The sequence below is a fragment of the Arachis stenosperma genome, chromosome 4 (genome assembly GCF_014773155.1).
Source record: "Arachis stenosperma cultivar V10309 chromosome 4, arast.V10309.gnm1.PFL2, whole genome shotgun sequence".
NCBI classification, from domain to species: domain Eukaryota; kingdom Viridiplantae; phylum Streptophyta; class Magnoliopsida; order Fabales; family Fabaceae; genus Arachis; species Arachis stenosperma.
This window is the reverse complement of record NC_080380.1, coordinates 17,282,859-17,354,947: the sequence shown is the minus strand read 5'-3', so window position 1 is coordinate 17,354,947 and position 72,089 is coordinate 17,282,859. Positions and strand designations below refer to the sequence as shown.

Below are 72,089 nucleotides of genomic sequence, written 5' to 3'. Positions count from 1 at the left end.
CTGATTCTCTCTTATCTATACCAATATATAATGGGGATATGGGAGTTTGGTATCCAATTCCTTCTTCCCATTTTACTCTCTTTCTTTTTTTCAAAAAAAAAAAAGGGTTTACCCACTTCACTTTTAATTAAAAAAAAATGTTACTACGTATTTAATTTTTTATTTTTTAAAAAAAAAATTGTTTTTACCCATGACAAAGTTTAAAACTAATTTATTTTATTTCAAGTAATAACATAATTTATTGATATTCTATAACAAAATTAATTAAATTACAATACACGGTTTAAATATTTTTCTGATATCTATTGTTTATCTTAAAAAAATTACATATAAATGTGTATTCTTAATTAAATCTATACCAATTAATTAAATTACAATACACGGTTTATATATTTTTTTGATGTCTATTATTTATATTTAAAAAAAATTACATACAGAAGAGTACTCCTTAATCAAATCTATACCAATATATAATGGATTATACCAATGTATAATGGGATAGGAAAATTTGATATCTAATTTCTTCTCTCTATTTTACCCCTATTTTTTTATGTTTATTAAACACTGAATTCAATATAATAAACTGTTACTACGTCCTCCATTTAAAAACTGACCCACTTTCAATAAAAAACTGATCCACCTTCAGTCGTACTTAACTCCCAAGAGAATTAAATTACTTTTTCACTTTCAATTTTGGTCTCGCAAACATTTTTCTTTTCTGCATCTCGCTATCACGAAATCAACAATCACGTCAACATCAACTACTTGGACAGAATCTGTTAGGCGAAGAAGACAGAAAATGACAGAAGAACAAAGACAGCAACACCTAACTAGAAGACGTGTAACTTATTGGGAGATAATTCGACAAGAAAACAAGTTGCCATATCAACTAATACAACTACATAAGTGGAGGTACCACAAACACAGGAGTAGCCCAAACACAGGAGAGCAAGTTCTTCAATTCTTTATTCCAATAATTTATCCTTTTATTAATTTTATCCGTTTTCAATTTTTCTTATTTCTCTTTCTAATTCTGAATGTGCTTTTCTGTATGTAACAATTATTTGGATGAGTTTCTGTGATTTTCTGAACTAGATAGTGACTATGCTAAATGTTGATTTTGGACGCCATGTATGAAAGGAGAAAAAAAATAATTAGAGATGATAAATAATTTTTTATCGATTTTATCGTTTTATTTTGGGTATATTCTTTATGTGAGTACTTTATACCAATAGTTGATCTCATTATTCAATTTTTAGTACTTCTCCTCTCACCATTAGGTGCACTTTTCTGTATTATTACTGTTGTCATCATTCTCCTTCCTTTAATATCGTGATTGTATAGCCTCCATTTTTTCCTCGCTTCCATTCACTACAATTGCAAATTTTATACCGTTTTACTGCAGTTATTAATTTCACGCATAACTTTCACCTTCATTTTCCTTTCTCTTCAGTTTACTTATCAAACTGTATTAATTCTTATATATTTTTAATCTATCTTTTACATCCAAAGTTTTATTTCATCAATTTAATTTTAAAAAAATTATTATTTTTTTATCTGATATTTGTTTTTAAATTTTTTTTGGCATATATATACCTATCAATAATAAACCGAAGAACTCTCATAAATTATTTTGTTAATTTTTTTTAATTTTTTAAATGGTTTTGTACAGGATAAAATTATTTTTAAAATTTTTTAAAGTATTAATTATGTAAAATATTTTTTTAAATTTTAAGTGCATCAATATTTACCCTTTAGTTAAATCTCAATTTTTTTAAACTGCTTTGTATTTAATGATGTTATTTTTTTAATTTTTTAAATTATTGATTATATAGAGTATTGGAATTAAAATTTGAGTACATAAATATTTATTTTTAAATTAAATTAAATAAATTATACAGCAAGAAATTTAACTATTTTGTATTTTACAATATTATTTGTTTGGCATATAATCCTGATTATTTTATGAGTTTAATTTTGATGGTGATTAGATGCACGTGTAAAACTATTTTACACTAATAGCACATCAAAATTAAATTCTTATTTGATTAGCATAAAAAGACGAAAAAAATTGCAACTACCAATGATTTGTTAAAATATTGATATGTTTATTTCTTAAACTATTAACGATGTAGAGTTCTGACATTTAAGTACATGAAAATTTGTTTATAATTCAATTAAAATAAATAATTTATTTTTCAAAAAAATTAATTAATTAAATATTATTTGTTTGGCATATAGTATTGATTATTTGATTGGCATATAAAAGATGCAAAAAAAATATATATGTATCTATCAATAGTAAAGTGAAAAAATTCTCATAGATATTTTGCTAATTATTCTTTTAATTTTAATCAGTTTTATGTCGGTTAATATTATTTTTTTATTAAATATTAGATTGACATATAACATTAAAGATATGGTAGGATAATAACACCTATGAATTAGTTTTTTTAAATAACCTGATAACACAACAAATATCTAAATTTTTTGTTATATTTTTTAACAGTTTCAACCTTTACAATATTATACAAGCTAATTTAGATAGCCAATATAAAGTAAAATAAGTAACAACAAGAAGATATAGAATTTCACTTTTTGTTATATAGTACAAAAATAATATAATAATATAATAAATTATAATAAAAATAAAGTAAAATAAGTAACAGCAAAAAGATATAAAATTTTATTTTTTGTTTTGTAGTACAAAGATAATATAATAATCTAATAAATTATAATATTCTGGTACAAAAGAACATAAAATTTAATCAATAATACTATTTGTACACCAAAATCAGCCACCAATGTATTTGTGTATAATAAAATGTGTAGTTTAATTTATTTTCAATGTGTATTTGTATTCTAGCATGTATTTTATACTGGTGGCGGACTTTGGTGTACACATAGCATAACTCAAACTTAATATTATTCTTTTCGGTAGCTTTTTATCTTTTTATTTTAATTTTATTAAAAAATACTAATATAATTTACTTTTAACTTTTAAGATAAATGTAAGGATGTGACATTTTATGTATTAGATAATGTAAAAAATTTATTATAGAAGAAGTTAAGAATATAAGAGAGAGAGAGAATTTTTTAACCTATTAAATATGAGTTATATCAAGTGATGATTAAGAAATATATTAGAACTTTTAATTCAAAAAAAAAATTTTTACTCTCTTTATACAGTGTTTTACTTTAACTAACTATTTTTTATGAATAATATTTAAGTGACAAACAAAATAGTAAGAAGGTTAGTATTAGATTATGAAAATTAATATCATCCTTATAGTAGGATCGCATTATTTTAAAACATACAAAATAAAATAATAAAATATAGTTTAATTAATTTACACAATAAAACAAACGTACAACTTATATAATAGTAGTCAAATGTAAGAAGTAACAGTCTTTTATTCTAAGGGCCTATATTAAATTGCAACTTAATTTTATAATTATTAGTTAAAAACTTACAATAATGTACTATTTTATTATATTAGTTAAAATAATATATTTTAAAATTATTTTTTAAGGATTACTGACATCAAATTTTGATAATTTGAGCAAAAATTTCGAATGTTTTATGTGGGTACATTTTTTTAATAGAATAATAAGACAACTTAAAATTCACATCAAGAAAAAACTATTATTTTTATACATTTAAATATTCAAAAGACATAAAAACCAAACCTTTTAACAACACTTCAACGACTCATAAAATTAACATAATAAATGATTATAGATCAAAGTGATAAACAAGATTGAAAGTTGTGATAATAGTACTTGGTGATAATTAATTACGATTGGGTGAAGAGAAAGTGTGACGAGAAAAAAAACATGAGAAAGGAGAATAAGGCAATAATAGTGTGCGATAGAAATAATAGTAAGAGAAAATAATAGTGTGTGGTACAATAAGAAGATATAATAAAAGTATACATTAATAATTCAAAAAAATAATCTTAGAATTAAAGATAATTTAATAAATTGAATATAAAATTTAAAAAATAAAATATTTTTTATCTCTTAGAATTATGAATATAAATTAAAAAATAAAATATTTTTTATTTATTAGAATTATTAATAAAAATAAAAAAATACTTTAAATATAAATTTTTATATTTACTTCAAATTAAATACTGTTAAAAAAATAAATAAATAAACTTTATAATATTTATAAATAATTACTTTATAAATATTTATCTTAATTTTATTACACATAATAACAACATAATAAATTTTTTAATATCTTATTTAATTTAAATTTATAATTTTTGAACGTCTAAAAGTTAAATAACTTATAAAATTTTTATATTTATTTTTAAATATATTTTTTAATTTTTAAATTATTTTATCAAATCTATAATTAATTGAATTAATTGAATTTGTCCCTACTATATTAAGAAATCAATTTAATTGAATAATCTTAAAGTGTTTATATAGTTATTTTTGTAGTAAATAAATCTGATAGTTGTTCAAAACTCAACAAGTTATTAATAAGGATATGTATGATGAACTACGAAGATTTTTTTCAAGTACACACTTTTTATATTCTCCTATTTTGTTATTAATTATTCTTATAGTTTGATATTTAAAAATAAAAAAATAAACATTCTCATTTCTTCTTTTTTTTTTTCATTACTTATAAGAAAATGAAGACCTTTTTAGATTTATATTTTGGCCTACCACTTAAAAAATATGAACACAAATATAAATATCTGTGATATTTAAGTAAAAATTATCTTTTGTAAATAACTAATATGTATTTTGATTTATATATAATTTTTTTGAATCAGAATAATATTATTATCATTATTTTTTGAACTATATATATATATACCTCTTTATTGTGTGTTTTTATAATTTAATATTTTAAAAATTTTTTATAATAGTTTTAATTTTAATAAAATATTATATAAATAAAGTCATGTTAATATTAAAATAATAAAAAAATATTTATCTAATAAATTTAAAAAATAAATAATATATTAGCAAAAAATAATTTTTAATTTAAAAAAAACAATAGAAAAGCGGCTGAACAGGCACGATAGTGCCTGTTGAGCCGCTAGTATGAAATAATAGAACAAAGAAGGACTTCACATAATCATATCTTTTTTCATTTCATGGAACACACAAAATACATAAGGCATATATGCCTTTATATAGGCAAATTTTCATACTAAAAGTTCATGATTCTACTAACTTCTTAATACACATACTTATCCAACTTTGCTTCTTACTTTGACTATTCAAATAAGTAATTTCTAGCACATCTTAAAAATTCTTCATTAAGCTTAGTCATTAATCTTTAAGCTTCCAATGCACTTCATGATTCTTCTAGTATGGAGGTGATGAGTGCAACTTCCATTCAATTCCAATTCAATTTGATTTTGAACTTCTTCATTGTTGTAGAATGTTGTAGTTATACTACTCTCTTGAATGTTCTTCAAAAATCTTCAAGCTTCCAACATTAGCTTCTAGCAATATCTAGCTAATTGATGATTATTGTATTCAACTCAAACTTTGCTTCTTCAATTCTTTAACCATACTTCATGAAGATTTTAGTCCATGCAAGTTGATTTAAAATTTTAATCAACATTGCCTCCCTTAAATCAAACTTGCAGAATTAAGCATCTTCTTCAATTTGTAAAATAACTCTATTTTCAATGGTTTTGTAAATATATCAGCAACTTGTTCTTCAGTTGGACAATACTCGATCACTGGTTTTTGTTTGTATCCCTTAGCAACTAATCTTGTTTTGAAACGATCAACTTCACCACTGGGTTTGTACTTAGTCTTGTAAACCCACTTTACTCCAATCGGCTTCTTATCTGCTGGTAAATCTGTCAGCTCCCATGTGTCATTCTTCTCAATGGCATGAATCTCCTCATCCATTGCTTTCTTCCAATTGTTATCTCTAGAGGCTTCTTCAAAGTTTAACGGCTCACAATCTGAAAATAGAGAAAAATTTATGATTTCTTCATCAGACGGATCGTTGTCATTGCCAACCTCATAATCTGCTAATCTAGCTGGTAGTCTCTTCTCTCTTTGAGGTCTTCTAGATGATTCTGGTTGTTCGGTTGTGTCTGGTTGTCTTTCTTCATTATCATCACATGTATTTGAAATTACAATCTACTGCTTTTCTGTCTTTGTGTTCCAGTCCCACATGGCTTTCTCGTCAAACGTCACGTCTCTGCTGATGATCACTTTCTTTGTTTCTGGATTGTACAACTTGTATGCTTTTGAGTCTGTGCTATAGCCAATAAAGATACACTTCTCGCCTTTGTCATCTAACTTCTTCCTTAATTGATCTGGTACGTGGGCATAAGCGATACACCCAAAGACTCTGAAGTGATGGATGGAAGGCCGCTTTCCACTCCAAGCTTCCTCTGGTGTTTTATCACGAACACTCTTTGTTGGACATCTGTTTAAAATATGAACTGCTGTTGCAACTGCTTCTGCCCAAAACTCTTTAGGCATTTGTTTTGACTTGAGCATGCATCTGACCATATCCATGATGGTTCTATTCTTTCTTTCAGCAACTCCATTTTGTTGAGGAGTGTATCTAGTTGTTAGTTGGTGTTAAATTCCGTGTTGCTTAAAGTATTCTGAACACGCAAGATATTCTGTTCCTCTGTCTGTTCTGAGAATTTTGATTTTACTGCCACTTTGTTTTTCGACAAACGCCTTGAATGTCTTAAAGACATCACGTGCTTCTGATTTTTGCTTCAGAAAGTATACCCATGTATATCTACTAAAATCATCAATAAAAGTGATAAAGTACCTGCTACCACCATTACTTGGAACTTCTACAGAACAGAGATCTGAATGCACAATTTCAAGTAATCTTCTAGCTCTCCAAGACTTTCCTGTAGGGAATGGATCTCTGTGCTTCTTTCCCAGTTGACAAATCTCACAAATACAATTGGGAATATGAATCCGTGGTAGACCAGAAACAAGTCCTTTTCTTGACAGGTAGTTTAGGCCAGAAAAATGAAAGTGACCAAACCGCATATGCCACAACCAGTTATCATCAAGTATCACAGAACTCATGCAAGAGGGATTAACATGTTGAATTTTTAACGGAAACATTCTGTTTGAAGTCATCTTTGCTTTATCAATGAACCTTCCATTGTTGTCAAATACAGTGCAATATCTACGATAAGTTATCATCTTATATCCCTTCTCAGATAATTGCCCCATACTCAGTAAATTGTAATCAAGTTCAGGAGCATAGAAAACATCAGAAATATAACTCAGAGAACCATCTTTCAATCTAATTGGTATGTGCCCTTTTCCTTCAATAGGGATCTTTGTACTATTACCAAACTTCAATAATAGTTTAACTGAATCATCTATTGAAGAAAATAACTCCTTTCTACCAGACATATGATTACTGCAAGCATTATCCAAGTACCATATATTTTCATCTTCAGCACATGAATTACTTGTATAAAATAAAGTCTGAGTACCCGGATTGTCATCAGTATTTTGATGCTGATTTTCTGCAACGTGTGTTTGATTATTATTCACCATTTTGAATCTGCAATCTGCTGCTTTGTGTCCATACTTTCCACAATAAAAGCAGTTGAAATTGGTTCTTTCTTGATAAAAATTGCCTCGACCTCTTCCTCGGTTGACAGGCCTGAAATTCGTTCCACCTCTTCCTTGATTAGGTGGTGTAAAGTTATTGTAACTTTCTTGGTTGTAATTGCCACGACATCTACCTCTGAAACTTCCTCTGTCTCTACTTTGAAAATTAAAACCACGACCTCGTCCTTCTTGTGTACGACTTGATTCTGCAACGTTGTTGAAATTCACTCGACTTTTCAGGACTTCCTCGGTTGATTTTTCTGACTTCTCCAGTATTCTACTGATGTGGCTTTCCATGGTTCCTTGCAACTCTGCAATCGTCATAGTATCCATATCGTGGGACTCTAGTATCGTAGTCACCACATGGTCATACTTCATCAGCATGGTGCGAAGAATTTTCTCCACCACTTTGCTATCGGACATATCTTCTCCACTTTATCTACGCCTTTGTATGACAGCTTCAATGTGTTCCATGCTTCTTTTGCACTTTTGGCATTTGCTATTTTGCCAAACACCGTATAATCTACTCCTTGATGAATTTGAGATAGCGCCAATTGATCTCTCCTTTGTTGGGCAGCATCTGCTCCTTCTTGCAAACCTGGTTCAATGAAATTCCACAGGTTCTGGGCCTTCAAATGGGTGGACATCAAAGTCTCCCAATAACTATAATCAAGTTTCCCATCTAACTTGGGACCGGACCACACAATATTGAAAGTGTTTGCCATACTGACTCTATGAATAAACAACTATGTGAGAACTCTCTCACACCTCACAAACTCTCAAACACCAGGCGCTGGATTAACCAGCTCTGATACCAAATTGTAAGTATAATACCCACACTATATTGGCCCTAGGATCACTCACTCATATAAATGACGCTATCATATTTTTCATCTCTCAACTTCACCAACACTCATATGAAATAATAGAACAAAGAAGGACTTCACATAATCATATCTTTTTTCATTTCATGGAACACACAAAATACATAAGGCATATATGCCTTTATACAGGCAAAGTTTCATACTAAAAGTTCATGATTCTACTAACTTCTTAATACACATACTTATCCAACTTTGCTTCTTACTTTGACTATTCAAATAAGTAATTTCTAGCACATCTTAAAAATTCTTCATTAAGCTTAGTCATCAATCTTTAAGCTTCCAATGCACTTCATGATTCTTCTAGTATGGAGGTGATGAGTGCAACTTCCATTCAATTCCAATTCAATTTGATTTTGAACTTCTTCATTGTTGTAGAATGTTGTAGTTATACTACTCTCTTGAATGTTCTTCAAAAATCTTCAAGCTTCCAACATTAGCTTCTAGCAATATCTAGCCAATTGATGATTATTGTATTCAACTCAAACTTTGCTTCTTCAATTCTTTAACCATACTTCATGAAGATTTTAGTCCATGCAAATTGATTTAAAATTTTAATCAACATTAACTTATAAGTTGGAGTGATTATATACATAGAATTTAATTTTCATACTCAATATAAAAAAGCTTGCAAATATAATTGTTACATGAGCAAAATATTTTTTAAATTTAATACTTGAAACATTATTTAAATATGTGAATCTGTAGATAATCGTATACGATTTTTTATGTTTTTAGTAGGTTACACATCAACAAAATAAGTTAAATGCTTAAAGACATGTTATTTTATATTTTTAATTTATATTAGATACATATTTGTTAAATATACGAAAGTAAGATATCTCTTCAAGTTATATCAAAATAGAAACAATTTTGGTTGTTTTTATTTTTTTTTAATTGTATGTGAAATAATAGGTGAATTAGAATATGACGTGTAAAAGTAATTTTTTAATAATAGAAGAGTAAAAGATGTTTATATTAATTATTTGATATAAAATTTATAGTTATAGTTATAGTTATCTTTATATATAAGTATGATTGGAATACGTACTAAAATAATATATATAATTAATTAATTTTTTTTAAAAATAATTATTTGTACTTATGAGCTAACAAAATACTCATTAAGTAAAAAAATCTAACATTATATGCATAAATATTAAATTTTATGTGACAGAAATATTAAAATTTTTAAATTATTTCAACTTTTATCTTTAACCTCAACATCACTATTTTTTTTCTCTAAATTTAAAATTTTCACAACCCTCGCCACTACCACGATCTCCTTTGATTACTACCGTCTCTCTTCCCTCTCTCCATTGCCACCATTCACTACTACCACTACTAGCACTGCCATCATCACCCCTTACAACTGATCCCCTACGTCACTTTACCTTTCCCACCATGACTACAAACATCTCCCTCAACCACTGCCACAACAATAACATTATAATAGCAAAAGAAAGGCACAGAGAATATATTATATATCATTAATGAAAATTTTTAGATTAATGTGTGATATGATTTGAAACAGAGATATGAATGGAGAGAATCAAGCAAGTAATCAAAGGCTTGAATTTTTATTTCCAAATATAATCCATATTTGAAGGACGACGACTTTGTCGTAGGACTCACGAGAGACCAAGAGGCTTGGCCTCAAGCTTTTCCAGCCAGGGACGGAACTAGATGAAATATTAGAGGGGGACAAAAAATATTTACACAATAAAATAAGACTAAAATAAAATTTTAAGGGGCGCTAAATTGAAATTTACATATAATTTACATGTAAAAAATTAAAATTAGGGGGTTGTTGCCCCCCTTTCCTTGTACCTCGCTCCACACCTGTTTTCAGCGGTCATCGACGGTGGCTTTGGCCCAACGGTGCCACGTATAACTACAATTCTGCCATCATCAGAATATGGGAGTTTGGTATCCAATTCCTTCTTCCCATTTTACCCTCTTTCTTTTTTTCAAAAAAAAGGGGTTTACCCACTTCACTTTTAATTAAAAAAAAAACTGTTACTACGTATTTAATTTTTTATTTTTTAAAAAAAAAATTGTTTTTACCCATGACAAAGTTTAAAACTAATTTATTTTATTTCAAGTAATAATATAATTTATTGATATTCTATAACAAAATTAATTAAATTACAATACACGGTTTAAATATTTTTCTGATATCTATTGTTTATCTTAAAAAAATTACATATAAATGTGTATTCTTAATTAAATCTATACCAATTAATTAAATTACAATACACGGTTTATATATTTTTTTGATGTCTATTGTTTATATTTAAAAAAAATTACATACAGAAGAGTACTCCTTAATCAAATATAGTTTAATTAATTTACACAATAAAACAAACGTACAACTTATATAATAGTAGTCAAATGTAAGAAGTAACAGTCTTTTATTCTAAGGGCCTATATTAAATTGCAACTTAATTTTATAATTATTAGTTAAAAACTTACAATAATGTACTATTTTTATTATATTAGTTAAAATAATATATTTTAAAATTATTTTTTAAGGATTACTGACATCAAATTTTGATAATTTGAGCAAAAATTTCGAATGTTTTATGTGGGTACATTTTTTTAATAGAATAATAAGACAACTTAAAATTCACATCAAGAAAAAACTATTGTTTTTATACATTTAAATATTCAAAAGACATAAAAACCAAACCTTTTAACAACACTTCAACGACTCATAAAATTAACATAATAAATGATTATAGATCAAAGTGATAAACAATATTGAAAGTTGTGATAATAGTACTTGGTGATAATTAATTACGATTGGGTGAAGAGAAAGTGTGACGAGAAAAAAAACATGAGAAAGGAGAATAAGGCAATAATAGTGTGCGATAGAAATAATAGTAAGAGAAAATAATAGTGTGTGGTACAATAAGAAGATATAAAAAAAGTATACATTAATAATTCAAAAAAAAAATCTTAGAATTAAAGATAATTTAATAAATTGAATATAAAATTTAAAAAATAAAATATTTTTTATCTATTAGAATTATGAATATAAAATTAAAAAATAAAATATTTTTTATTTATTAGAATTATTAATAAAAATAAAAAAATACTTTAAATATAAATTTTTATATTTACTTCAAATTAAATACTGTTAAAAAATAAATAAATAAACTTTATAATATTTATAAATAATTACTTTATAAATATTTATCTTAATTTTATTACACATAATAACAACATAATAAATTTTTTAATATCTTATTTAATTTAAATTTATAATTTTTGAACGTCTAAAAGTTAAATAACTTATAAAATTTTTATATTTATTTTTAAATATATTTTTTAATTTTTAAATTATTTTATCAAATCTATAATTAATTGAATTAATTGAATTTGTCCCTACTATATTAAGGAATCAATTTAATTGAATAATCTTAAAGTGTTTATATAGTTATTTTTGTAGTAAATAAATCTGATAGTTGTTCAAAACTCAAAAAGTTATTAATAAGGATATGTATGATGAACTACGAAGATTTTTTTCAAGTACACACTTTTTATATTCTCCTATTTTGTTATTAATTATTCTTATAGTTTGATATTTAAAAATAAAAAAATAAACATTCTCATTTCTTCTTTTTTTTTTTCATTACTTATAAGAAAATGAAGACCTTTTCAGATTCATATTTTGGCCTACCACTTAAAAAATATGAACACAAATATAAATATCTGTGATATTTAAGTAAAAATTATCTTTTGTAAATAACTAATATGTATTTTGATTTATATATAATTTTTTTGAATCAGAATAATATTATTATCATTATTTTTTGAACTATATATATATATATATACCTCTTTATTGTGTGTTTTTATAATTTAATATTTTAAAAATTTTTTATAATAGTTTTAATTTTAATAAAATATTATATAAATAAAGTCATGTTAATATTAAAATAATAAAAAAATATTTATCTAATAAATTTAAAAAATAAATAATATATTAGCAAAAAATAATTTTTAATTTAAAAAAAAACAATAGAAAAGCGGCTGAACAGGTACGATAGTGCCTGTTGAGCTGCTAGTTCTTAATTAAATCTATACCAATTAATTAAATTACAATACACGGTTTATATATTTTTTTGATGTCTATTGTTTATATTTAAAAAAAATTACATACAGAAGAGTACTCCTTAATCAAATCTATACCAATATATAATGGATTATACCAATGTATAATGGGATAGGAAAATTTGATATCTAATTTCTTCTCTCTATTTTACCCCTATTTTTTTTATGTTCATTAAACACTGAATTCAATATAATAAACTGTTACTACTCCTCCATTTTTTATTTTTTATCAAAAAAAGAATTTATCCCACGATAGAGTATCAAACTAATTCACTTTCAACCCCACGACATATTTTAAAACTGATTTACTTCCAATAAAAAAACTGCTACCACTACGTACTCAATTTAAAAACTGACCCACTTTCAATAAAAAACTGATCCACCTTCAGTCGTACTTAACTCCCAAGAGAATTAAATTACTTTTCCACTTTCAATTTTGGTCTCGCAAACATTTTTCTTCTCTGCATCTCGCTATCACGAAATCAACAATCACGTCAACATCAACTACTTGGATAGAATCTGTTAGGCGAAGAAGACAGAAAATGACAGAAGAACAAAGACAGCAACACCTAACTAGAAGACGTGTAACTTATTGGGAGATAATTCGATAAGAAAACAAGTTGCCATATCAACTAATACAACTACATAAGTGGAGGTACCACAAACACAGGAGTAGCCCAAACACAGGAGAGCAAGTTCTTCAATTCTTTATTCCAATAATTTATCCTTTTATTAATTTTATCCGTTTTCAATTTTTCTTATTTCTCTTTCTAATTCTGAATGTGCTTTTCTGTATGTAACAATTATTTGGATGAGTTTCTGTGATTTTCTGAACTAGATAGTGACCAGTGGCGGAGCCAGGTATAAGAAGAGGGGGGCAACGGCCCCCCTAATTTTAATTTTTTACATGTAAATTATATGTAAATTTCAGTTTAGCCCCCTCTTAAAATTTTATTTTAGTTTTATTTTATTGTGTAAATATTTTTTGCCCCCCTCTAATATTTCATCTAGCTCCGCCCCTGATAGTGACTATGCTAAATGTTGATTTTGGACGCCATGTATGAAAGGAGAAAAAAAATAATTAGGGATGATAAATATTTTTTTATCGATTTTATCGTTTTATTTTGGGTATATTCTTTATGTGAGTACTTTATACCAATAGTTGATCTCATTATTCAATTTTTAGTACTTCTCCTCTCACCATTAGGTGCACTTTTCTGTATTATTACTGTTGTCATCATTCTCCTTCCTTTAATATCGTGATTGTATCGCCTCCATTTTTTCCTCGCTTCCATTCACTACAATTGCAAATTTTATACCGTTTTACTGCAGTTATTAATTTCACGCATAACTTTCACCTTCATTTTCCTTTCTCTTCAGTTTACTTATCAAACTGTATTAATTCTTATATATTTTTAATCTATCTTTTACATCCAAAGTTTTATTTCATCAATTTAATTTTAAAAAAATTATTATTTTTTTATCTGATATTTGTTTTTAATTTTTTTTTGACATATATATACCTATCAATAATAAACCGAAGAACTCTCATAAATTATTTTGTTAATTTTTTTTAATTTTTTAAATGGTTTTGTACAGGATAAAATTATTTTTAAAATTTTTTAAAGTATTAATTATGTAAAATATTTTTTTAAATTTTAAGTGCATCAATATTTACCCTTTAGTTAAATCTCAATTTTTTTAAACTACTTTGTATTTAATGATGTTATTTTTTTAATTTTTTAAATTATTGATTATATAGAGTATTGGAATTAAAATTTGAGTACATAAATATTTATTTTTAAATTAAATTAAATAAATTATACAGCAAGAAATTTAACTATTTTGTATTTTACAATATTATTTGTTTGGCATATAGTCCTGATTATTTTATGAGTTTAATTTTGATGGTGATTAGATGCACGTGTAAACTATTTTACACTAATAGCACATCAAAATTAAATTCTTATTTGATTAGCATAAAAAGACGAAAAAAAATTGCAACTACCAATGATTTGTTAAAATATTGATATGTTTATTTCTTAAACTATTAACGATGTAGAGTTCTGACATTTAAGTACATGAAAATTTGTTTATAATTCAATTAAAATAAATAATTTATTTTTCAAAAAAATTAATTAATTAAATATTATTTGTTTGGCATATAGTATTGATTATTTGATTGGCATATAAAAGATGCAAAAAAAATATATATGTATCTATCAATAGTAAAGTGAAAAAATTCTCATAGATATTTTGCTAATTATTCTTTTAATTTTAATCAGTTTTATGTCGGTTAATATTATTTTTTTATTAAATATTAGATTGACATATAACATTAAAGATATGGTAGGATAATAACACCTATGAATTAGTTTTTTTAAATAACCTGATAACACAACAAATATCTAAATTTTTTGTTATATATTTTTTAACAGTTTCAACGTAACACCCTACCATACAAAGTCTTATGCTTAAGTCATAATTCAGAGATGGCAAGGTATTACGACCTCTAAAATAAAACTTAGTACGTATAGTAGTATGAATGATTGATTATAACTAGGAGCCTTTGTAGAAAAAGGGGTAAACAAAAACCGCAACTCTAAAGCGCAATACTCCGATCGAAAACGTAACGATTAAGGATAAACCAACGCGAGATTATATATATATACAAAAGAGTGTCAAAAACAGGAATATCAAGACTCAAGATCCGGATGCGAAGATAACCGGTCCGAGCATAACAATATATACATATGATAAAATAAGGAAAACCCCAAAGGAAACCCAAAGGGACACAAATACATAAAACCTATTCTCCAAAATCTCCCAGAAGAGGAGTCATCACAGTTTGTATTATTTAATGGAGATATAAGTATCTAAACAAAACATATAAACCAAAAACATGGTTCCCAAGAACAAGGAATCTTCGCGATCAAGAAGTCTCCAGCATGCCTCAGCGGGAAACCTCACGTCCTGCATCTGAAAACCACAAAATCCGCATGGGTGAGAACCAGAGGTCCCCAGCATGGTAACAGCTTCCACATATATAATACATAATAATAGAGGAAAGCCAAAGGCAATCCTAGAACTTCCTCCAGATAATATCAAAGCTTATAAACAAGCTAAACCATATAAGGGCATCTGACTAAAGATTCTTCAGTCTAACTAATACTTCCCTTTCCAATTCCTTCAGACCTCCCAACCACCAGCAGGAGTATAATATATCAAACACAGTTATATCAGACAGAGAATATACAAATAGGAGCAGTTAAGACATTTAGACAATTAGCAAGTAATATGCAGTCAAATAGGCAATCTCAAACAATTCACATAGTATGCATATGATGAATGCCTGTCCCTAGTGGCCGATGATATCATCTTGTCGGTTATAGAGCCAACCCGACAAGTCCTGGTCGCTAACCATTGGACTGTCCCTCTGTCGTGCATCCCCAAACTCGAGTTATACTCGTTATAAACTTGATCATAAACATGATCCATATCCATCACCCTCACTGGTGAATATTTACGGGGGTTCGAGCTCATCCGGGCCTTTCACAGTGCCCGGCCACACTTACGACATAGGGTCAACAGAGTCTCAAGCCTCAACCTGGAGCACGTGGTGGCTAGCCACTGCTACTACCCAGGGATACTCGTATCTCTGATAGTGGAAGTGCAATTTCACAATTATCAATAATTCAGCATCAACATGCATGAATTCTCATCCATGGATCAACATCCATATCAGCCATTCCGGCTCACGGTTCAATCCAGAACCAGCCAATACTCATAGCATACACAGCTATTCCGGCTCACGGTTCAATCCAGAACCAGCCAATACTCATAGCATACACAGCTATTCCGGCTCACGGTTCAATCCAGAACCAGCCAATTCATAAACAATTACGGCCCTTCGGCCAATGGCATAACAAGCACTTCCACCACCATCCTCCGCATCTCACATAATCATCTTGATCCTCATTGATCATTCATATTTCCCTTGCTTCACTCGCAAGTTGCCTCATTCACTAGCCCCTTTTTAATAGCTAGACATGCCATAATGATTTAAGACATAAATGGTGAGATCGGAGGCTTAGAAGTATGAGATTTGGCTTTTAAAACTCAAAAATCAACTTTGGGATGAAAACAGGGCCGCGCATACGCGCACTCCACGCGCACGCGTGGATGGCCTCAAAAACTTATCGACGCGCAAACGTCATGCACGCTAACGCGTGGATTCCAAACTTGCCCATCGACGCGCACGCGTCACCTACGCGTACGCGCGGGTGTTCTCGTGCCCCAGGCACAACACCGGCACAGTTCTGGCATAACTCTCGGGAAAATAGCTGGGCATTGGGTGTAGCCCAATCGGCGCGCCCGCGCACATCACGCGTACGCGTGGATGGCACTTTTCGGAAGATCGGCGCGTACGCGCCAGGTGCGCCCACGCGCAAGGGGTCATTCTGCTAAAAATTCTCTAAGTTAAAAGCTGCAGGATTTCACAGAATTAGACCCCAATCTTCCAACGGACATAACTTCCCCATTTTAAATCGTTTTTCACCCGTTCTTCGAACGGCATGGACATCCCGGATCCAATTTCATTTCTAAACAGATTTGGTACAAAACGGAGATCCGTAGTCCAAGTTATGTCCCGTCAAAGTATGCCCCAAAAACCACATTTTCATATAAAACCACAATATGCCATTTTCAAAACAACCATTTTCAATTCTTTTCAAAATCAATCAAAACATGCCAATTTCATCCCTTTGCTTTGAAATCAATCAAAATGTATCAAATTCAACATCAAGCCTCCTCAACTCACACATTGACACATTACCACAATTACCAAAATCACTATCATATCATTTTAGCCTACTTCACCCAAGTGGCTCAAACTCAAACATATTGACATATCATATACTATTACTCATGCCAATTCTCAACAACACCAATTCCAATAAATCAATATTGTACACAATCAACATCTTACTCACCATCACATGGTTCAACCCACAATTCAACCATAACCAATCATCAAGCATATATCACAACATGCATATTTCTCATACATCATACCACCAAGGCATCAATAATCATCATCACATATATGACCACATCATATATCTCAATCATTCAACAACATCAACCATTCAATGCCTATCTTAGGGTCTCTAGCCTAAGTATTTCCTACCACATTACATATTAGATACGGGAAACCGAAACCATACCTTAGCCGATTTTTTCCAAGCTCCCCCGGAGCACTTCCAAATCACTTATCCACAAGCTCTCAAGGCCTCAACACCTCCAAGAACAGATTTTTCACCACCAAACCCTTTCCAAGCTTTTCAAAGTCACCAATCAAGCTCCAATATTCACATATACACAACCTAAGCCACAATCATCATACCCATACACAACATCTCAAAACCCAAACATCATAAAATCACAAATCACACTAGGGTTGAGAATCTTAACACACCCAAGGTCCAAGGAGACAAGATTAACCTTCTCCTTCAAGAGAGTTGGGTCCTATAACATCAAATAACCCAAAATCTCAACATTTCACCCATAAAACTCGAAAATAGGGGCTGAAATTTCGAACAGCAAGGTGTGGCTTACCTCAAGATTGGTTGTATGGGTTTTGTAGAGCTCTCCGCGGTGAACGCGTGGCCGCAAACGGGGCGGCAATCGGAGCTCTAGATCAAAAGTTATGGTGGTTTGAAGATCAAGTGAGAGAAAGAACTTGAGAGAGTGTTCTTCTCCCTTTCTCTCTAATTTTCAGCTTGTGTGTGTAACAAATGGGGAGAGAGAGTGCTGAAAACTAGGGTTTTGGTTAAGTTATGTTGGGCCAAGGGCCCACTTTGGGTCCGGTTGGCCCGGTTTGGCCCGTTCGGTCCAATCTTGGTCCGAATTCTATAAAATTGGTACCAAAATTCTCGTCTCAATCTCCTCTATCACAATTAGCCATAAAAATCACATTTTAGGCTTTCTAGAATAAATTCTCATTTATGGGTTAATTAGTCGTTAATTAACCGGGGTTTACATTCTACCCACCTAATTGGGAATTTTGCCCACAAAATTCAAATGCAATTACCTGAGAATAAATGCGGATAATCCGTTCGCATCTCCGACTCAAGTTCCCAAGTGTGTTCCTCAACACCGCCTCGACTCCAAGCCACTTTGACTAGTGAAACCTCTTTTCCACGCAACCGTTTGATACTAGTGTCATCAATTCTGACTGGAGCCACTGGAAGCGTCAAATCTTCCCTTAACTGAACCGATTCGGGTTCCAACACATGGCTAGCATCAGGAGTGTACTTCCGAAGCTGCGACACGTGAAACACGTCGTGCAGGTTCGAAAGATGAGGTGGTAGAGCCATCCGATACGCCAATGGTCCAATCCTCTCTAGGATCTGAAATGGACCAATGTATCGAGGATTCAACTTCTTTGCCTTAATCGCCCTACCTACTCCCGTAGTCGGAGTAACCTTAAGAAAAACATGGTCTCCTTCCTCAAATTCTAAGGGCTTTCGCCTTTGATCGGCGTAACTCTTTTGACGACTCTGCGCCGTAAGCACCCTATCACGGATTTTCTTGACTTGTTCAGTAGTCTCAGCTATCATCTCCGGCCCCAACAAGCTTTTCTCTCCAGCTTCATACCAACATAGCGGAGATTGACATTTCCTCCCATACAAGGCCTCATACGGAGCCATTCCAATGCTCGCATGATAGCTATTATTGTATGCAAACTCCACTAATGGCATATACCGATCCCAACTCACCGGTTGGTCCAAAACACAAGCTCTCAACATATCCTCTAGTGTTTGGATCGTCCTCTCAGATTGACCATCTGTTTGAGGATGGTAAGCCGTGCTCAAGCTTAATCGGGTTCCAAAAGCTTTCTGAAATGCACCCCAAAACCTTGAAGTGAAACGAGGATCTCTATCAGAGATTATAGTAGCAGGTACACCATGGAGTCTCACAATCTCCTTTATGTATAACCGTGCTAGCTCCTCAAGGGTGTAAGTCATCCGAATGGGCAAAAAGTGAGCTGACTTCGTTAGTCGGTCCACAATCACCCAAACAGCATCAAAACCAGCCCTAGTCCTTGGCAATCCCGACACAAAGTCCATTGCAATACTTTCCCACTTCCATTGCGGAATCTCTAAAGGTTGCAACATCCCGGAAGGTCTTTGATGTTCAATCTTTACCTTTTGACAAGTTAAGCACTTTGAAACATATTCCGCCACATCGTTCTTCATACCCGGCCACCAAAACATCGCCTTTAAATCATGGTATATCTTAGTACTTCCCGGGTGAATGGAGAATCCACTTTTGTGTGCCTCCTTTAAAATATCATGCCTCAAGGTGCCAACATCCGGCACAATGATCCTACCCTTGAATCTCCATAACCCATCTTTTTCTTCCGACACCCTCCACTGTTTTCCTTGCTCAATGGCCGGTAACACCTTCCATAAAGCTTCATCATTTTGATGAGCCTTTAGAAGTTCGGACTTAAAGTCACTTGAGATCTCTAATCGGCTCAAACACAAGGTTCCGGATACTTCTTGAGTACCAATTTTCAGACTCTCGAATCCTTTGAGTAACTTCTCCTCTTGAAGCATCATCCAAGCTGCACATAACGACTTCCAACTTAGTGCATCCGCCACTACATTCGCCTTTCCCGGATGGTAATGCAACTCAAAGTCGTAGTCCTTCAACAATTCCATCCACCTCCTTTGCCTCATATTAAGCTCTTTCTGATCAAAGAGGTACTTCAAGCTCTTATGATCAGAGAAAACTTGGAATTTAACCCCATAAAGGTAATGCCTCCACACCTTCAAGGCAAACACAACCGCAGCGAGCTCCAAATCGTGCGTAGGGTAACTAACTTCATGAGGTCTCAACTGTCGTGAGGCATACGCCACCACATTACGATGCTGCATCAGCACGCATCCTAAACCCTTTAATGAGGCATCACAATACACCTCAAATGGCTCATTCGGCTCGGGTAACACTAACACTGGTGCAGTAGTCAACTTTTTCTTCAATGTCTGAAAGCTCTCCTCGCACTCAGGAGTCCAAACAAACGGAGTGTCTTTGCGGGTTAACTTTGTCATTGGTAACGCTATCTGTGAAAAGCCCTTGATAAACCTTCTGTAATAGCCAGCTAAACCCAGAAAACTCCTTATCTCTGTTATGGTGGTTGGTTGTTTCCAATCCATCACCGCCTCCACCTTAGTTGGATCTACGGCTATTCCCTTCTTACTCACCACATGGCCCAAAAACTTCACCTCACTCTTCCAAAACTCACACTTAGACAGTTTTGCATAAAGTTTATTCTCCTTTAGAATCTGCAACACGGTCCTCAAGTGTTCCGCATGCTCTTCTTCAGTCTTGGAATAAATTAGTATGTCATCAATGAAGACAACAACGAATTTATCCAGAAATGGACGGAAGACTCTATTCATGTAATCCATAAACACTGCAGGAGCGTTCGTCAATCCAAAGGACATCACAGTGTACTCGTAATGACCATAACGAGTTCTGAAAGCGGTCTTAGGGATATCCTCGCCCCTCACCCTTATCTGGTGATAACCGGATCGCAAATCAATCTTGGAGAAAACTCTAGCTCCTTGTAACTGATCCATGAGATCATCAATTCTTGGCAATGGGTACTTATTCTTTATTGTAACCTTGTTCAACTGTCTATAATCCACACAGAGCCGCATACTCCCATCTTTCTTCTTCACCAGTAACACTGGAGCACCCCACGGAGAAACACTTGGTCGTATAAAATTCTTTCCCAACAAATCCTCTAACTGAGACTTTAGCTCGTTCATCTCTAACGGTGACATCCTATAAGGAGCACTTGAGATTGGTCCCGCCCCGGGCACCAACTCAATGGCAAACTCAACCTCTCGGTTAGGTGGAAACTCATCAATATCATTGGGAAACACTTCCGGAAACTCACACACAACCGGAATCTGTTCCAACTTTTGGTCATCACCCGAAACACCCGCTGTTAACAACATGATACCCTGACATTCGATCCCAGAACAGTTCACCATCATCGAGTTCAAGTAATAATTATTCACCACGACCGGCCCTTCCGTATCTTCCGGCATAAAGTACACCGATTTTGTAGAACAATCAAGTAGGACATGGTTCTTAGATAACCAATCCAATCCCAAGATAAGATCAAGACCGATCATCGGTAAGCAGATTAAATTATGAACAAAATCACGCTGCTTGAACCTAAAGGAAACTTCCGGGCATCCTAGCCTAGTTACCGTGGCTTCATGGGTAGCATTGTACACTCTTAGATCATAACCTAAAGTTACAATCTTCAACCCTAACTCATGGGCTTTCTCAAATGCAATGAATGAATGTGATGCTCCCGAATCAAATAAAGCATTTAAAGTCTGACCAGCTAATTCACAGTTACCTCGAATGAGTGTCTCAGATCCCTCAGCTCCTACAGCTGAAGTGGTGAACACCCGACCAGTCTGTTGTGCCTTCCCAGCACCTTGTTTCTGCCTCTCCAGACAATTGGCGGCTTTATGCCCCGCTTTTCCACAATTGTAGCACAAACCCCATCCGGCCTTGCATGGTGCTCCCGGATGGTGACTCCCACACCTAGTGCAAGCTTGATCATTCTGAGGCTGCTTCCCAAACTTCTTTCCTTGGGAGTTGTTGTTGTTATTGGGCCTCCTGAAAGAGCCTCCCCTCTTGAAAGACGGACCTCTAGGTGCAAAGCTCTTCCCTCGGTTCTGTGGAAATGAACCTTTGTGACTCCCTTTCTCAGCGGTTGCCCTTTTTACACACTCCTCAGCAACCCTACACTTGTTTACCAACTCGGAGAAAGTCCTAATCTCCATTGGTCCCACTGAACTGAAGATATCACTCCGGAGTCCTCCTTCATACTTAACACACTTCCATTCTTCATAGTCCACCGGGGTCCCTTGGCACATGCGAGAGAACCTGAACAGCTCCTCAAACTTGTCCGTATACTCAGATATGGACATGGTACCCTGCTTCAGCTGTAACAATTCAAGCTCCTTAGCTGTCCTAGCCGAAGTCGGAAAGTACTTCTTATAGAACTCTTCTTGAAAGACATTCCAGGTGATATAGTCATCACCCTGCTGCAGAAGACGTCGGATGCCTTGCCACCAATGCGATGCTTCACCGACAAGCATATAGGTAGCAAACTCGACACGCTGTCCTTCAGGCACCACTTGCGCTTGCAGCGCTCGCTCTATAGCCTGAAACCATGTATCAGCCTCAGTCAGGCTAGTAGTTTCCTTGAACTTAGGCGGATTAACCTTCAAAAAGTTTGCTAGAGTCATCGGGCCCTGAACTCCACCTCCATCATTACCATGGTTGTTCATCTGTTGACCAAGAGCCTCAGCAGTGGCTTGCATAGCAGCAGCCATGTTCTCCAACGCAGCCATAAAGTTCACCGGGTCATTAGGGTTATTCTCCGGTGCACGAGCATTCGTACGACCTCTCGCACTACCTCTACCGCGTCCACGAGGCGCCATCTGGTTCCTATACACACCCAACAATCGATATTAAGTTGATCAGTCTCAATATCGGAAGTCTAGTGCTTCAAAGTCCCAAATGCATACTCATGAACGTTTATGCCAATTATATCAAGTAGATATACTAACAGCACATAACACACACACAGAGAATGCACAGAAGCATAGTCAGTCCATCCCTCAGGCTCTACAGGAACGAACTGCTCTGATACCATAATGTAACACCCTACCATACAAAGTCTTATGCTTAAGTCATAATTCAGAGATGGCAAGGTATTACGACCTCTAAAATAAAACTTAGTACGTATAGTAGTATGAATGATTGATTATAACTAGGAGCCTTTGTAGAAAAAGGGGTAAACAAAAACCGCAACTCTAAAGCGCAACACTCCGATCGAAAACGTAACGATTAAGGATAAACCAACGCGAGATTATATATATATACAAAAGAGTGTCAAAAACAGGAATATCAAGACTCAAGATCCGGATGCGAAGATAACCGGTCTGAGCATAACAATATATACATATGATAAAATAAGGAAAACCCCAAAGGAAACCCAAAGGGACACAAATACATAAAACCTATTCTCCAAAATCTCCCAGAAGAGGAGTCATCACAGTTTGTATTATTTAATGGAGATATAAGTATCTAAACAAAACATATAAACCAAAAACATGGTTCCCAAGAACAAGGAATCTTCGCGATCAAGAAGTCTCCAGCATGCCTCAGCGGGAAACCTCACGTCCTGCATCTGAAAACCACAAAATCCGCATGGGTGAGAACCAGAGGTCCCCAGCATGGTAACAGCTTCCACATATATAATACATAATAATAGAGGAAAGCCAAAGGCAATCCTAGAACTTCCTCCAGATAATATCAAAGCTTATAAACAAGCTAAACCATATAAGGGCATCTGACTAAAGATTCTTCAGTCTAACTAATACTTCCCTTTCCAATTCCTTCAGACCTCCCAACCACCAGCAGGAGTATAATATATCAAACACAGTTATATCAGACAGAGAATATACAAATAGGAGCAGTTAAGACATTTAGACAATTAGCAAGTAATATGCAGTCAAATAGGCAATCTCAAACAATTCACATAGTATGCATATGATGAATGCCTGTCCCTAGTGGCCGATGATATCATCTTGTCGGTTATAGAGCCAACCCGACAAGTCCTGGTCGCTAACCATTGGACTGTCCCTCTGTCGTGCATCCCCAAACTCGAGTTATACTCGTTATAAACTTGATCATAAACATGATCCATATCCATCACCCTCACTGGTGAATATTTACGGGGGTTCGAGCTCATCCAGGCCTTTCACAGTGCCCGGCCACACTTACGACATAGGGTCAACAGAGTCTCAAGCCTCAACCTGGAGCACGTGGTGGCTAGCCACTGCTACTACCCAGGGATACTCGTATCTCTGATAGTGGAAGTGCAATTTCACAATTATCAATAATTCAGCATCAACATGCATGAATTCTCATCCATGGATCAACATCCATATCAGCCATTCCGGCTCACGGTTCAATCCAGAACCAGCCAATACTCATAGCATACACAGCTATTCCGGCTCACGGTTCAATCCAGAACCAGCCAATACTCATAGCATACACAGCTATTCCGGCTCACGGTTCAATCCAGAACCAGCCAATTTATAAACAATTACGGCCCTTCGGCCAATGGCATAACAAGCACTTCCACCACCATCCTCCGCATCTCACATAATCATCTTGATCCTCATTGATCATTCATATTTCCCTTGCTTCACTCGCAAGTTGCCTCATTCACTAGCCCCTTTTTAATAGCTAGACATGCCATAATGATTTAAGACATAAATGGTGAGATCGGAGGCTTAGAAGTATGAGATTTGGCTTTTAAAACTCAAAATCAACTTTGGGATGAAAACAGGGCCGCGCATACGCGCACTCCACGCGCACGCGTGGATGGCCTCAAAAACTTATCGACGCGCAAACGTCATGCACGCTAACGCGTGGATTCCAAACTTGCCCATCGACGCGCACGCGTCACCTACGCGTACGCGCGGGTGTTCTCGTGCCCCAGGCACAACACCGGCACAGTTCTGGCATAACTCTCGGGAAAATAGCTGGGCATTGGGTGCAGCCCAATCGGCGCGCCCGCGCACATCACGCGTACGCGTGGATGGCACTTTTCGGAAGATCGGCGCGTACGCGCCAGGTGCGCCCACGCGCAAGGGGTCATTCTGCTAAAAATTCTCTAAGTTAAAAGCTGCAGGATTTCACAGAATTAGACCCCAATCTTCCGACGGACATAACTTCCCCATTTTAAATCGTTTTTCACCCGTTCTTCGAACGGCATGGACATCCCGGATCCAATTTCATTTCTAAACAGATTTGGTACAAAACGGAGATCCGTAGTCCAAGTTATGTCCCGTCAAAGTATGCCCCAAAAACCACATTTTCATATAAAACCACAATATGCCATTTTCAAAACAACCATTTTCAATTCTTTTCAAAATCAATCAAAACATGCCAATTTCATCCCTTTGCTTTGAAATCAATCAAAATGTATCAAATTCAACATCAAGCCTCCTCAACTCACACATTGACACATTACCACAATTACCAAAATCACTATCACATCATTTTAGCCTACTTCACCCAAGTGGCTCAAACTCAAACATATTGACATATCATATACTATTACTCATGCCAATTCTCAACAACACCAATTCCAATAAATCAATATTGTACACAATCAACATCTTACTCACCATCACATGGTTCAACCCACAATTCAACCATAACCAATCATCAAGCATATATCACAACATGCATATTTCTCATACATCATACCACCAAGTCATCAATAATCATCATCACATATATGACCACATCATATATCTCAATCATTCAACAACATCAACCATTCAATGCCTATCTTAGGGTCTCTAGCCTAAGTATTTCCTACCACATTACATATTAGATACGGGAAACCGAAACCATACCTTAGCCGATTTTTCCCAAGCTCCCCCGGAGCACTTCCAAATCACTTATCCACAAGCTCTCAAGGCCTCAACACCTCCAAGAACAGATTTTTCACCACCAAACCCTTTCCAAGCTTTTCAAAGTCACCAATCAAGCTCCAATATTCACATATACACAACCTAAGCCACAATCATCATACCCATACACAACATCTCAAAACCCAAACATCATAAAATCACAAATCACACTAGGGTTGAGAATCTTACCACACCCAAGGTCCAAGGAGACAAGATTAACCTTCTCCTTCAAGAGAGTTGGGTCCTATAACATCAAAGAACCCAAAATCTCAACATTTCACCCATAAAACTCGAAAATAGGGGCTGAAATTTCGAACAGCAAGGTGTGGCTTACCTCAAGATTGGTTGTATGGGTTTTGTAGAGCTCTCCGCGGTGAACGCGTGGCCGCAAACGGGGCGGCAATCGGAGCTCTAGATCAAAAGTTATGGTGGTTTGAAGATCAAGTGAGAGAAAGAACTTGAGAGAGTGTTCTTCTCCCTTTCTCTCTAATTTTCAGCTTGTGTGTGTAACAAATGGGGAGAGAGAGTGCTGAAAACTAGGGTTTTGGTTAAGTTATGTTGGGCCAAGGGCCCACTTTGGGTCCGGTTGGCCCGGTTTGGCCCGTTCGGTCCAATCTTGGTCCGAATTCTATAAAATTGGTACCAAAATTCTCGTCTCAATCTCCTCTATCACAATTAGCCATAAAAATCACATTTTAGGCTTTCTAGAATAAATTCTCATTTATGGGTTAATTAGTCGTTAATTAACCGGGGTTTACATTCAACCTTTACAATATTATACAAGCTAATTTAGATAGCCAATATAAAGTAAAATAAGTAACAACAAGAAGATATAGAATTTCACTTTTTGTTATATAGTACAAAAATAATATAATAATATAATAAATTATAATAAAAATAAAGTAAAATAAGTAACAGCAAAAAGATATAGAATTTTATTTTTTGTTTTGTAGTACAAAGATAATATAATAATCTAATAAATTATAATATTCTGGTACAAAAGAACATAAAATTTAATCAATAATACTATTTGTACACCAAAATCAGCCACCAATGTATTTGTGTATAATAAAATGTGTAGTTTAATTTATTTTCAATGTGTATTTGTATTCTAGCATGTATTTTATACTGGTGGCGGACTTTGGTGTACACATAGCATAACTCAAACTTAATATTATTCTTTTCGGTAGCTTTTTATCTTTTTATTTTAATTTTATTAAAAAATACTAATATAATTTACTTTTAACTTTTAACTTTTAAGATAAATGTAAGGATGTGACATTTTATGTATTAGATAATGTAAAAAATTTATTATAGAAGAAGTTAAGAATATAAGAGAGAGAGAGAGAATTTTTTAACCTATTAAATATGAGTTATATCAAGTGATGATTAAGAAATATATTAGAACTTTTAATTCAAAAAAAAAAATTTTTTACTCTCTTTATACAGTGTTTTACTTTAACTAACTATTTTTTATGAATAATATTTAAGTGACAAACAAAATAGTAAGAAGGTTAGTATTAGATTATGAAAATTAATATCATCCTTATAGTAGGATCGCATTATTTTAAAACATACAAAATAAAATAATAAAATATAGTTTAATTAATTTACACAATAAAACAAACGTACAACTTATATAATAGTAGTCAAATGTAAGAAGTAACAGTCTTTTATTCTAAGGGCCTATATTAAATTGCAACTTAATTTTATAATTATTAGTTAAAAACTTACAATAATGTACTATTTTTATTATATTAGTTAAAATAATATATTTTAAAATTATTTTTTAAGGATTACTGACATCAAATTTTGATAATTTGAGCAAAAATTTCGAATGTTTTATGTGGGTACATTTTTTTAATAGAATAATAAGACAACTTAAAATTCACATCAAGAAAAAACTATTGTTTTTATACATTTAAATATTCAAAAGACATAAAAACCAAACCTTTTAACAACACTTCAACGACTCATAAAATTAACATAATAAATGATTATAGATCAAAGTGATAAACAAGATTGAAAGTTGTGATAATAGTACTTGGTGATAATTAATTACGATTGGGTGAAGAGAAAGTGTGAGGAGAAAAAAAACATGAGAAAGGAGAATAAGGCAATAATAGTGTGCGATAGAAATAATAGTAAGAGAAAATAATAGTGTGTGGTACAATAAGAAGATATAATAAAAGTATACATTAATAATTCAAAAAATAATCTTAGAATTAAAGATAATTTAATAAATTGAATATAAAATTTAAAAAATAAAATATTTTTTATCTCTTAGAATTATGAATATAAATTAAAAAATAAAATATTTTTTATTTATTAGAATTATTAATAAAAATAAAAAAATACTTTAAATATAAATTTTTATATTTACTTCAAATTAAATACTGTTAAAAAAATAAATAAATAAACTTTATAATATTTATAAATAATTACTTTATAAATATTTATCTTAATTTTATTACACATAATAACAACATAATAAATTTTTTAATATCTTATTTAATTTAAATTTATAATTTTTGAACGTCTAAAAGTTAAATAACTTATAAAATTTTATATTTATTTTTAAATATATTTTTTAATTTTTAAATTATTTTATCAAATCTATAATTAATTGAATTAATTGAATTTGTCCCTACTATATTAAGGAATCAATTTAATTGAATAATCTTAAAGTGTTTATATAGTTATTTTTGTAGTAAATAAATCTGATAGTTGTTCAAAACTCAAAAAATTATTAATAAGGATATGTATGATGAACTACGAAGATTTTTTTCAAGTACACAATTTTTATATTCTCCTATTTTGTTATTAATTATTCTTATAGTTTGATATTTAAAAATAAAAAAATAAACATTCTCATTTCTTCTTTTTTTTTTCATTACTTATAAGAAAATGAAGACCTCTTCAGATTCATATTTTAGCCTACCACTTAAAAAATATGAACACAAATATAAATATCTGTGATATTTAAGTAAAAATTATCTTTTGTAAATAACTAATATGTATTTTGATTTATATATAATTTTTTTGAATCAGAATAATATTATTATCATTATTTTTTGAACTATATATATATATATATACCTCTTTATTGTGTGTTTTTATAATTTAATATTTTAAAATTTTTTTATAATAGTTTTAATTTTAATAAAATATTATATAAATAAAGTCATGTTAATATTAAAATAATAAAAAAATATTTATCTAATAAATTTAAAAAATAAATAATATATTAGCAAAAAATAATTTTTAATTTAAAAAAAAAACAATAGAAAAGTGGCTGAACAGGCACGATAGTGCCTGTTGAGCCGCTAGTATTTTATAATGGGGCAATTTTAAAATTGTTATGTTTATTATAATTTTTAATAAGTTATTTATAAATTAAATATAGGCCATTGAATTATTTGTCAATCTGATCTAATGCTTCAAATTCAATATCAGATAAGCCCAAATAACCTGTGCTGATTTTAGACTGACCCTGATTAAATATGTACAAAAATAGGAAAAAATAAAATAATTCAACAACAATCTCTATTCAAATGGATATAAAAAAATGCTTAACGAAACCAAATAAATTAAGTTAGTAAAAACTATACATATAATTTTAATCATGGAACGGTGCACACAAATTAATTGTGATCAAAAGACACACTCAATTTTAAAGAATTTAAACTATTGTATCTGTTAACCGTTAAATTATAAACCAAAAATCAATTCAGCTAAATTAGTGTAAAAATTAGTGTAAATTAGGTTTATTATAATAATTAAGAGAATTAAGTTTAACTTTGAGTGATTGGGAATGTAGCTTTTTTAATGAAATGAGTTCTGTAGTCCAACCCAATAGAAATTGACATGAATTGATTGGATCTTTCTTAATTACCTAGGGGAATTGTTAAATAAAACTTTGATATCCTTAAATTGCAGCATTTTTACTTGAGTCTAAAAATAGATGATGACTCTGATAATATTATCGATAACAAACCCATTTAAATTTCTGTGCAATTAAAGACAGCCCTGGTCCAAATTGTGACATCAAAAGTTGCCAAATCCCAAATCAATCATATCTAATTCCGAATCCAAAGAAAAAAAAAAAAAAACAGAAGCATATTTACTTATTTACATGATTGAATGAATGTTATACACGACATAGTTTTGCGCTGACTTGGGAAAGAAATGTTTCCCAAAACATACACTTAATATTTTAGAGAATATTATAGGTTTTGTTGAAGGGAGTAGGAAACACAGAAAGTAACAATTGATGACCCTGAGTCTGAGCACTATCTCTAATTGATGTGGGGTTCTCTCGGGAAACCGCGGCCAAGTGTCGTTGGTGCGGCGACTGCGGCGGAGAAGAGTAGAATGCAGAGGCCTCAAGAACCTCTCTTCTAACGTTTGCTATCTCCTCACACAATCTTTGTGCTCTAAGTGCTGTTAAATATAAACCAGCTTCAAGGAACACTGTGGTTAATGCAAAAACACCAGCAGCAGAAAAAATGCCTTCTCTAACCGTATAACAATCCGTTCTTGCCTTTGACCATTTATTTAGGTGCCCTGATTCTACACTTAGTCCTGCTAGTAACAGAATTTCACTTACTGCAAAACAAAGCCTGCAAAATAGTTTAAACTTTAATTTCTGTGGAATTTCATGAATTCTTATGAATTTCGATCATATCAGATACATATAACATTCAATTTCAATTTTTATCCCTTTTAGTCAAAGTAAAATTTCCATATAAACTTTCGGTTATTGTTTATGAAAAATGTTACGTATATATTAAAAATCAGTTATTAAATTAATCATTATGTATTTGTATATAAATATATATTATTTTATTTATTTATTTTTATATGTATTTTATGTTTCAACATGTGCTTTATATAAATTAATAATTTTATGACTGAATTTTTTAGTATAGGTAATATAGTAATATTGCTGAATATTTATAATATTTGTAACCAACATTTTTCTAGAAGAAAAATATACAAGCATCTTATTGACGATAACTTATAACTCTAATATTGACAATGTTCCGAAAATTAATGTTTATAAAATTGGAGCATGTAGAAATGTGTTATTAGTGGACATAGGTGTCATAATCATAATCATTAACTAGTTGTTAGGACTGATTTGTTTCTGGAAAAAAATATAGAAGCAAGATTCCCTCTGGGCCACTGGTAAATGAGAATTGGAAGTAGTTTAGAAGTAGTTGTATAATTTTTTTAAAACAATGTTATTTGTACACTAAAATTAGTTATCAAATTCAGTCGTCATATATTTATGTATAAATATATATTGTTTAATTCATTTTTAATATATATTTTGTATTTTAACATATATTATATATTAATGATTAATTTTTATGACGGATTTTAATATACACGTAGTATAAGTTTTTTTTTCCCTGGTCATTAGGTTTGTCTTAGTTTAAATTAAAGACCATTTGAGTTGTAAAGCTAACATAGTGGTTCTTTCCAAATATAAAAATCTAAAGAATTAGCCTATTAGAAAAATTAAATAATGTGTGAATGAAATAAGACTTCAAATGATTGGACAATCAATTAATTAATTTGACCCTAATGACACATATTTAGTTGTATTAATTAACCAACGCTAGTAGTGGGCTAAACTCCTAAAGAATTTTAATGTGGACAAAGCTAATAACTTTATAGTTATAACATTGACATGAAATAGATGATTAATAATAAGTTACCAAGTTGTTAGGAAGAAAAATGCAGCTTGCCATGTAAGGGATTTAGCAGAAGCAGAATCAGGATCCCATGTAAGCAAAGCAGGTGATGATTTTGTTACTGCTATTAACATGTATGTGTGCTCCATTAACATGGCTATTGCTAGTCCAACAAAAGCACTAGTTGCACATAACAATGGCACTTTCCCACTCCCACTATACACACATTCAGATTTCCCATCCTTTCCTTTCTCTTCTGCGTTCATCCATGTCACCTGCCACGTCATCATCACCTCATTTACCAAACTCAAATTTCTAATATATTAAAATGGAAACTCGGGTGCAGTCGACTTTACATGAAGTTGATAATTGAGAGTCGTTAGATTATTTGACTGATTAGAATAAATTTTTATTTAACGACTTTTAACTATCAACTTCACGTGAAGTCGACTGAATTTTTAGCATATATTAAACCTATAATCATAATATGTCAGTATAATTACACAAAATAAGATATTTATCTAATGTTATATCTTGATATAAAATCTTAATACAATGTGTATATATAAGTATTAAACCGAATATTATTTAGGATATTTTTAACTATTGTGGGATTAATTTATTATTATGGTTCGAAATATAAAACTTAAGAGCATATTTTATTTGTTTTAAAATAACTGTCATTTTTTTTTTTTTTTGAGTTCATTGTCTAGATAGTTAATTTTTTGATAAAATCTAAGATGAAAAGGAAAGTTATTTTAAACAGAAGAAATATCATGTAGAGGAATATGATGCAGCAAATAGCATAAGTATATGCAAATAAATGAAGTAAAAGTTAAAAGAAATTGAACCTGAGAACGTGTGGCTTCTGCAATGAGACACAAGATGAAACACAAGAGGCCTAATAAGATTGTGAGAACCATAAGAAATGCACCAGTTTTGCTACTCAAATCTGTTCTGCTTCTTCTTGGTTCAAGGTCTGCATGTGTCACTGCCATTCTCCTTGCCATTTTTTCTTCTCAAAGGAGAAAGAACAAAACAAGAGGAAAGAAGCAAAGGTTTTTTAAGAAGAAGGATGAGGAAAGGAGTTGTAGAATTGCTTGGAGCAAAGGTTGCTTAAAGGGTCAAATTAAAGATTCCAACTTTGTAGGATTTAATATAAGTAGCATACTTCCACAAGGGTCAATTTTTTTTAGTTTCTATCTTTCGGTTCGGCAAGTTAAGGGTTAATTTGTCACGAATTTTAATTTCATTTAAACTGTTGGTCAATGTACAAGGTAAAATTCGAATTTCAAACACTTATTTAAGTGGACTAATGAGTTAACTATTAGACCGACTACATTGTTAATGTTAATTTGGCACCATAGGTTTTGTTTTGTAATTTAGCACTCACTCACCAAAACTAATTAAGATAGCGTGGCTTATGACTCATGAGTCATCACAAATTCTGGCCCCTTTCACTCCAAACTTTATTGTTCCTTTCAGTTAATTCTGTTTCTCTTTTTCTCATCACAATTGACAATTATGAACAAAAGATGAGAAAAGCTACATCCTTTTAGCATCACATATAATTATTATTAAGAATAAATATATCAAACTAATTAAGCCAATTTTTTTATTGTTTTAACCTTTATTTTTTAGAGAGTTTAGGATTTATAAAATTTATGATTTAAAATTTATAGTAAAAAAATAATTTCCAAAAATTGGCTAATATATGGATAAAAAAATTGACTTTTTAGTTGAATTCAAATATTAAAGTAAAACAAAAAAAAAATTGTAATTTATTCTGGATAAACGGCTGGTTATAGCATTTTCTTTTAATGTCCATATAGAATTTGAAGTTTTCAGTTAAATTTAGTTCACTATGTTCTTGAAAATTAACATGGTCGATATACAAATTTAAGGGAATCTGACTACACATATATAAAAAGTTTAAGACACCGATTATAATATAAGCCAATTAAATCATTTTTTTTATTTTTTGATTTTGAAATTCAAAAAAATAAGATAGTAAGGGGTTGTTTATTTTTTTTTTTGTAATAAACCTATTTTTTAATTAGTTAATTTGAGTTAACTTCATTTCTAGTTAGTTTCCTAACAAAACTTTTTTTTGTTATATTCTAAAGTTAAGAAACACAAAATATAAAAGTCAAAAAAATAAAATACAATTAACCCTTATAAAAACGTAGACAACCTTAAGTTCTATAATTATGTTATATCCGTTGGTAATATTCACTGAGAGTCCAGAAAGAAAAAGAGAACACAAAGATTAACAGAAGGGTGAGAATTGAAAATGCTTGAATAATAAGTCTTTTCTAAGCAAGAGAATTGAGGAGAAAGCGAATGAATTCTCTGCTTCAGGTTTGAGGCAAGGCATTTTCAAGATGAACGGTTGTTATTGCTCTCCATAGCTAAATATTCTTGGTTGAACCTTTCTCTAGAGTTATACTATTTGTATTATGGAAGTTATTTTCTCAATTTTAAAATTATTTTTATTATTTTAATATTTTAACTTTTTAAATAATTTGAGTAATATATAATGAAAAATAATATTATTAATTAGAGAGTGATGATATTTACTCTTTTTGTATTCAACTTTTTCTTATATATTAAATTAGCATAAGAATAAGATTATTTGTCATTAATGTTGTTTCATATATTGAGTTGATATACAATATTTCTTTTAAATTAGAGGAAAAAATATTTATGTAATATATAATTTACATATCTTCTTTAAAGAAAATAAATGTATCAATTTAGGTCACATAAAGTAAAACAAATACTTAGCACATAAGTACAAAAAGAGCTATATTATGAGGAGGAAAATGTAAATGAGAAAGAGAGATGGGAGACAAAAATAGCTGCCAATATAGGCAAAAGCTGTGGTATGGATTGAAAGGAATATCCAGAGGTGTGGATACCACGTGCATGCATTCGTTGGACGACACCTGTTGTGTGGATAGAGTTGGTCAATCAATGTTCCTGACACAAGGTGGTAAGAAAACAGCTTTTCAGATATAGATAAGATAGGGGCGCAGAGAATTAGTTGTTAAGTATCCTTGGTAATGGAAAGATGATGTTAAACAATTTTTTGGCATAACATAGTTGGTGGGCAATCAAATTTTCGGCAGAGCAGGGCTTTGCTAGTTGGGCCTTATTTTTTTGTGAATGATTATTGTGTTGGCCTTTATTTTAAATGAGATAGTAGCCCAATTTCAGATCCATAACCAAAGAACAATTTCAGATCCATAAGAGTCAAGGTGATGAAAATCGTTGAACCGGGTGGTTCGACCGGGTCGGTAACTTGCCGGTACGAATAAACCGTTGCCGGTTTTTAATTTGGTAAAAAAAAAAAAAGAAAGATACAGATCCAAGTCATTCCCAACAGACGCCCCTTGTGACCCAAACCCACCCTTCTCCCAAACATTCCTTCATTCATGTAATGGAGAACGAAGAATCAAAGAAGCCCTAGCCGCCTAGCCTTCCGCCCAGCCCTCCGTCTTCGCCGCCAATCCCAGGTCGTCAGCCCCGCCCCCCATCGCATGTCATCATTGCCTTCGCGTCTTCCTCCATCGTTGCCGCCAAAACCAGCCTCTCCAGCGTCACCGCCTAACTCAGTAACTCGGCAGAACCTATTCGGCTCTTAATCTACGCCGGCTTCTCGGCACCGACCTAGGTTAGTGGCTTCTTGTCTTCATCTTCCCGGAGGGTTTGGTCTTCCTCTCAATCTATTGTTCCATTTTTCTTCAAGTCTGCTTCAGTCTTGCTTTGCATGTTGGTTCCGAAGTTTGGATCTTCAATTCCTCTTCTTTGGTCTTGCGTCTCGGTTTGAAGTTTGATTCTGTCTTGTAGTTGGCAATTTGGATGTATGGTTCTGAATGTTCTGTTACGCTGCGGAAATTTGTGTGTATGGTTGCTAATGGTTGGAACTTATCCTGTTAGGCAGAATTTATTATGTATGGTTGCTAATGGTAGAAACTTAGCTAATGGTGGAAATTTGTATATTGTTGAAGGCTTTAGGCCGAATTAGAATATCTCTGAAGTCTGAAGTAGTGATTTGTGATTTTGGAATATCTCTGATTAGTTGATTATGGATTTGTGTATTGAATATGAAATTTGTGATAAATGATAACTGATTTGTTCTGCTGCTGTTGCGTTTTTTTTCTCATTAAACTTGTTAGCATTGAACTGTCCTGTTTTCCCTCAAAATAATTTTGGTTCCCGTGATTTAGTTGGGATTTAGGGTACAAAGTGAGAAGCTGTTTTTAATTGGATTTGCCAGGTGATTTTTGGTTGACTTCTTATTTAATCTGGTAATAGTGTTTATGATTGGGCTTATCTGGTTTTCATTATTTTTGAGTTTGGTAATAGTGTGATTACTTATTGCATCTGTTTAGTAATATTTTTTGAAATTTTGTAGATTTTCGATGCATATATGGAAATGTTCATTGCTAAACTCTTCAATGTTGTATTTTATGCTGCTAGATTTGAGCTCATGAAAGTTCCCGGAATTTAACTTCTCCTTTGGATACACATATTTAATTACCAGTGGAAACATAAACAATCCTGTATCTCTTGAATAAACATGCATCTGCTTCTAGCTAACTCAATTTAAACAGTGAATTTATTTATTTTTTTAATTCTTTAGAATTTTTTTTGTAATACAAGTGGTTTGTACATATGATAGTAAAATAAAAAATAACATTGGTTACAATTGTTTACCGAGAATGTGCAAACTTAAGTCATGAAAGTTGTTTGTATAATGCGAGATCTAAATGAATACGTAGATGGCAACAGTCAACTTGGAAGATGTGTTGTACACACGGAGTGACGATGGTGTCGATTATGGCGATGTTGCTTCTCTCACAGACGACGACATATTGAGAAAGGTATTTCGAACGGAAGAAGATGCATATGATTTCTATCAGAAGTTGGGGAGGTTTCATGGTTTTGGAATTCGTAAAGGGGATATGTTTAAGGATGGAGGTGGGAACCTAATTAGGCGAAGATTTTTTTGCAATAAAGAAGGGCTCAGACATAGAAAACATTACAATCGGGTGGATAGGATGAGGCCTCATAAGCCGGAGACAAGGACAAACTGTGAGGCGAGGATGTGTATATACCTTGACAGGCGCAATAACATCTGGAGGGTGAAAAAGGTTATCACGAAGCATAACCATGCGCTCACACATCCTGGGATGGTCCACCTAATTCCAAATTTTCGGACCATGAAAGAAGCGGCAAAAGCTCAAATAGATGGGATGCAAAGGTGTGGAATCTCGACCTCGAAGACGATGCAGTACCTGGCCGGCATGGCCGGTGGGTATTCTCTAGTTGGTTTCCTGAAGAAGGATGCCTATAACTACGTCGACAGGAGTAGGCGAGCTAGAATATCTGACGGGGATGCGAACTCGGCGATAGTGTACCTGGAAGGAAAAGTTGATGCTGACCCGATGTCTATGGCGCGTTATAATGTTACCGTCGATGACATGCTAGCAAATTTACTCTGGGCAGACGGTGGGTGCAGGCTTGACTACCAGTACTTCGGTGATGTTCTTGCATTTGACTCAACATATAAGAAGAACAAGTATAATAGGCCCCTGGTTATTTTTTCTGGTTGTAATAACCACAAGCAAACGTGTATATTTGGGTTTGGTTTGGTGTTAGATGAGAGCATCGCATCATATACATGGCTACTGGAGAATTTTTTGGAGGTCATGTGCAACAAGGTGCCATCGGTTGTTGTGACTGACGGAGATGATTCAATTAGGGAGGCTGTCCGAAGAGTTTTTCCGGATGCAACCCATCGGCTTTGTGCATGGCACATTGAGAAGAATGTTACATCTAACGTCAAGGACATGGCTTTGCGGCAGCTATTCAACAGGTGGCTGTATGCAGACATGGGGGTCGATGAGTTTGAGACCGAGTGGGTGGAGGCATCGTCTGAGTATGGATTGAATGACACGTTGTGGGGGAACCAGGTGTATGGGAAGAGGGAGATGTGGGCCAACGCATACTTGCGGGATAAGTTTTGTGTTGGGTTCCGGACTACATCGCGGTGTGAGGGCATTAATAGCGTGATGAAGAAGTTTCTTCAGTCAAAGCACACAATGCTGGAACTTGTCCAAAACCTTGAGCTTCTTCTTCGGGAGTTTAGGAATAACGAGTTACTATCTCAGTTCAGGTCGATCTATAGTGACCCCGTGTTGACGACCTCGTTGGACTCCCTGGAACGGTTTGCCGCTAGAGTGTATACCCGAACAGTTTTCAATGATGTGAAGAAGAAACTCGAAGCCGTTGCTTCCGTTAACTTTGTTGGGGTTCGGCGGTCGCTTACCACCAAAGTGTACACAGTAGATGAATTCGGGCACCCCGGCCGGCCTATTGTGGTCTTATGTGACAAGAATATGGGAAGTTTGCAGTGTGACTGTTACTTCTGGGATACACACGGGTACCCATGTAAGCATATGTTCTTCGTTCTGAAGCACGAGCATGTGATGGAGGTCCCGAAGCGTTTGGTGTTGAATCGATGGACGAAAGATGCAAAACATGTTGGCGAGTACGTGGAGACAAAGTATGATGATAGTGACCGGCAGTTTTTGCTTCGTCATGGGGCATTGCATTCCGCGTCTCATTGGTTGTTTTTTCTTGGGGCACAAGAAATCGGTCTATTCACGGAGGCGATGAAGGGGCTACAGGAGCTACGTGCTAAACTGGAGGAGATGTTCTCCAAAAAGGGTGACGGCAAGGGTGAGGTCACGCCCGCGGAACTCCGTGATCCTGATGTCGTGCGAACGAAGGGTGCACCAAGGGTGCGCAAACAAAATCAGAACAGGAGAAAGTGTGCGGCTTGTAAGTTGCCTGGTCATACCAAACGAACATGTCCGCTGCGCAGCACGAAAAATAAGATAAAAAAGGCCCGTACCACGCGGCTGGATGCTGGCGACTCTCACGTTGGCGCCGCATGTTCCGGCGGACACACCACGAAGGTTAAACTAGTATCATTACATAAATGTTAGTTACTGTTTATGTTTACACTATGGTGATTGTATATGTGGTTCTTTTACGGTTGTTAATATATTTCTAGATGTCCTTGTGTTGTGATTAATTATGTTGGTGCTATTGCATACAGGTGACCGAGTATGAGGTAACTGGGTCGAACGAAGAGGTTGGACAGCCAAGTCATTCTACTCATCCTCATCCCATGGATGATCTTAACTTCGGGACAATCGATGAGTCCATAGTGGAGGAGGCCAATCTCGGTTCTTACGGTCCAGGCTTGAGGGAGGGCACTATCGGCGGTCTTGATGTGGAAGACGCCAATGCAAGGAAGGTACGCTTTATGTCTCTTGTTTTCTGAATTAGCAAATGGTGGTCGTGTAAAGCTATGTTGTTCCTTTCTCATTCACATCCTTCTGTGATTACTGGCACAGCTGATGGACATGGTGGCATCTCTTGCAAAGTCTTTATGACTATGGAAAATTGAAGTGAGTTGCCGTTTATGTGTACCGTGTAGCTTCTAAGCGGACTTAATGTTTCAGTAGTTAAGACACTGGTTGCAACAGGTTGTGTATGCATTTTTTTTTTGTGGACATATTCTAGCTGAATATTAACTGTACGAAGACAATGATCTTGACCAGAATTGCTTTGGGTTTCTGTTTCAAGAGGTTAATGATTGACCATATGTCAGTGATAAAATATATTTGATGTATAACAAACCAAACATCGAACGTAATGCCAAATTGCTATAGTTGGCCAAAGCAATGGGTGTGAAAAATGCTGCGTTATTTTTTATATTCCAGTGACACATTGTAATAAACTTCTTAGCCCACAAACTCCATTTATGCTGAGATTAATATATAATAGCAGTAGAATAACAATAGAAATTCTTATTCAGTTATGTCTCTCTGGCCCTGGGCCTCGGAAACTACCATTGTTGGTAGTGCAGGCACACGGAACCAGCCCCTGATCTGTGTTGTGAGATTTGTGGGATTTTTATTCACACTCAATGCTCCCCTTGGGTTGAGTCGCCATCAATGTTTGGAAGTTGAGGGTGTGGCAATTGCTGGGAATGGCAGTAGCTGATTCACCTGTCATTTTGTTGAATTTGAATTTGGGAAATTCTCCCTCTGGATTGAAGTGGGTTGAAACTTCTAATGTCTTAACAGTGATAAATCGTACAAGTCAGGTCAAATGAATATTTGCAGTGTCTTAGCAGTATCTCCCCGTGGACGAGCTGAATTTTACGCGACTCTTTCAAGGGCAAGTTTATGCTATGTGCTTTGTGTTGCCATTATAACTGCCTGTCCAGTACCCAGTGGACCCATTGTACTCAATCGACGAAAGGATCTGGTGAGTTTGTCTTTAGTTTGCTTTGATCCTGTAAGGAGATTTTATAATCAAATCATTCAGTCACTCGCATGGGGGATTGTTTTCCCATTTTACGGTTCGTAGATAAGCATTGTTTTCGTGACGCTAATCTGATCGAATTATTGGTATAGATGACATGCCTAGACGAGAATCCTCAATACTTTCATGGAGGTTGGTTAGAACTATGAAGCCACGATCTATGACGAAAGAAGCTTCTATACTGCTTCCATCCATTTTCACTCCTTTTATTATAAGAAAGCACGTTAGGATCCAATGCTGGCCTTACTTAACTCTTTCGTAGTCTTATATTAAACCCAGGTTTTCCGCCTAATTTGTGTGTTAGCCTAGCACCGAATCCAGTATTATTACTAGCAAAAGAAAGTAAACATGCCTAATTCGTGTGTTAGCCTAGCACCGAATCCAGTATTATTACTAGCAAAAGAAAGTAAACATGTGATACATACAACTGAAACTATGACGCAAAATATTTTACGTTATAAATACACACTGATTAAAATAGGTAAGAGCTCACGGATAAGAGAACTAAATACACACTCGAGAGAATTCAGTCACTCCAGGGGAAAGAATCCTAAAAAAAGGCCGCCCTAATGAGACTACACTGACAGTTTTCTGATTCCGCCAGTCCACGCATCATGAAATTGTATATGCAACTCAATTGGCTTACGATAATTCCACCTCAATAACATACTTTAAATCATTGGCTTATGCATCTATCTACTTTGTAACAGAAGAGCATCAAGCATTCTCGGGGTGTGTTGATGCTGCCAGATCACTGGCTTGTTGAAGTGGTGTTGGTGATGCTTGTGGAGGTTTATGTATTGCTGGGGGAATGCTGAGTAGCATTTCCTTTATAAACAGCAACAACCTGAAACCAACTGTGAATTATATGAATAAAAGGCGCTTTCAAATATGAATTATATGAAAGAAAAAGCTCTTTCAAATATGTTTGATAGCACACGTAAATTTAAACTAAATCGCATACTGAAAGTCCTTCTCAAGATTTATTTAAAGAAAATTGATGCTCTAGAATGAAATCGGTCACGTGTACAAAATTAAATACTCACAGCTGACAAATACACAAGCATTACACACTGTTAACCTCCCATTTCCTCCACATGCATATAACCTTTGTTAGCCGATTTAAAAATTCCTAACACGTAAGCATAAGAAGGTTCCTAAAAAAGCCGACTGACAATAGTAGGAAGGTGATAACAACTAAGGCAACATATAATTACTGCTCATACATATGTTGTGCTCGAAGCTTTTGAGGTCAACATTAATATCTACACTAAAGAGATGAAACTCAAGTTCACACCTGCACATATTAATTTTGCAAAAATTTTCTACATCCAAAATTTTACGCAACAATTCTGGACAGTAATATCAACAACAAAACGCTGAACATCAAATTTCACAGTAGTGTTTCAACCTAAATATACAGCCACACTTGTATCACTTCAAACAAGCAGTTATTATTGATACAGCAACGTGCACATACAACGTCACCAAGACATAAATACAAACCATTACACTACACGCAAAATATGGACAACTAGAGCTGGTACCTGCTTAGCAATCAACTCCATGGCAAAGATCACATACTCCACTCTGACATCTTTCGAGTTGCACGACTTTGCCGGATGTGGTTTCAGCAAAATTTTTACCTGAAAGCGACCTCAAATAACTGATGAACTTATTGCAACGAACAACTTAGACTTCACCCTTCTAAACACGTACCAAACTCAACGAGCGCAATCTACTTAGTAAATTAGTAATAATAACAATAAACATAGTAATTCGTGAATGAGATCCTACACAGATAAAAATCAGCACCACAAAAAACACCATAATCACACCAACGTGGTCCTTGGAGAATTAGAACCCTGGCTTACCCAAATCGGATTCCACTTGATCGTCGCAAACACCTATATCCCGAAAAGGTCCTGATCCACCATGTATTGAACCCCCTTACTCTGCAACCATGATTCCCCGAATATCAGACAAAGTTACAAAACCCTACGAAACGGGATTACAACAGAAAGTAGTAGCAGGATGCGGTGATATTAACAGCACCTCAATTAGTTTCCGGTCAGAGACTTCTAGATACACGAAGAAATAAAGCTTTGCCAGATCGGTGAACTCCCCCGGTAACATTCGCCGTTAGATCCACCATATCTGAAGCTGTTCTCGGTCTGTACTAAGCCATACTCTCAGATGCCGCCAACCTGAAGGAAGAATCAATCTTTAAATACATCACACCGAAAAAGATAGAGTTTCGTTGCAATTTATAACAAATTCAGTCAAGTTAATCGAACAAGATAAGGAGGAGGACTTACGTGGATCATGATGTGGCAGGATAAGGATAGGGGGATTGCCGATGGTAGAATAAATTATTCTTGGAAAGCCACCGAAAAATTTTATTCATATCATTATTTAAACTAATTGTTTTGACTACATATGTATATATCTTGTCCATCTGTGTTCGCCTACGCCTTTTTCGCACAACCAAAAATTTGTGTTTTTAAAAATTTTTTTTTTAAAACGTTTAAATGGGTTACAAATTCTATGTAACACTTTTTCCCGAAAAAAATGCAATACAATATTCCCTCAACAAAGAAGAGACACACGTAACCATCAATCCAGCCTAATATTCAATGTTATGTGTCGGCTGTAAATATCTTATTTAAGACGTCCTGCCGACTACAACCCTTCCCCAAGTTTTTTTTAACAGACTTACTGGAAAGGATTGTCAAATCCAATATCGTTGAATTTTTCAGACGCGGCTGGAATACATGCAAATGGATCAAGAAAGGTGATGTTACTGTTTGGCTGAATGCAGCTTGGCAAGGAATTGTGGAGCTATACAGGTTAAAACACCAGTATTTTGTAATTTCTAAGTATCATGGTCAATCTAAATTTAATCTCGTGGTGATCTGCTCGAATGCTTCGGAGGTTGATCACTCAAGTGTGAGAGGTTTCTATAATGTTCACCGCCACATGACTCGGAAAATTATTTCCCACAAAGTGGTGATCACTATAGAAACCAATCAAACTCGAATTATCAACCTTCGAGTCACTCAAATAGATCACTACGAACTTAAATTTAGATCCACCAAAACACTTAAAAATCACAAAATACTGATGCCCTAAACCCGATAACTTTACAACCCTACCAACATTCGTTGAACCAAATACTAATATCCTCTTTCTTACTCCATTATACTTTTATTCCTTCCCCAGCTGCTACCTTTACCGATATCGGATCCGACAACCCTCTCCAACAATCCTTTAAAACCAGCCGATTTATCGCAGCACGTACTCAAATAATTACTAATAACAGCCACAACAGGCACAGAGAACTAAACCATACAACGTTATGCTCTACTCTAAAGACTTTTTGTTCATGAAATAACTTGATCTGGATTTAATGCAACTTAAACAAGTCGTGAGTCTTTATTTTGGTTTTTTTTTTCTGTCAACAAACTACTTACATGCCATGATGCGTTGTGTAAGGTGAGATGCGTAGTCATGTGATTAGGAGAGTGCATTTTTTGTGTACTGTTGTAGCTAGAACATGTAGATACTATGCTATATGAGTACATACTACTGAAAATTAAAATTCAAACTGTCTTCCTTTTCTCTTGGAACATAAATTTAAAGGCGGCATCATGTACAATAGTTAGGAGACGTTACTGTGAGTTATACAAAACATAACTACACAACAACTGCCGTGGCGTGTTTTGAATTATTCGAACTATGATCGAGTCTTGAAGATGATTCATTTTTCAGGGAGTCATAGTTGTATCATCTATCTTACCATGATTTTACTCAGGTTACGTGATGCCTTTGTCGGCAAACTCTTTAAACTAAGCGTTTCTTTGATGTTAAAACCTGGTATTTTAAGCAACAATGCAAAGTTAATTTAAATCTTGAACTTATAATTTTTTAATTTTTCCAACCCTCATAAATGGAATTCAAAAGAGAAAAAAATGATTCTTACCCACAATGACTTCGTACGCAATAGAAATTACTTAAATACTAACCAATTCATGAATAGGGATAGGAGGAGGGAACCACGAGCCGTCTCAACAAATTTCGAGCTGCTACTCTGTCTTGAATTGGTCTTCGCGTGAATCCATTGGGTTAGCAACAAAGTATTACAATGCGGAGGGACCGGAAAGGCAATCAGAAACAGAAAATCGGATTACTAACGAACATGAATAATCCACTACCCCATGAACATGGACAGCAAAAACCAATTACACTAACAATCATCAATCATAAAAACCAAATGTGTAATACAATTCCCCCGACCCACAATGCGGGGGACCAGATAAGCAATTCAAAACAGACAATCCAACTAGATAGGACTATGAAAAATCGATCAGCCAATGAACATGGATGGAAAATCCAACAGCAATAAAAATCATGCTTCTTAAAAAACTGCTTATATAATCCAATTCCCCCGACACAGAACCTTCTTTTTGTGTTCTGTTCCATCAACGAAAACTGACTTTACATTAACTAACTGTAGATATTCAACTTTACTTTTTTTCTAGACTAATCCATCGCCTTTACATTTTTTCTAAGCTAATCCGTTGCCTTCTCAATAAAAGAAGTTGCAAGCATCAAGGTCAGTCGATGCAATTCATACATGTCAACATATACTATAAGTCATTTAAAAGCAATGAATTTACATAAATTTAGGTTTAGAATATGATTCTCTAACTTATAAATAACATGGTCCCCATAACAGTATGGAATTTGTTAGTTTACCTGGATTTATCAAGAATAACCTTCCGGTTCGTATATGGCAGAACTTACGAAGCATCAACAGCACAATATCGGTTACGGGTCTGCATCACTGATCGCCTACAGAACAACAACATCCTATAATAAAAATAAGTATATAGAATAAAAAAAATTATGTCGGTTCGACCAACCTTTCACGTCATTCGCTACCAAGATTAACCTATCTGAAGAAATATTCCTGGTTCAATGTACCTTTATTCAAGTTCTGCTGTGCGCCACCTACGCAGATCCATCTTCAGTGTGCATCCCAAGGATAATCGCCCTCATCAAAGCTCCGGATATCTTCCTCCTTATCCAACGGTGTCTTTGTTCCGAGGAAATCCAGATCTCTCCGCCACTTATAGCCCCACCTCACAATTAATCAAACGTTGAACCACATCAACACACATCGGCGTTACAATATAAAAAACGCATAAATTCATATATCTGAAAAACCAAACGACAAGGGTGAGGAGTTACCTTAAAGCCTTGGGTGTTACATACGTTACAAGGGATCGACGTTTCTCCTTCTACGTGTGAAGAACTGGGGTTAGGGTTCTCCTTCTTATAGAACGGCGGCTGCTACATTCTCTTTAAACCTATTACATTTTACCAGTATTGGGCTAAAGCCAAACAAAATAACCCGAACCGATTTCTCTTTCAATCCAAGCCCAATTAACACCTCATCATACGCGAACACTGTTCACGTACCAGAAACCCACTTCTTCCAATTGCTGCTGCCACCAATGCTGCCCAATACCAAAAACGAAACAACAAAGGCCCAGCCCAGTTTCGTGTCCAGTTCGGGTTCTGTTACCAATAATACTTCTACCCTGTTTTCGTTAGCCGGCAACTATTTTCACAACTACGGCAGACAGGCTTACAGAGCTCTGCCAACCCTGTTCCCTCAAAGCAACCTTCTTGCCACTTGTCAACAAATCATCCAATCTGTATCTATTAATCTGTATCATATAACTGGCCATCATCCAATCTGTATCTATTAATCTATATCATTTAACTGGCCTTACGTATAAATATATATGTTATTTACTTTATTTTCAGAATATATTCTATATTTTAGCGTACACCTTATATTTTATAAGCAATAGTTTTTGCTGATTTTAGAGTATATATAAGATAATAATTTTATAAATTTCTTATTATAAATAAATCTTACTAATATATCTGTGATTTCTAATTTAAATATATACACTTATTATGTAAAACTATTTCAGTTAATATAATAACTTAAGTTTCGTGGACATAAATATATAACTTAATTTAATTCTAATTTATTTTAACGTGCGGTGTATCACGTGATGAGTTTAGGTAAGAATTTGTTAACTATGTTTAAATCTGAATAATTAACCTAAGCTAATTGTGGGGCTTATAGGTTGGCTGTTTGGGCTATAATGTTAGAAGTCTGAGGTGTTTTTGGCGGATTGAGATGCCTTTTAAAAATATATTATCCCATGTCAAAAAAAAAACAAGAATATATTGTATTTTTTGCGTAATTTTGGATCTTGAGATGTAATAGCCTATGTGAATAATATGTGAACACCCAATGGCTGGAGGTAAGTACTTAGTGGTATATATGATTTAGGTGGATCGAAAAAGGCCTCTCTCTAGTGATAAGTAAATTTTTCAGTTTAAAAAGTATTATGTTTATACTTGTCTATACATATTTAATTATTAGTAGTTTAATATTTAAAATGAATTTTCAGTATGTAATCTAAATAAATCATGATTAAGACAAATTTACTAAATAAAGATTGACTAATATTAATATCTCATCCTTAAAAGCTTGTTCAAATAAAGAGTGCAGCACATTAATTTTTTGTTTACTATATTTTATATTAATAACTAAAATTTAGGATTTAAAATTTAATATTTATGATTTATGATTTAGATTTTAATATTACGAATTTATAGTTTAAAATTTAAATTTTAGAATTTAAGAAGCATATTTTCTATTGAACGGATGAACGTATATGCATTTGTCAATATTAACCAATTAAAAAGTAACGAATAAAGTGACAAGTAAATTTTTGAGAATCTATAATTTTAATAGATTAGTTTTTAAAAGAGAAAATATTCATAAAATATTTTATAGTAGTAAATTTAGAACACTATCTTTAAGTTACCACATATGGTTGAGATAAAAATTTTAATTTGAACTAACTTATTTATATTTATTACCTTAGAAAAATTCATTAATATTTTTTTAAGATTAATTTATTCAAAATATAAATTTTTATAAGTTTATTGTCACTCTATTCAATTACTTAAAGTATGATAATATCTGCTTGCACTTAATTTATTTGTCACTCTATCTAAATAATTAAAGTATGATAATATCTACTTGCACTTACTTTTAGTAGTACTCTATTCAATTTTAATAGTATTTATCCTTAATGAATTTTGAATATGTAATCTAAATAACTCATGATTAAGACAAATTTATTGATTTAAGACAAATTTTGAGTACGTAAATTTATTGAATAATTTTTCAAAAATGCATAAAATAATTAAATGGGGATAAATCATATTATTTTTAACCATTCTCTAAATTACCTATAATTTAAAAATTTTGACACTTTAAAAAACGTAATCAATTTTATGTTTATTCAATAAAGTTGTCTTAATCATTATTTATTTAGATTACATACTCAAAACTCATTTTAAATATTAAACTACTAATAATTAAATACGTATGGACAAGTATAAACATAATATTTCTTAAACTGAAAATTTACTTATCACCTGAGAGAGACCTTTTTTTATCTCATCTAAATCATAGATACTACGAAGTACTTATCTCTATCCATCGGGTGTTCACATATTATTCACAAGCTATTACATCTCAAAACCCAAACTTAACCAAAAAAAATAAATATTCTTAAAAGACATTTCAATTCGCCAAAAACACCTCATCCTTCTAACATTATAACCCAAACAGTCAACCTATAAGTCCAACAATTAGCCTAAGTTAATTATTCAGATCTAAACAAAATTAATAAATTCTTACCTAAACCTTTCCCGTGACACACTGGATAAAGAATACTGTGCAGTGCCAGAAACGGTCTCTTACCGGAACACTTGTTACACAAGGACGGGATCCAACACATTTCTACATGTATAGAACTATTCTCCCATTCTACAGCAAAGAATCCACCTTAATTTAAAGAAATAATAATCGGTCAATATAAACACTAGGTATAATATTTATTACGCTAGCATACATATATTAGTAGGTGTACTACGTTGACTTCAAATTTTATCTATTAAATTTCAAAAATTAGTTACCGGAATTTTACCATATAAATATGTATTTTTATTTGTTTTTCTATATTTAATTTATAATAATTATTAACGTTACATTATCCCTAATATAATTGTTTGAATATATATTAACTTGTTCACCGTTACTTAAAGAAAATTTGGTTCACATGACTTTGGCATACATACGGCCCCTAGTGCTATATACACATGATGTAAATGAAGGACATTTTTCGTAGCTGGAACCGACACGGCAGCTGCCACAACGAGGTGGACAATGTCAGAGCTAATAAGAGACCCAGGGAAAATGGAAAGAAGAATAGAGGAGGTAAGAGAAGTAGTCTTCTAGAATAAAAAAATTATGCTGAGAGAGAGTGACGTTGCAATGCTTCCATACCTCAAATCGGTGGCCAAGGAGGCCTTAAGAATCCATCCACAAGCACCGTTCTTTGTCCCACTAAAGACAACAAATATCATGCAGGGAAACTGAAAATAATACTTACAAAGGTCAGACGAAGTGAATTGAAACTGAAAATTATTATACTCATAACGGTCCCTCTTACCGTTTCCGGCAAATGATTACAGAGGGTGAAATGTAGCATCCAAAACTTCCAGAGAACAAGAAAATAAAGATCACTCCATTATTAACTGATTCAATGACCATACAAGCAGCACCCTCCTCTTCTTGCATGTTCGAATTTTGACCCACTGCCGGACCTACATTACTAATTGGTACAATGGTGGCACAGGCTGTCTGCAGCAGACTTGTAATATACTTGTCTTGAAGACGTTCCATCTAATTCATGCACCTTTAAGAATTACAAACTTCCTATTGCTAAAGAAAATGAAACCAGCCAAAGGAGAAGGTTACCTGATAAAGAGAGAGGTGTTCCACGTTCGTCATTTTCAAATTCCATCTAAGACCAGAAATCATGTTGTGAAGATAAAGCCAAATATCGGGCATCCGGTGACCTTGCAAACACATACATGTTCAGTTATTCTGTTCCCAAAAGAATTCATTTTAATTCAGTAGCCTGAAAAGGGTTTGATCTAGTAGATCATTTACCAGGTGATGCCCGTTATCGCGACATAGTGAAGACCAGCTAATACAGCTATTCAAACAGTGCTCTCTGTGTCGTAAATGAACGGTGACAAAAAGTGGCCACGGCAAATATGATGTGATATGGGATGAGAAGAAAGCCATCTGCAGAAAACGAAAAAAAAATATAACCAATACATTCCCCAACACATTCCTAACGTTAGTAATACTAATCGATGGGGCATGAGTTGACACCATCACCTCTCAGGCAACCCGATTGTAACAGTACCAAACAAGAGTCCCAGTTCCATCTAATATATATACAATAGACGTTGTTCATCAGACGTATATCACGTATATAACTACCTGAGTTTGTATTATCACCTCAGATAATCAACTAACACCCATCACCCACAAAGAATTTCATAACCTGACTCAATAAGCTACAATGCGAAATTGAACTTAGAATAAGAAGATCAGTAGCCCAGGTAGCTGATAATCATCACTCTGTTTTTGATTTGCATAGTGTATTCAGTGTCAGGCCAAGCATTTGATAGAACTCCCGTTTAGAGCTCCATTCAATGGAATCCGGAAAACACTTTATAAATCTACCCCAACCAATTGTATTGTACTCACTTATATTCAACAAAAGTGTTTGTACTCCTAAAACAAACTCAAATTCATAAACACTAAAGGGAACCGTTAGATGGTCATGCTGATTTCAGTTATGATTTTTTGTGATCTTGCTTGTACGAAATTAAAGTTCTTTAAAACTCATCATGTTGTCCCTTTATAAATGTTCCCCTGATTTTTAATAATTATACAAACACATGTTTTTTGTTTATGCTTAATAAGTAATCACTGTTAGCCGACTGCTTTGGGTTAATACGATTTTGCTTCTCTTATTATATATATTTTTTCTTACAAAGTAGACATATTTTTTAAGCACGATAGATCAATAGCAATCACCTTTATTTATTTAAAAAATAAAGAGTATAATATTTTTTTGTTATAGACAATAATAAGAATATAATATTTAACTGTTTATTTAAAAAAATTATTTCATTTTTGAAAATATTCTTCAAAATTTGATTATATGTATTCATGTTGTTAGATTTGACCAGAAATATATTAAAATTTTAAATTTTATATACTTTTTAATATATAAAAATTTCAAATCTGTATTATCATTCAATTAAACTTATTTATTTTTTTACATGACTATGTACAATTGATTATAGTTATAAATTTTTTTATATTTATAGAACATAAAAATTAAATCTTTCTCTTGAATACTCTCAAAAAATAATGAAAATAATTTTAAACATATTTGTTTATACATATTTATTGTTGCTTTTAGAATAAAAATTAATTTTTTTAAATTTTAGCACAAAAACTTTTTATAAGAATAAATTATTTAGATAAGTTAATTTAAAAAAAAAACATATTCTCAAAGATAGTCTTCAAAAATGAATTAAAAATTTTCAAATTAAATATTATACTCTTATTATTGTCTGAAACAAAAGAATATTATATTCTCTATTTTTTAAGTAAATAAAAGTGATTGTTATTGACCAATTGTCAAGCACAAACTCAGTAACAAAAATGAGGAGACATTTACCCCATTGTGTTTTTAATTAAAAAAAAACAGTTTATATAATATATTCTCGTTTTAAATTTTAAGTGACCTAATAGAAATAAATTAAATTCAATTAGCCAAAGTTTCAAATTCACTTTCTTATTTTTAATATTTTTAATTACCAATTTTAATTCAAATAATTATAATTTATGTATTAATCTAATTTTTTATTCTCTTTATGACTTTATATATTTTATTTTAATCTCAATTTATTCATCCTTATTATTTTTCTTTTATCTTTTGTTCTATTATATATGTACCTACATTACATATATAATTTTAAAATAAATCGATTAATTTACTAATTTAGAATATATTTTTTATTTTTAAAAATAGTAATAAAAAATATTTTAATTATAATACATAATTAGACAAAGGCATAAAATCTTTTATCCAACATTATACCAAAATTAAATTAAGAAAATATATAACAAATTTAATTATTTTAAAAAGAAAGAAAAAAATATTATAAATTAAGTTTTTATTATTTTATATAAATATACTTTCCATATACAGATTTAAATTTTTTTAGTATTTATATATAGTTCTAATTTCAAATTATAAATATTAGTATATCATTAGACGCTAATGTGCTAATTAATTCAGTCTTTTATTGTTAAATTATAAAAAAATTAGTTAAGATAACAAGTTATCTATAATTAATCAAAATATTTTAAGTTCAAATTTTAAAAATAAAAAAATATTTTTTTATAAAATATATATAATGAATAGTATTTTAAGAAAAAAGATATTCACTAACTCTTTTTAAATTTTATATCTCCATATAATTAATAATGTTCAACAAAATTTTTTAATATATATATTTTTCCTCCGCTCCTAAATTTTTTTAAATTCGTCACTGCTTATTATACTTAAAACAATTGTCTAATTTGTTAAAAAATAAAAATTAATATTTATATTTTTATAATTTAAAATTTGCTATAAAAAAATTAGTCAAAAAATATTATAAAATAATAAAAAAATGACTGAAAATGGGCTATCTAAAGTTTAGAGACTATTTAAAATGATTGAAGAAGCAACCAAAAATTTAAATTTTGTTACCCATTTTTTTGTCAACATGTAATATTTGTTGGACTCCCAAAAACAGTCCAATAACATAATCATTATCATTAACTAAGTTAAATAACATCTAATTAAGAGTTCTCTTCCAACACTCTCTGACCACGCTGCAGAAATTGTCAACTATCATTAAGACAACCTACACACGCGTAACTCTTTCACTGTGCCACCTATTTTCAGCACTTACTGAAAAATTTTTTGTTCAGCACCATAGTATTACCCAAAACATTTAACATAAACATTTCCTGAACAAATTGAAATAAAATAAACACTTCTAATTGTGATCATTAACTACATTCACAAATATTTACTTCAAGATTTATACTTCAAAAATTCAGTATATTCGTATTTTGTATTTTTATTTTTCTATAACTCTATTACAGACTCTCACAAATATTAGTGACTTTTAATTTTGGGTCATTGCTATCACTTCTATTCGGACATATAGAAGAACATCTTTAATGTTTGGTTAATGTGAATTTCGTGATTAAGATTTGAAAATATTTTTGATAAATGGGCTGAAGTTATTTGGGCTCATTTAGGGTTATTTATTTTTTATGCTGCATACTAATTGGACGAAAGAAAAAAACTATACTGTATGAAGACATAAGCCATTACAACATAAAGGAGAAGGAAATGACACACACCGACCCAAAAAAAAAAAAAAGAAATGACACACTAATACAGTATTGTAACTAAGTTACTCCTCCACCATAAGGACTAAAATGTTTCACTAATCTACATTGTAATAATATTCTTTATTTTTTAATCGGTGACATTTATTTTATTATTCTAAAAAAGAAATAATAATTAACACGGTACAAAAATATGTAATTTTTTATTTAGCATATATTATATGATTAGTAAAAAATATAAATAATAATTAAAATTTAAGATATTAATAAAAAATATTCGACGCTACTAATATTATTATTATAACAGTAAACATAATGATAATATGAGGTGTATATTTTATTAGGGAAAGTATGAGAAGACAATGAAATATTCATACAATGTGTACAATAGAGATTTATGGAGCAAAAGAATATTATAATTTATTAGGGTAAAGTACTAAATTGGTCCCCTAAGTTTGGGCATAACGCTGTTTTGGTCCTTAAGGTTTAAAGTGTTCTATTTGAATCCAAAACGTTTTCATTTAGCATCAATTTAATCCCACAGTGAGGTCAAAATTAAATAATTAACAAAATGTCGTACATAACAACAGTTCAAGAACAAAATCGATAATCTAGAGAACAAGTACAAGTTCCAGAGGCATAAAATCAACCTTTGATACATCAATACATTTATTTATTATTTTTTATAATATAAATAAAATATTTTCTATAAAACTAAAGAAAATGATAAATAAATGTATTGATGCATCAATGGTTGATTTTGTGCCTCTAGAGCTTGTACTTGTTCTCCAAATTATCGATTTTGTTCTTGAACTGTTGTTATGTAGGACATTTTGTTAATTATTTAATTTTGACCTCACCGTGGGACTAAATTGATGCTAAATGAAAACGTTTTGGATTCAAATAGAACACTTTAAACCTTAAGGACCAAAACAGAATTACGCCCAAACCTAGGGGACCAATTTAGTACTTTACCCTAATTTATTATGGGGCAAAAACAATATAAAAATAGAGGCAAACATTTACATTCATATATAATCATTTGCTTTGCAAAATTTTAATGGGGCAAATGCCCCTTTAGATTTCATCGTCGGTCCGTCCCTGATCATGTTCATTGCACTATAACGACTTGAGTTTTTCGAAGACACATTTTTAAACTATATTATCACGGAACATTTGTATAAGAAGTATTTTCCGCCCTTATTATCCACGACTACCTAAATCTGTGGATATATACATGTCCCACCTCATCCCTCCAGTCTCGGAGCCTAATTGATTTATAGTTTTCCTCTTCAGAAAAACCTAGATAAAAAAACTGAACTAAACTTACTAATAAAGTTTTAAGGGATGCTTTAATGTAAAGATGAAAGTTGGTAAAGATGTAAAGAGAATTTGTCTCTTGTGCTTAGAAGCGGGACACGTGGGAGTTTGGTTTCTGTAACGGAGCAGGTTGTGGGGGGTTGAGATTTGGAGGAGGCTTAGAAGGCTTTGATGTGGTGAGCCTAGCCGGTAATTAGTGAGATTGAAAGAAGGTTGGATGGGTAGGTGGGCCATTTTGGCTATGGGCTTTCGTGGAAAAAGGTTTTCGGTCAAGGTCTCTAAAAAAAAAAAAGGTGTGTTAATGCGAAGAAAGGGAAGTATTGTCTTTAGGGGTATTCGCGGTGCAGTTTGGATTGGTTTTGAGTAAAAAACTCATCCGATCCGAATACTAATTTTACTTGCGGTGCAGTTTGAATTGGATACTTTTTTTTTAAAAAAAATTGACCCGATCCGATTCAATTTCAAGCAGTTTGGATTGGATTGGATTTGCAGTTTTATAAATTAAAAAAATTAAATACATATAACAAGTCTCAACATCAAATTTTAAATAATCAACAATGACATAAAAAGTCTCAATAATATCTTAAAAAGTCAGCAATAACATAACAATATAAATAAAATTATAGGTTAGTTAAAATAAATAAATAACATTTTGAACATAAAATATTTATTAAATAATAATAATACATGAATAATATAAAAATATATAAAAATTGAACAAGTTATAAATATAATTGTAAATATAATAATAAAATAATAATGTTATAGCACATTGTGCGGTTTGAATTGGATTACATCGGTTAAGATCCCATTAAAAAAAGACAAATTAAATAAAAAATTAATCATAGGTATTAATAAAATCATAAACGTTGGTGTTCATACCCCGACCCAACACTAAGGCACAGGTCCAAATTAGATAAAAAAGCCTAACCCATAGGTTGGCCTCCCCACACAACTGACCTCCTCGGAAGAGGTCAGATTCGACACAGGCCTCACCTCAAGGAAGTTAGGATTAAAGGTTAGCTAGCAGATAAACATTTGTTCAAATAAGTAACTGCCCCCAAAATCTCTCAACCCACTTCTACGGGCCATATCTCAACTTCTCTAAGATAAAAGGACGGTTATTCTCCTTAAAAGGTGGAACTACTCTAACGGTGGTTATTGGTTCACCACTATAAATACACTGATACCCCTCAGGTATCTCTAAGTTCCAATACTCTCTCAAAACCTGTTTATACCCCCTTGCTGACTTAGGCATCGAAGTACTTTTGTAGGTACCACCCCCATTCCTTCATACGCACAAGTCGGACGAAACAAAAATATGATGTAAAAAAATTCCAAAATTAACATTTTTACGTTAACAGTTAAATTTTTTAAAAATATGTAACATATTTAATTAAATACTCTTATATATATCATTCATATTTCTTATTTTTAATATAAAATATATTTTGTTAATTTTTATACGTTATTTTTATTTTAATAAATAAATATTAGTTTTATTTTAAAATTAATTAATAAGATGATTCAAATATCTAAATTAAAATAATAGGATAATATAAAAAAATTATTTAAGTTGATGTCTACTTTAGTAATTTTTTATTTAAAATTTTTTATGACTGTTATAATTAGTGTGAAATATGCTAAATGTAATTATGAAGTTTACTAGAATAAATTTAATCTTAAAGATTTAATCTTATTAATGTTAGCATGTTTTGGATATTATTATTACTAATTTTTATACAGTATGATATATTTTATTGTAGTTATTTTTTATTAAAGGAAACAATAATTTATTTAATTAGTCACTGTTAGTAACTTTTTGGGTAATTTACGCTAATAGATTATTTAGACACACTCCGAAAGTCTCAAACTTTTAACGTTTTTTTTTTTTTTGGTTACAAAACTTTTAATCTTTTTTGGTAGCAACTTGATTTTTTGGATATACCACTTTGGGCGAACACTCATGACTCATATAACTATTAGGGGCATGGACAACTTCTTATTTTGGCCAGCCCAAAAAACTTAGTCTATATATATAAAATAAAAAAACAGCATCCTTCCAGGCTCATTAGTCAAAAAAGAAAGTTCGTGCCATTAAGCATTAACTATCCTTCGTTAGATTTTTAATCATCTGACACAAGAAACATACTACCTGAACCTACCTGACTTTAACAGCCTTTTGACACAGGTCCCACTATTGGCTGAACCTGCTCTCTCATACGTGTTCCAATAGCAGCTCGTCCACATAAGATCCAGACCTCTGGATGTCCCTCGCTATCCATACCATAGAACTCGCCGCCAATATAAACACCAAATATGTGGATTCAATTGACAAGTGGGAGTTTCATTGTCGGTGGAAATTGTGGTGCTTAATTATATATGGTGATTTATTGCGGTGTTTTTTCTTTTAATTTAATTAAAAAGAAAATAATTGTACCCATACACCTTATTTGTGCAATGGGCTATTTACCTATTTCTAACATGCGCTGCTTCTCTAATATTTTTCATATGTTCAGTTGTTAACAAATTATTAATAAAAAAATTCTACAAGCTCGTTAAAATTTATTATTTTTTATTATCAGTAATTATTAATATTTAAAAATATAAAATAAAATATATTATTAAATTATTAAACTAAAAAAATTAAAATAAAAAATTAAGTTAATAATTAAATAATAATTAAAAATAATAAATTTTAATAATTTCTAATATTTTTTTATTAATATTTTATTTTATTTATTTTTAATAAAAAAATACATTTTAAAAATCCCACACCCAATTAGTGCACAATATGACCAAGAATACCTCCTTTTATCTAGATTTTTAAATAACTTATTATCAAGAGTATCCAAAAAATAGTAAGCTAATTAATCACAGGGATAATTAAAAAGATCCAATTGAGTTCTCTAACACTTTTGCTAAAATTAGTGATTATTTTGCTAAAATGGTCCTTAACTTTTTTTCAACGTACATAATAATTATGAATATTTCAAAATGAATTTCATAGTTGTCCCAACATTCCTTTCAAGTTGTTGTCTTAATTGCGAAATGCAATCTGTGTCATTACACTTTGTCTGCACCAAACAAACATGATCCTCTTACTAGACATAACAAAACATTCAACACCATTTTCACATAATATTTTTATTCTTATATATATTTACTAGACATAAGAATATTCGTAGAGCTTAAATAACCACTAAGAGGGAATTATTATTTATTAGCATAGGTGCACAAGTGTTCGAATGGTATTAATTAAGGTGGATCAATCATAGCAAATCACAAAGTTAGTGGTTCTGAGCATATATAATCCCCTTCTTTAGTTCTTTTATTTATGGCTTCAAATTGCCACCATCATTGCACGCTGATTTGGTCTTTTTATTCTCGCGACCAGAAAGTGTATCTATATATGATATGATGAACCTATATGGCATTGGTCAATGCGTCAGCTTCTTAATTAAGTGTTTTAAATTCCAATTTTCTTCAAAAAATTAAAAAAATTCCTTCAGACTTAAAAGACTTCACTAAAAAAATATTAAAAGAATTAATATTTTTAATAAAAAATTATATGAAATAAATATTAATCACCGACTATTTTTTATATAAAATGTGAGACGAAATAATTTTAAGTGTATTCTAGAGTTTCTCTTCATTCTTCTTTTTCTTGCACTTTCTTGGCTTGGTCACGAATAATGATAATTAATCAATGATATCACGTGTATATAGAAAATTAATAATAAAATAAACATTATAAAATACATATCAAAATATAAATACATAGTGAGTGCTTGTTTTCTTATATAATAATTTTGATAATCATATAAATAATGGACACGGGATACGACACGACATGGGACGTAAATTTTAAAATTTTATATGACACGAGGACATGCATACATATAAAATATAAAGTATTTTTTAGATAAATCGTAATTATATTTTGATATTTTATCGATATTAAAATATAAATTAAATATTTTAATTTATTTTAATGTCTTATTTTAATTATATCAAGTATTTAAAATATTTTTTTGTTTTAATAAATAATAATATACACTATATCTAAATTTATTTTTAGAATATATATTAAGAATAAGACAAGACACGCTGACATGTGATGGTATTTAGGTGTGTTCAAGCGTGTCCGGAAAAGAATTTTTTATTTTTTATTAAGATACGGTTGGACACAGCAGACACACGTGTCGTCGGTGAGTGTCATATCCAAAATGTATCTGACATGCGAACACAACAACTCAGTAAAGTATCCGTACTCCATAGAAAAATAAAGTCCTACATGTACTCGACATGTAAGCTATGGTAATTTAAACTATTCAATAACTTTGAAGCGTGATAAATATTGAATTAAATTGTATACTAAGGTATTGAATGATGTAAATGAGGGCATTAAGAATATATAGATTTTGATATGGAGGAGAAGTCAAGATATTCGATGAGTAATGAAATTAAGCAAGTTATTCGTTTTGCACCCCATTAAGTCCTTATCCAACTAACACTTGAATTCCCGCGTGTAATGCATAATCAACACTACAGTAATAATACTATCTCAACCTTAAAAACTCAACCCTCTACCACCATGCTTTCATCAACCACATTATTCATTTGAAAGCTATGGCTGCTTCTTCAGACAAGGCCTATTCTACCACAACCACTATAACCAGCACCAACAACCACCAAGGAAATTCGACTTCTTCCGAGGAACTTGCTAACACACCAACCAAATCCAATGTGGGGAAAGAATTGGCAAGGAGAGCTCTCTTGAGGTCACACCAACGTGGCATCCGGCGGCGCAAGCCTGCCAGTAACGCTGCCAAATCGTTGCCGAGCAGGCTAAGTAAGGTTTCATTGGGAGATGATTCCTCAGATTCATAGGTTTGGTGTATGACACAAGCTAGATTTTATCATACTGTAATAAGGGACACTTTCCAAAATCGCATGGAATGTAAATATAGAAGGGGTTAATTAGGATTCATTTTACATGAAAGTCAAGTAGTGGCAAAGAGAGGTCATAGATTATGTACAAAAAAAACATGATTAGAATATTTTGGCAAAGACTCCAAAGAAGAAAGTCGTACCATTTGCTGGAAGCAATCCTCTGCATTTGTTTGGCATTATTAGAACTTAGAAGAGGGAAAATTTCCATGTATTAGCTGTCCATTCTGTTTCAATTTTCAGGCAATGTTTCTACAAAAAGTGCAAATAATCATTCCTTCTCAAATAGGTAAGAATCATATTGTATGCCATATTGTCATTTCTTTCTTCTTTTTTCTATTTTTTTTAAAAGACAAACTCTACCATGTTATGCCATGTTATACACAAGGTCCACTAAGTAATCAATGTCTGCAATTCTTGCTTCAAAGGAAATTAAGCATAAATATTTATGCCTTTAATTTGAGTAAATCAAAGTTATGAAAGATCAGAAAACACCAGAAGTGAATCAAGTAGGCTGAATTCTTAGGCCACAAACTGAGTGATGGAAACTTAACCATTTGTGTATTGCTGAATATGGAAGACACAAAATGAGGAAAAATTAACTGATTAACTAATATTGAAATAACAACAAAAGAAGCATTTACTTTGTACATCAATAATAGCAATACTCCTTCAAATCTACAAATACCCTAATCCATCTCCACCTAGATTATCACCTGCCATTATTGAGCAATCGGAAGGATCATGCACATATTGCCCACACAACGGCCCCGGAAACTGCCTACGCTTCCTTGTGACATCAACGACATCCCTCGCCCTTCTCTCCTTTAGCTTTCCTAAGGCAATACTATCGTGGGGGTTTGCAAAACCATGAATTATTCCATCAGTATCTTCTACCTCTGGTAGGATCAATGAATCCGACGAATAACTATATGTGATGTCATTCACCCCATGTGCCGGCGGCCTTGGAAGGGCTTTGATACGTGAAAGCGCCACAGACATTTGCTCGCAAGCAACATCAAGGCGTTCCTCTGTTTCAATGGATTCCATTATAAGCGTCGAAACCATGGATTCCAAAAATTGCATCCTTTCAGGCTGATCCCTTGTTGTTACGCCCCGAAACTGGTTGACAGAAGACAAAGCACCACCTCTCCAACGGGTGGGTAGGTATTGGTCGGGGATGTGAAAACAGTTATTGGTCGACATGACACGTAGAACATGTCTGCATAAGGTTCCTGAAAACTCGAACAGGTGGCAGCTGCAGGTAATGTGCGCTTGACAAGGAACCCAAAATACTTTGCAGCCTCCGTCTGTCTGAGTGTGATGTCTGACCTGGAAGCAACCTTCATCCACCAGAAAGGATGCATACTGCGGCGCCAAAACTAGCTCATCCTGGAGTTTACTTAAGGCATAAGGTGTAAGGACAGTGGCAGCATGAGATTCGACAGGCGAGCCTGTTTTGAGGCACACTTTCTGCGCTTTCCGTTGCATTTTTTGCTTCAATCCAACCCGGTCGTTAAAATCAACAATATCTGCCACCTGCAAAAACCAACCACCAAGACACCTGTAAATAAAATTCAATATGGCACGGCGTATGCATATCAATAAAAATGAAGAGTGCATTTGCGAGCTAGAATCACGATAGAAAAGAGAGGGAATGAAATGGCTTTATGAGTGAAGTGGAGTCCATTTTACATAGTAAGCCCTTCCCTTCCCACCCTTTTTCTCCAAAGTTCCAAATCACAAACACACCCTAAAGGAAACAAATTACATCACAGACTTGCTCAACAAAGTGGTCCAATTGAGATTGAGCGCTCAAGAACCGTTGAATGAAAGCATTAATGGACTCGGATTGACTTGTGCTGGTCAATCCTGCAAAGAAGTAACGCCTCAAGAATGGTAGAGCCCAAAACATCCTTAATGAATGTAGGCTAATAATATGTTTGTTCGTGTGGAGTCGATATTTATCAATCATTTGCCTCCACCCTTCTTCGAAATCTTCCATCAGTTCCAAATTGTAGAGCTGGAGGAAGTCAGCTTTCCACTCGTCATAATGAGATCCAAGTAGAACAGAAAACCAGTCAGACAACTTAGAAAGAATATGCCATATACAAAAGGCATGTTTTGTTTCTGGCATTTCAACAGCAATAGCTTCTTTCAGCCACATGTTATGATCAGTTAATATTGTTTGCGGAGCTTTTCCTTTCATGAAGCCCATGAAAGCCTGCATGAATGTCAATCAGGAAAATAAACTAATTAATCAGATCTTAAGAGCATCGCATGAAGGAAAACCAAGGAATACAGATAGACACAAAGGCATCAGTCAATGGACTGCATGTCTTCATCATTATTCTTCTTTAAAGAAAAGAAAATCATAAATATAAAGGTATGTTTCAAAAAGGGTGTGGAAATTTTCAGGAATGAGTTTTAGTGTAAAGTTACACATGTAGCTCATCCTTGAAAATTTCCACTTCATTTTAGTCCCAAGCCAAAGTTACCCTGGTATGGATTATGGAATCACACACATGAATATTTTCCACTTCACTTTTCTCTTGCAAAATGCTAGAATTATTGAAGCCTTGGATAACAGTCTAAGCTTGACCTAGGCAGCACACAATTAATAAATAAAATACACGATATCGATTCCTAGCAAGAGATAATCTCACCTTTAAAGCCCATGAAAAAGACTGCATATTTTCATCCCGTAGAAGTGTGCAACCAAAGAAACAAGTCATCCCATGATTGTCCACTCCAAGCCAAATTCCCAACAGCATGTCATAGGCGTCTACTCGGTGTGTGGTGTCAAAAACCACAGCATCTCCAAATGACTCGTACGATTGAACAGATGAGCTGTAAGACCATGCAATGTGCTCCAGCCTGTTATTACTGTCTATCTTGAATTCATACTTGAAATTTGGATTTTCATCTTTTAATCTCTTGCACATAGCAATTAGATCAATGGCATCATTGTCTCTTTCAACATTTCTGAAAGACTGCAACAGGTTTCTCACATCCATTTCTGTAAAAGGAAGGCAACCGACTTTGATGCCTTTCTCTAGTTCCATCAATCTTAACATTTGCCTCACTGACATTCCTGCTTTAGCAAACATGCATATGCGGCTCTTGTCATCAGGAGATATTGTGCAGTATGCCGGAAGAAGCCGCACCTCATTAGATTTTAACAACTCGTGATTGTGGACATTGCTAAAGCCAGTAACACGCCACTCAGGGACATCAAAATCTGACTTTTTAACAATACGCAAGTATGCTTGGCAACCACAACGAGATGATTTGCGGTTCCTTTGCATCTTCCCATCATCAGAAGGTTTGACCTGGGGGTATCCACCACGATGGCAAGTAAAATCCCTCCTTGTGACTCCGCGACCAACACCATCCTTCCCTCGAGTGCGGTGTCGCCGAATAGAAAAGCCACACTGCTTAGCAAAACTGCAATAGAATTCATAAGCAGCTTCTTGAGAAACAAATCTCTGACCAATAAAAGGAACAAGGTTGACAGAAGTCTGTCTTGATAAAATTGTCTCCTCTGGTGTTTCCTCAATCGTGCCAATCTCATCCTGAGACAAATCTGTGCAATTCTCGGACGATTCCAGCACCAGACTGGTTCCTTCTGACATTTTGTCCTTTTGTAATAAATAGAAGGATTTTTTTTTTCTGCAGATGTTTAAACCTGAAACACTAGAAACAACGAAAAAAATCACCTCAAATATGATAACAGACTATGGAATTTCAACACCCCACACAACAATTTTTATCCTTCCAAAACACCCTAAAAACAAATCATCAGACACATGAAAACCCTCTAACTGAAAAAGCAAGTAAGCAACATAAAGAACATCGAAGTAAAGCACAAAACCCCTTTTTTCTCTCCTTGGGATTAAAAAAAGTGTATCCGATCAAAAGAGAGTCAGCAAAGTGACTGCATTCCTTGTAGAAGGGAACATCACCCTCAGTAGTTTAGTTTAGCCAAGGCACACTTCCAATTGGATGTCAGAACACCCTAAAAACTGATCAAATTCAGTATCTACATTTGACAGGTGTATGGATACCAATGCACATGAAATTCAAGACTTCACCTAAGGCTCAACTTGTTAACTCATAAGGGTTAAATCCTAAAATCCTAAACTTGATTTGGGAATAAGAGCTATCCAGTTAACCAAAGAGTTTCATAACCTTGACAGGTACAAATACCAATATAGGAACTCTCTTAAGAGAGTCACTTCACTTGCATTTCTACTTCATTGTCCAAGAATCTCAAATAGGTGTCACACTTAGCTAAAATTATCATCCCCATTTCACACAATTACAATAATAATAATAATAATAATGATGTATTGCAAAAAAGGAATAAACTTTCTAAAAATGAAAAATCTTGAAAAGAGTATGAAAAATGGTTAGGAGATCTTACCAGGTTAGGATCGGTGGCGGGTGGCAGCAGGAGGAAGGGTTAGCAAACTGAGTTCAACGGTCGATAACAAACTCAAAGGTTCTATATGTTTTGCGCTAAAACAATTAATATTAATAACTAATAAATAAAATAAAAGAACGAAGTAGTAAATGAAGATTGAAGTGGCGGGGAGTAGGAGGAGTAAAGCGCATCCCAGGGAGAAGGATAATGATTTGCAAGCACGATAACCTTATCGTGCGCCGCAGGGATGCACACTGCGCATCTAACTTTGCTAAAACCTAACGGTGTAGAACCCATAGTAGTCGGGTCGGGTTTAATCCATTTACCCGTGCCCACTTACACCTCTGCCTAACACAGTAACACTCTTCAACTACTTCAGCCTTCAAAAGTTGCAAACATTTTTTAATTCGAATAAAAAAAAAAAGAAACGTCCAAAGAAAAAAGGCAATAATAGATGACCAAAATCGTTCCTGATCTCCATGGAATTGTGGATAATGTATTCCATTACGGGAGTGGATCCTCTCCAGTGGAAAAAAAATTGGATGGTGTCCAGTGGAGGATCTCACCTTTCATTGTTCTCTCTCTCCTATTTAATTTTGGTCCCACTTATAAAATTAAAGGTGAGAGATCACACTTTATTCTCTCAAGTGTTAAAAAAAATGGAGAGGATACAATCCTAGGCCTGCAATAAAGAACATTTCGATGGTTTAGCCGAAGTTGTTACATTTAACTTCTAATGACAAAAATAAAAATAATGAAGTACTATTTTAATCTTTTAATACTTAAATTAATTTTTAATTTTTTTATTAATATTTTAAATATTTTATTTTTGTTTTAAATAATTTTAAATAAATTTAATATTATTCTACAATTAAATTTAAATAAATAATTAATAGAGTGAATGACATAGATATTAATAATATAATTATTAAGTTATATTCTTTTTTTAATTATAAAAATACAACCAAAATTTTTTTGTAGTATCTTATTTTTTTATTTTTTTTTGTACAAAATATCCTAAATTTTAGCTATCAATCATTAATGTTCCAAAATTAAAAGAAAATTGTTATGTTAGTGACCATTAGTGTTTTACTTAGAATAAAACTCTACATCCAAATAAAATACTTAACCAAGTCTAATCAAAATGTTATAACAACTTTTCAAATTACGCGCCTCCTTTTTTTCTTTTTCTTTTTTCTTCTCCTTCTCCTTCTCCTTCTCCTTCTCCTTCTCCTTCTCAATGTTGCGTCTTCTTCTTTTTATTCTTTAAGTAATTTTTTAATTGTTTGTTCAAATCTGAATCGAATTCAGTTCATCTGTGAATTGAGTTACTACTTTTAAGTATTCACCAAATCTGTTATTTCTTAAGAAATCCGGCTCATCTCTTAGTTTAATTGAGTTCATTTGCATGCAGAAATGAATTGAAATGTACTTTTCTTGATGATTGAATGTTTATCACTTTTTATTCAAATCTGAACCGAATTCGCTTCATTTGTGAATTGAGTTAGGTTCACTTGATACTACTGTTAACTATTCACTAAATTTGTATCAAATTTGATTCATTTCTGGATCCAAATAAACCTCAATTAAAAGGAGAAAAAGAAAAAACGCAGTAACAACAGCAACAATAAAAGAATGATGATTGAGAGAAGAAGAATGCGAAGACGAGAAAGGAGAAAAGCGAAGAAGAAGGAAGAACGCGAAGACGAAGACGAAAAATGTTATTGAAACGCGCGTGTGTACTCGCTGGTGTAATGAAAGTGGTTTTTGTTGAGTTTAGGCCTTTTTGGTTGCATTTGGATACAAAAATGTTTGGATGTGTAATTTTTTTTTCCAAGGCAATAGATGCATTTCATTCAAATAAAGAAAAGAAATACAAATGTCCAAAATCGGACAGTCACAGGCAAAAGAGGGATGGCTTCCCAATTACAATTGAAACTCAAATAAAAAAGAGTGGGAGCTAAGCGAGAAATTAGGGTCCATAAATTTTTTGCAAGAATTCATCAATTGAATATTCAGCTACCTTCCAGATCTCTTCTGGTGTCAATACCTTGCTTTCAAAAATTCATTTGTTGTGACTAGTCCATATGCTCCAGATCAAGCACGCTACCAAGCTTCTTCGTTTCCTTCGGTGGCTATCGCCATTTGTTCTGTCAAATATCATCTTCCACCATTTGCGAAACAGATTATTGTTGTCTTCCTCTTCCGGCTTAGCTGTTGGGATTTGGACTAGTTCCAAACCTTTCTTGAGTGAATACAGGTAAGTAAACAGTGGTTGACTGTTTCTTCGTGTTGGTCACACCGTAGGCATGTGTTGATTATGTTTGGAATCCTTGCATTTAACTTTTTTTTAACAGAGAGGCCTCCGTGCAAAGCTTTCTATAGCAGAACCTTCATCTTCATTGGGCACTTGAGGTCCCAAAGTGCTGACCAGATTCGCTTATCTCAAAAATGTGCTGGCATCATTTCAATTGGGGCATGGAAGAAATGGAACCCCACCTCATATCCCGATTTCACAGTGTAAGTCCCTTTTTTCTCCTTATTCCATTTGATCTTGTCTTTCCCTGCATGAATATGTGTTTGTATGATTGCATGTGCAATTTTTGGCTGAAAATTGCTAGATGTGTAGTTAAACTGTTTTACTTATGCTCTAAAGTCAAATGATATTAGTTCTTTAATAGATTAATTGTTCAGATCAAATTTAACGGTGAGACAACATTCAATCTTTTTGAAAACTTTTAAAACTAAAATAAGATATTTAAAATTTATTAAAAATTAAAATAAAAAATTTGAAATGTTAAAGCTAAATTAACACTTGGTCCAAATATTGGAAACAAAAATAATATTTTACCAAAAAAATTATCCACATAATGTAAAAATAATAGTTAAAATGTTTACATATAACTAACTTGAATTGACCTAGTATTAATTCTCTAGTCCATTTGATAAAATATTGAGAATTTAAATTTTGTCGTATACATATAATAATTTATTAGTTAATAATAAATTTTTAAATAAAATTTTAATTTATAATGGATCAATCATTGATCTACTAAATTAAACAATAAAAAAATAAAATATTATTACATATTATTTAATTAACTATATTAAATTATTTAACGATCTTTGTTATCTTCATTTCTTGAAGAGGTCTCTATACAAATAGTCAGTCGGCAGGGAATCACTTAATGAAAAAAAAATGTTTGTAAAAATTAACAGTATATTTCGTTTTATATATTTTTTATTTTTAAAAATTGTAAAAAATAATTACTATAAATTAATGAGTTATAGCTCAAAGTGCAAAATCTCTCTATCCTCACCTAAATATCTCGGATTCGAGTCTCATTCCTAATTTTAAAAAACAAAAATTATTATTATTATAAACCAAAATACCAAATAGCCTTTAGATTTTGAAAAAATTGATTAGGACATCTTCCAAGAATAGTCCAAAAATTCATGGTAACGACAAAGATGAAAATGGATAATTGGAGCTAATGGGCTTTATTGGGCCGTTTTTAAATGGATTAAATAAATACTAAATCAGTCCAAAATGGAGTTACAGAAAGATAACCAAAAACCTTATATTGTTGAAGTCCTATAGCCTGTAAAACTTGGATACATCTTTTAATTGGAAAAAGAAAAACAAAAACCAATAGCAAATGACTAAATTCATATTTTGAGAAATTTACAACACTAGGCCTGCAATTGCAAATGAAACCAAAAAAAAAAAAAAACTACTCTCTAAAATTTAAGGGTCAATTTGATTTTACCTTTCATTTTTTAATAATTTTGTAAAAAATAAAAGTAGAAAATAAAATTTTATTATACACTAAATAACTTTTCTGAGTTGAAAAATTGATTAGAACAACTCTCATTTACAAGACTCTGGTGGGTCGTAATTGTGAGGGCATTTTTTTTTATTTTACAAAACGTTTTATTGAGAATTTGGTTTTTGCTTATTATGTGGTAGTAAATTTTCTCACTAGTATATTAGTATATTCACCACTAATTAACTTAGTTATTTATACGGTTACCATATAAGAGGTTCCACAAACATCAAGTGTTTTGTAGTTGATTAAAAAACGAGGTGGAAGAAGAAACAATCTTGTTCTTCCAATAGAATATACACATTAAATAAATAAATAAATAAATAATAACTAAATATTTTAGAATAATTTAGGGGCATGCATTAAACAAGACATAGTAGTTTATTTTTCTTTCTGTGTCGGCAAGAACAGCAAACTATCTTTTTAATTTGATGTGATATGAGAACAAACATGTCTTCCCCATTGGATTTGCCCTCAAAACTTAACTCCTGTTTATGTTTTCTTTAATTTAGACAATCCTGGATCTCATGTAAACATATCTTTCTTTTTCATTTGATTTATTTACTTTAATTTCTATATATAGGGTTTAGGTTAAAATACCATAAAATATTTTATTAATTAATAAAATTTGAAATTTGTTAAAACATTAGAATGTACTTATTATATAATAATAATAATAATAATAATAATAATAATAATAATAATAATAATAATAATATGTATTTCTTTATCAACTTTAAATTTTTTAAACAAATAATTTTATGACATAAGATCAAAATTTTTATAGCTTAGTAATTTTAGAATTCAATTTTTATTGATTAAAAGAAGTTAATGTACGACAAACAAAAAAAAAAAAAGGTAAGATTCACGCAAATTAAATGATTTCATAATAATATAGCTAGATTATTATCTGAAAGAAAATCCCACATTGGAGTCCAACACTTCAAAAAAATCTTATGAAATTTTCAGATTCATAGTATAGCACCTCTATAAAAGGGATAAACCAGAATCTTTCGCACATAGTCTTTTTGGATTGGCTGATTCTTAATGACATCACCAATGATAGTCTAAAAGACTTTAAAGAACCACCATTATAGGGAAAGTATGAGGAGCCAATGAAATATTTATACAATGTATATAATGGAGGTTTATGGAGTATTAAAGATATAATTATTAGGGATGTTCATTTAACTTAATAGTCATTGTACACATTATACAAATAATCCATTGTCTCCCTAGCGGATTCCCATTATAAAAACTAATTATTATTATTATTATTACAGGAGAATCCAAACCTCATAAAAAAATTGAGATATTAACTCTTTGATATAAAATTATTTTTCGAATATTAGTCCAAGAGATTCGTAACATTACTTTTATAAAAAATTATATACATATAATCAATTTAAATTGGTCGAATAATCATCTAATGTTTAAATAAATGTCGAACATTTGAATTTTGTTTTGTTTATACAAAAATTTATTGGCTAACAATATACTCTTAAATAAAACTTAAATCTGTAATAAATTAATCATTGATACGTCAAGTTGAAAAAATGCCGTACAAACGAAAAATGATATATATATATATATATATATATATATATGTATGTATATATATATATGTATGTATATATGTTAGTGACCATTAATTGATTAGATTGCTTAGTGCTTTTACATCGTTTGAGTGACATTTTATATTGTCTCACTAACACACGTAGATCTTATGAGAAAGAAATTAAATTTGTAAACAGGGTCCGGTGTAGGTGCTAATATATGTTTATATAAGACAAAATTAGCAATACCATCATGACAGAGTGTTTGAATTTGCCTAGAGATTTGATGATAGAATTAAAATATGCATCAGCTTATAGATAGATAGCTTTCTTATAAGGGATATAATTTATGTATCCGTCCCCTACCATGTTCGCTACATTTCGGTCTTAGTGTCTTTCGTCGTTTTCTCGCTGCTTCCATCCCATCATTCAATACTCTTCAACACAAGAATCATTCAATACTCTATCAATTCATTTTATTCTTGTAATTTTTTATTTATTTTAATAACAAGTATAGGGAGCCACCGTTAATTCAGCTAACAAATTTAACAATTAGTTAACATTTTAACTTTTGAAAAAATCCAAACAAAAACAATAAAACCATGCAAATTTCGAGTAAAAATAACATTTAAAAATTAAAAGTGAAACAAAGTAATACTAATTTAAAATTTAAAGTATAAAAAATTTAAAATTTAAAATTTATAACAAATAATTTTAAATTTTGGAGAGAAAGTAGCAGCGGATGGCAGTGGCCAACGGTGGTGGTGGATGAATAATTACTTATGAATTATATATGACATATGAATTTGCACTCGATATTTGTTTTGTTTACGCTTCTGATTTGAATATTAATTTCGTATTATGTTTTATTTAAAATTGTAGTGTCATTCAAAGATTAGAGTTTACACAATCTTACCGTTATGAGTGCGTAGTCTAATAAACTCCACCACTCGTGAAAAATGCATGGCGTCGTACATTCGTACATGAATATTTGAAAGTTGAATAATTTTTAAAAAATGTTATTCGTACACTAAAATCAGTTATCAATATATTGGTATATTTTATACTGATGGTTAATTTTAACGTACACGTAATATAATGAAATTTTTTTAAATAGGTTTTAAAGAAATTAATAATATGTGCGGTATTTCTAATATATCCATTCATTCCTTCGTAAATTTAAGGTCAATTTTATTATGGTTATATTATTTGTTTGTGGTGACTATAATGTCTAAAATCTTATATTAATCATGAGTTAATAATAAATTTAATTAAATTAAATTTGATGATAGTAAGTTTTAAAGTTTACTGTATTATTTTTTATTATTTGATTATGAGTGGGGTTATTTTTTGTTGGTGTAGTGTTAAAAGACGTTGTTTAACTATGATTTTAGTGAAAAAAATAAGATTGAAGTGGAAGAAACCACTCAGAAAAAGTAAATTTATAGTATGAACAAATATAAATTTTAAAATTGAAAACGAACAACTGAGTACATTAGAGTACCTATTATTATTCATTATTTATAGCTATTAGAATAAATTAATTATAGTTATGAGACCATTTGTATTGCTAGTTTTGATCTCTAACTAAAACAAATTTTTTTATCATTCTAAAGTTATAAAAATAAATATTATCAAAAAATATTCAACCATAATCTAATATTTTTGTGAACCATCAGATATCAGTTTAATATCATCTCTAACAGAAAATAAGAACAAGAATTATATCACAATGAAAAAATTTTATACGTTATCGGTGAGATTAAGAAAGAGAATAATTTATAATTTAGGATTAAAATTTTATGATTTAGAATTTAAAATTTAAAATAAATAAAATAATTAAAAAATTGGTTGAAAATTTAGTTACGTTGCATTATTCTTCATGTATCAATTTGATTGACCATGACAACCACAAAGTGACACATTATAAATTGTCACACTTATTGGCATGAATATTATCTTTGCCTAATTAAGTGGATTGGTAGGTGCATATATCTAACTAAGACTCTTAATCTAATATTAATTAAGGTTGAAATGTTAGAGTTTTGCTTTATCTCTAATATAATTAAAAAATCTAAATTGACAAGAAGAATTACAAAAGAAGTGTATAAATAACCTTTTTATGATTTTTTTAATTTATATAAAATTTTATCGTTTTTCTTTTTTATCTGCTTAAGTTAGATTTTTTTTAGATTCACAAAAATCAAACTCTAAAATTATTTATTTCAAAATTTAAAATAAAAAATATATAAATAATTATATTTTTAATAGTTTTATCTTATTTCTTGCTCAATTTTATGAAACTAGCAATATCTTCCTTCAATTAATTAACAATAGTTTGAAGCCAATATACATAGTCAACGTGCGTCATGATCAAACTCTGAAAAAAGAATAATAATGGCTCCTATAATTTTATATGAAGGTGTCCAACAATTCCCCCAACTAAAACATACTTTTGTTTTGGAGTTTTGTGATTAGCATGTTGTTTCCTTTTAATCATGATTGACAATTAACTATGTCTTAATTGCATATACACTAAAAAAGTACAGTAGGTACCACTGCTTTTTCTCACCCATGATGTGATTGTAAGTTACAAAATACATTGAACTTTTAGTTTTCATCAATATTTCTCATTCTAATAGGTCAAAAACTAATTTAATCCTTACTTAAGTAAACTAATTGATTAACTATTACACTAACCTAACTTAGTTAAATACATTGAACTTTAGTTTTGAATTATTTTACTTTAATTCTAAAAATCTAAAACGTTGCTATAGATTAAAGAGTGTCAAGTGAATTAGTGTAAAGAAATATTTTAGCACTCCTAAATAGAAGTGTAATCTTTCATCACTAGCTATAATATATACCAACATCTATCATTTTTTTAACCTTTGTGAAAAAAATGTTAAATAAACTTGTAATATGTGAAAATATATAACAAATGAAAAAAATAGTGTCAAGTATAATGAATACGCAACATTTATAAATCCATGTCTAATTTTTTTTTTCTAAAATTGTAAATAAAAAATATCGTAATTCATATCAATCTAATATATAATCAAATGGATCACATATATTTATAAAGAATAAGCCATTAAATCTAAAAAGTATATTATAAAAATATAAAATATACATTAAAAATAAATTAAATAACATAAATATTTATACATAAACATATATTCACTGATTTGGTAATTAATTTTGTATATACAAATAATATTTTCGTAAAATAAAATTTGTGTATAATATTTATTTGGAATTTTATT

General features: G+C 32.0%; 3 protein-coding genes across 4 annotated transcripts; 1 reads left to right on the top strand and 2 right to left on the bottom strand.

Moving 5' to 3' along the window:
• Positions 1 to 30,258: 30,258 nt before the first annotated feature.
• Positions 30,259 to 32,959, bottom strand: LOC130977004 (protein MODIFYING WALL LIGNIN-1-like). Its single transcript, XM_057901990.1, has 3 exons — positions 32,739 to 32,959; positions 31,912 to 32,162; positions 30,259 to 30,807 (listed from the first exon to the last, which is right to left on the bottom strand). The coding sequence occupies exons 1-3, from the start codon at positions 32,895 to 32,897 to the stop codon at positions 30,402 to 30,404; spliced, it is 816 nt and encodes a 271-aa protein (XP_057757973.1). The 5' UTR covers positions 32,898 to 32,959; the 3' UTR covers positions 30,259 to 30,401.
• Positions 32,960 to 36,674: 3,715 nt separating this feature from the next.
• On the top strand, positions 36,675 to 39,359 carry LOC130974708 (protein FAR1-RELATED SEQUENCE 9-like). The gene is made up of 3 exons (XM_057899567.1): positions 36,675 to 38,876; positions 39,020 to 39,220; positions 39,321 to 39,359. Exons 1-3 carry the CDS (start codon positions 36,675 to 36,677, stop codon positions 39,357 to 39,359), a joined length of 2,442 nt encoding a protein of 813 aa, XP_057755550.1.
• Positions 39,360 to 59,459: 20,100 nt separating this feature from the next.
• On the bottom strand, positions 59,460 to 63,675 carry LOC130972949 (protein FAR1-RELATED SEQUENCE 11-like). Of its 2 annotated transcripts, none has more exons than XM_057897300.1 (4): positions 63,441 to 63,675; positions 61,681 to 62,710; positions 60,795 to 61,238; positions 59,460 to 60,553 (listed from the first exon to the last, which is right to left on the bottom strand). In XM_057897300.1, exons 2-4 carry the CDS (start codon positions 62,647 to 62,649, stop codon positions 59,693 to 59,695), a joined length of 2,274 nt encoding a protein of 757 aa, XP_057753283.1. In that variant the 5' UTR covers positions 62,650 to 62,710; positions 63,441 to 63,675; the 3' UTR covers positions 59,460 to 59,692. The 2 variants fall into 2 exon arrangements, with proteins under 2 accessions (XP_057753283.1, XP_057753282.1); XM_057897299.1 differs by having other exon boundaries at positions 61,681 to 62,702; positions 63,441 to 63,656.
• Between the last annotated feature and the right edge of the window lie 8,414 nt (positions 63,676 to 72,089).

Excerpts from the sequence above, each read along its gene's own strand:
- LOC130977004 (XM_057901990.1), bottom strand. The coding sequence starts at position 32,897 with ATGGCAAGGAGAATGGCAGTGACACATGCAGACCTTGAACCAAGAAGA. Across the intron at positions 32,163-32,738 it reads CAGAAGCCACACGTTCTCAG|GTGACATGGATGAACGCAGA; the intron begins GTTCAATTTCTT and ends ATGACGTGGCAG. Across the intron at positions 30,808-31,911 it reads TTTTTCTTCCTAACAACTTG|GCTTTGTTTTGCAGTAAGTG; the intron begins GTAACTTATTAT and ends ACTATTTTGCAG.
- LOC130974708 (XM_057899567.1), top strand. The coding sequence starts at position 36,675 with ATGGCAACAGTCAACTTGGAAGATGTGTTGTACACACGGAGTGACGAT. Across the intron at positions 38,877-39,019 it reads CCGGCGGACACACCACGAAG|GTGACCGAGTATGAGGTAAC; the intron begins GTTAAACTAGTA and ends TATTGCATACAG. Across the intron at positions 39,221-39,320 it reads AAGACGCCAATGCAAGGAAG|CTGATGGACATGGTGGCATC; the intron begins GTACGCTTTATG and ends TTACTGGCACAG.
- LOC130972949 (XM_057897300.1), bottom strand. The coding sequence starts at position 62,649 with ATGTCAGAAGGAACCAGTCTGGTGCTGGAATCGTCCGAGAATTGCACA. Across the intron at positions 61,239-61,680 it reads CTTTTTCATGGGCTTTAAAG|GCTTTCATGGGCTTCATGAA; the intron begins GTGAGATTATCT and ends ACATTCATGCAG. Across the intron at positions 60,554-60,794 it reads TGGACCACTTTGTTGAGCAA|GTGGCAGATATTGTTGATTT; the intron begins GTCTGTGATGTA and ends TGGTTTTTGCAG.